This window comes from Microtus pennsylvanicus, chromosome 12 (assembly GCF_037038515.1).
Source record: "Microtus pennsylvanicus isolate mMicPen1 chromosome 12, mMicPen1.hap1, whole genome shotgun sequence".
In the NCBI taxonomy this organism is placed as follows: domain Eukaryota; kingdom Metazoa; phylum Chordata; class Mammalia; order Rodentia; family Cricetidae; genus Microtus; species Microtus pennsylvanicus.
The window spans coordinates 57,556,738-57,628,826 of NC_134590.1; the positions used below are offsets into that span (position 1 = coordinate 57,556,738).

Here is a 72,089-nt window from a genome sequence, read left to right on the forward strand (position 1 = left end):
TTTGTCTATTATTCTGAATTTGGTATCATTTTATTTACTGCTTAAGTCAATCTTTGTAAAAAATAAGTGAAGATTTCCTTCGGGTCCTATATAACCACAGGAAATGACTCAATTTTTTTTCCTACTTCTACAATTCTGTTCCAAGCTTTCAAAGCTGCTGCATGGCATAAAACCAAGGTGTGATCATCATATAGAGCTTGCCTTTGTTCATTAGTACAATCTCCCTCTCTAGGAAGTTGGTTTTGGGAGATTTCCATACCTAGCCCTACTTGGTTATTCAGTGGTCTTAGCCTCATCTTTCTACCAGGTCCTCCACTGTAATTGAGGACCAGGCTCCAAGACTTCTGTAACTATGTCTCTCCAGTCCTGAGGAACAGTTCTGTTACAAATTGACCATGAGTTTCACATCTGCTTACAAAAGGTGAGCACATGCCATATGAAATTACTGCTTCCTTGAATCTCCTTAAATCTAACATTTCCACTGGATTCCAGTGAGCACTTAAACAGCCTTGGGGATATCTGTCATTTGATAGTTCTTATAAGGTAACTGGATATATTAAGGTTGGCTGTTTGTAAACCTTAGTTCCTCTCTAACCTTATAATAAAACACTGAAATAGGTTTTTCTTTAAATTCATTTGTCTGGATCTGAATATTTCTATGATCTGTTTTAATAAGTTTTTCTATGGCTTGTATTTTGACAGTCTTATCAACTAACTTTTAGAAGGATAAACCAACACTTATCAAACAATAAAAATTATCAAAATGATAATTAGCATTGTCAATCCCAGTTAAATTGATTATCCCTTCATTTGATTGTTCAAATTTTAAACCATTCAGCATACAAAGACCTAACTCTTTCCTTTGTATTAGTGTTTCCCATGGGAAAGAAAAAAAAAACTCTTTCTTTTAACTAATTTCTCCCTTTAAGCGTTTACAATTGTCTCAGCAAATCTGTCAACAATGATGATTCAGATGATGGTGAAGTGTGAAGCTGACTGCTGGTGAGTAGTACAGTAGAAGCCCAAGAGGGTTTCAAGGCAGCTACCTAGCTTGGCAGCAGCCCAAGAAAGTCAAGTGTAGCTCTGTACTCTGCCGGTGGTTGCAAAGTCAGAGGCAAGCAACTTCTTCATGAATTCCTTCCCTAAAGTTGGATGTCAAATTAGTGTGAATTCTAATTGATTTTAAGAATAAAAACCTGGAGTCAGGTATTAGGGCGTGAAAGGGAAAGCTCTGAGAAGCAGAGCATCTGGCCACTGGAGTTCTTACCTCTACAAAATCCTCAGACAGAAAAGGGTCCTACCTCTACAAGTCTTCAGACTGAACGACTTGAGCTCCTCCCACTTGTATTCCTCTCTCCACCCAGCCATATCTCTTCCTTTCTCCACTTTCCTAATGTTGGGATTAAAGGCATGTGACTCCCAAATACTGGGATTAAAGGTGTGAGCCACCACTACCTGGCTGTCTTTCTCTTTGAAACTGGATCAATCTAGTGTAGCCCTGGGTAGCCTTGAACTCACAGAGACCTACCTGCCTCTCCCTTCTGAATGCAGGGATTAAAGATGTGTGCCACCACTGCCTGGTCTCTATGGTTAACTAGTGGCTTGCTCTACACTCTGATCCTCAGGCAAGCTTTATCAGTTATAACACAAACAAAATATCACCACAGGTGACTAATAGAGACTTTGAGCCCAGGTTTGGGATTTTAGGTTCTTTTGAGGTTTTGTGATAGGCAATTAAGAAAGCTGGTTGATTGTCCTCTGATTTCCAGGGTGTGAACAGAAGAATTGTCTGTGTCTCACGGATTACTTGAGAAATTCAAAACCCTGTGCCAAGCACTGAAACCCATTGGACTCAGAGGAAAAATAACCTTAGCCAACTTAGGGCATCAACACCCTTCCCTATGTTGAAGGACTCCTGATCTTCACTGTACTTGGTGTCTGGTAGAAGCTTAAGTAGACCATAATTCAGCCATTTAAAGGATTTTCCTACAAGTTTGTAAAATGGGGGAAAAGGCTGTCTCTAAATCTAATGTAAATTTTGCATGCTAAGGTTTTTCAAGATACAGATTTAAAGTGACTTTTGTAAATGCATTTTTTTTCTACCTGAAATGGGCATGCCAACTTTACATTTACTCAAAGATTAAGCGGTCTAGGTCTCCAAGATGCTTCTGGCTTTATCCGACACAATATGCTGTACTGGGCATTCCTTTGCTTTCTAAAAGGGCCTAGGCTAATCTTTGCACAAGTTAAGTGGTCAATTCCCCAAAGGAATTTTCCCCTTTGGATGAGAGAATAATGATTCTAGAAATGCAAATGATAAATATTTATATTCTAATTTTTAAGATATGGAAGATATTAAAAGCTAAAGGAAGTCGTTTTGATTTGTATTTGGCTCCTTCTTTCTCCTTCCTTTCACCCCCACTCTCCCCCGCCCCTCTTTTCTTTCGGTAACTTGCTTTGTAAGGTGCCTTGCTTATGCTGAAGCAGCTCCATGTCTCCAAGAAGATTCCAGCTCCCCTGCACTCCAGTTCTTAAGTTGAGTCACAATATGCAGGTTGGCTTTCACACAAAAACCTCGCAGCTTTGGAACGCAGGAAGTCCTTGATTAGTTTCAGAGGTGAAATTTGCCAACCTAGTTACTTTTGCTAAAGGAGAGCTGAATCCTCCGCGCTAGCCTAGTTAAGTTCCAATTCTCTTTGAGGAGAAACCGAAGGAGAGAGAGGGTATTTGATGGCGACACTGTATCCTCTGAAGCTAGATCTTCAAGTGGCTCTTGTCCCCACTGCAGCGCAAGATGGGGCAAAGGGCTCCGGAGGCCTCCGGGACTGCGTACCGAGCACAGGAGCCTAAGGAGGGTCACCTGCCGGTAGGAAACGCTCATGCAAACACACGTAGGCACTGCAAGAGTCTTGGGGACCACGCGCAGTTTGCGAAAGGTTAACATTAACGTATGGCCCCCGTTGAGACCTAGCGGGGGACAGAGAGCGCACTGGGAGTCCAGGGTTTGTAAGGTTGATGAAGTCACCCAAGCCACACGCTCCACCCACTAGGCTGTGCTGGTCTCTCCCTTTAGACTGAAATCAGGAGGTGTCTCCTAACTGGGTGAGCAGCGGAGACTACTCCTTCGGGACCCAGAAGGTCAGAAACCGGGTGTTAAGCTAGGTCGCTGGAAGTCGGCTCTCAGGGACGCAGTGGGAGGCGGTACTCGGGGCAGCACCGGAGCCGGCGCGGCAGCAGTGGGCGCTCGCGATCCTCTTCTGCCCTCTGCCTTCTCCCGGAGAGTCGGCCTCCACTGTCCCCTCCTCCGGCTTCTGCTCCTCCTCCTGCTCCTCCCATTCTCGGATCCGGCACCAAAACGCCTGTCTGCAAGGTCCTCTGCGCGCTGCAGCCACGAGCTGCCGCCACCGCCGGGTCTCGCTCGGTGAGTGACTGTTTCCCTTCCCCGCTCGCCTGCCCCGAGGTGACTGGGGATTTGCTCTGAGGAGCTCAGGTGTTCGGAGGCGGTGCTGCTCATGGCCCGACCGGAGAGACGATTGAGGGCGCCTGACCGGCTGGACGGGTACCCGACTCAGGTGAGTGCTGCGCTCCAGGGGTAAAGGTGTCAGACCGGGGAGTGGCTGGTGAGGGTTGCCTAGGCACCTTCTTCTGGTGTCCCGACTTAGGGCAAGTCCAAAGCCTAAGGTGAGCGAGCAGAGGCTCAAACAGAGTGGAGAGTACACGGAAGGAAGACTCGGGGTTTTCCAATGCCCCTGACTCCTGTCCTAGAACCTCATCTCTAGAATTCACTAGATGGATTATAAGGGACCGGAGTTTCTGACTCTTAAAAGACTTCACTTGTGTCCCTACCTGACACAGGAGGGTCGTTGCTGCCCGCTGCTTGGCGCTGTGGATTCTCTCTAGGACCCTGTGCAAGTGTAGCTGGAGCGCTGCGCTTGGCGAGCCAGGGTACCACTTGGGGCGGAGAACTGGGCAGTGGGGACAGCTGACTCCAGTCACTCCGGGATGGGGCATCTGGGATGCGAAAGCCTTGGTCTGCTGTGCCTTTGCGTTCGTTAGCTGTAATGGGGAGACAGAGCACCTTCCAGGGTACTCCAAGAGGCAGGCGGCAGGCAGGACCGTAAGTATTAAGAAAGCCAGTTAAACGGCTCTTGAATTTTCATATTACTTTTTACTCTTTTCCCACCTGGTTTCTATTCCGGATACCTCCGATAGAAGAGGTGGATTGGGGCATGCATGTTAAGGGATGTCGGGACACAAACCAGGGGAGCTTGTATTTAGAATTAGCAGGGCTTACTCATAACCCGACCTCTTCAGGTGCGCCGCCCCCCCCCCCCAAACACCCCGCATTTGCAGCAGTGGACTTCGCTGCTTCCGCTTCTGGAACCTGCCTTTCCTGGAACTGGACGACCAGCTCTCAGAACCACCGCCGAAGCCAGATGCAGGCCAGGGATTGGTGGGTTGTGCCAGACTCAGCAATTATTTGTGGGTGCTTCAAATCAAGTATGGCACAACCTAAGCTAAGGGGCCACCCGATCTTGTTTGCACACGCAGGGCTCTCCTCCGAAAAAGGAGTAGCACCTTTTCTCTCTAACCCCCACTATGCAGAAGCCCTGGTATCCTCGCCTTGCCTTGCCTTGCCTTGCCTTGCGCGAGACTTACTCCTCCTCTTCCCTCCGCGTTATGTTATCCTGAGCTATTTTTATCCATAACTATGCTAAGATGCTCTGAGGGGGATCCCAAGGAGACAACTCTGGATCCACCTTCTGGAAGCTGCTCTCCCAGAAGCAGTCTCTTGCTAGCCAGGAACTGGGGTGAGGAGAGGAGAGAGTTGACGAGGGATAAGGAGAGTGTGTGGCTGCTTCAGTCTGAGCTCACCTTTCTCAGGAAAGCTCCACGGACACCCAAGGCTGACTCAGCCCCTAGAACCCCACTCCCACCCCTGGGGAGCAGGTCTCCACCCGGTCCCCATGTGCCCCAGCCTTGGCTATTTGATCAGGGGCTGGAGTGAGAACAAAATCCTGTGGTCTCAGTTTTGCTCTCAAATCTCATTGTATTTGTTGAAATTCAATTACCGGCTTCCACCCAGGAGTTAATTGCAGGTATTCTATATTTAACTTTAGTTTTTAATAAAAGAAGATAGAGATAGCTCAACTTCCACACCCCCAAGCCCTGCATTTTTAAAGCATGAATTCCTTTTGACGCTGGGAATTAGTCTTGCCTTCTACTTCCCCAGCCAAAGTGAGTACAGGTCGAATTAGCCGGGCCTTCCAAAATTCCAGATGAGTGCTTAAGCTCCAAATCGCTGTGCTGTTCTTTATTTCCAGTGTGCTTAGATTTTTCCACTCACAGAACTGGAAAAATAATGTTGAAATGGACCACTGTGTTATGTAAGGTAACCCTCTGCCCAGCACCACCCTCCTCCACAGCCAGGTATGAGGGGAACTTTTCAAAGAGCTTCCTGGGTGTCAGTTACCCATCTAACTCTTGTTCGACAGGGATGGACAGCTTCCTGACTAAGCACTCTTACGTCTCTGCAGTTAATTAGCCAGTAGCCAGAGATGTCTTAGTGAGCCGGGCTGGGCTCTGCTTCTGGGCTTCACATCCTATGCCAAGCTGCTGCGCATTGCAATGCAGCACATCTTTAAGATGAGAAGTTTTGAGCAGGGAAGCTGGTGAGAAAGTGATGCCTTGGTCTTGCAAAGGGGATTTTGGACCCATTGAAGGTCCTTGCTGCTGGCGTGGGAGCAGAGGCTTTATCCCTGCAGAGGATTATCGTCTTCCTACACCTTGTTAAACACAATGAGCTTTGCCTTTCTCAAACTCCTTTATATATCTGAGACTTGTGTTTTCATCCTTATAAGAAATTCTCTGCCTTGAAAAATCCCAGGGACTCTCTGAAGGAAAAAGCGTCCTGGGAACTTTTCCTGTCTTAAGTTAAAATTCAGGAGCGATTTGAAAGCACCCGAGAATGGGTAGGTGCTGCTTAACTTCGCGCTAGGCCTTTCTGAGACTAAGCACACGCCCTTGGTGGCACACAGCAATCAGCAGGACTGAGACAGGTTCTCCCCCAAGTCATTAGATTTAGAGGCAGGGACAGTCAAACATGTGGATACTTTGATGGGATTTAACCTGTGTGTGTCACAAGAATCTAGACAGCAGCTCCAGGGTCCCAGCTGGCAAGTGCGGCACTTTCCCGGCTGCTCTGGGACAAGTGTTCTGGCTTCCTAGGTATGGCAGAAGGTGGGGACTTTGCAGCTGCAGCTAGAAAAGAGCAAGACTGCTGTTCTGTAGTCCCTAACCTGGGCACAAGGCCTTCTGCTTTCTGTCTAGACTGCCTTTCTAGAAAGAGAAAGCAGGCTGGGGTAAGGCCCACTTCTGGCCCCATGACCTTAGGCCTACAGTGTTCTCTCTCTAAGCCTCAAAGCCCTTCCTGCAGATTAATGACTGGAAAATGATGAAGAGGAAGTAATAAAATACACATAAAAGACACTTCACCGACTATAACACTTGTGAAATTTTGTTTATCTAATTTACAATGCTGGCATTTTTATTTCATATCTAGTTAATGTTCATGTTAATTGTGATTGGGGTATACCCGAGCTCATCACACTCACTAAACATTAAACGAGGGCAGATTTAATAAGTGTTGGCTTATGTGTGCTCTACACGAATTACATCAGCACTGAATGCCACTGTTACTAAGAATTATAATTTTAATTTTCAGGATCAATGTTCAGTTTTAGAGTTATTTTTCTCCTTTTTTCGTGAAAGTCATATCCTAGGCTGACCTCAAATTTGCTGTGTAGCTAAAGATGACCTTGGACATCATCTGGTCTTCCTGTACCCAACTCCAAGCACGGGGGTTATTGATATGAAGTATAGCACCCAATTATGGTGGTGCTGTAATCCAAACCAGTGTGCTATGCAAGTACTGTACTAACTGACCTACATCCCTTGCCCTATTATTGAAGTTTTACTTTTAAGTTCAGTATGTATATGGATCTTTAGGAGATATATTTAGAGGGAGTAACTTAAAATCATTTCATCAAAACCGGAAAAGTTAAAGAGCAACGACTCAGTTCGGGCAGAGCAAAGCATGACCAATTTTGTGGAGCTCCCTTGTCTAACTTGGTCATCAGCACAGAGTGCTTGCTTTTCTTTTTTCTTCTCTTTTCTTTCTTCCCAAAATATGTCCCCAGAGCCTACTTCAGTATCAAGCACTTAATAGGCAGTCCCTAAATGTGTTTGTGAAAGTGAATGAATGATTGAGCGGAATTTGCGCAGCTATTCGGGAGAGCAGATGGCATCACTTCTATTTTAACAATTGAGAATCTGCAGATTAGGAAATGTTGTCAGTTCTCTAAAGGTACAGAGGATTCCAGATTGGAGTGCAGATCTGTGTTCTCATTACAATCTTCAGTACTGCTTTGGGGGCCTCTCCCTCTATCACCACTCCAAGTCCTGCTACATGACTGGAAGGTACCCAGCAACCAGATATCATATTCTCTAAACACGTCTTGCTTCAAAGAGATGCTCCTAGTGGAAGGTGGGGTTTCTTTCCCTAGTTTGCACCTTGCAATCCTGAATGCACGTTCAGTTAAATGATCCCACCAGGGGATTGGAGTCTGGAGGGAGCAGTTTAAGGACACAGGAACTGCTGAGTGTTTATCACCCACTTGGGTCATGGATCGAGTGGCTGGCGTCAGCAGCAGCAACATCCACATCTCAAGATGTGCTCCCAACGGAACCATTCCTGGGGCACCATCTTGACATGATCCCTGGAGTCTGGTTCCCTTCATTCCTTCTCATTTTCCAATCCCGGATTTTTCAGCATCTCATTAGTTCCTAGAGGCAGCACATAGTCTTTAAGCAAATTCCTTTTCGTGTCTGAGTCAAGCCGCATTGTAAGCGGCTGATGCACGCAGCCTCCACGATCCATCTTCAGGACTGCCTCTGGCTTGAAGCCTTCTCAGCTCCCTCCACCCACGGGGAATTAAGTCCATAGCTTTCACAGGCCGTTAGAATAATATTTACTGGGCCATAGTTTGTCAATAGTTACGTGCTACCAGGAGAGGACTAGGAAAAATGAATACATTATTCTTCCAAGGAATGCCTTAAACATAACAGAAATAGATCCCAAAGGACATTTTGGGTTTTTTTCTAATTTTTTTCTCCAGCATGCTGCCTGCTTTTTGGTAACTTTCCAGCAGGGGTCGCAAATGGCAGTGCCTTCAGCTGCTAGATAAGGAGCAGCCTGGGTAGAAGGAAGCATAGGCCTGGAGCTCAAATCCAACTTCGTGGACAGTGAAACCTGTGGCCTAACTTTGCCAGGTACCAGGTATTTTTTTTTTTTTTACTGTTTAAGATAAATTGGAGGTTCGTAGTTTTACGTAAAATTTACTGACATCAAGTTCTAGTACCTGTAGGCCCAACAGAGTTTTTTTTTTTTTTTTTTCTTCTCAGAGCTCCCACCAGCCTGCAGTATATGGCTTCCGGTGCCTGGGATAGACTGGAATTTGGGTTGGAATGTGACACTGAAGATCTTACCTGTACAATAAAAACAGGAGTGTGGGGGAAGGGGGATAGATGGCTGTAATCACTTCCTTCCACGTGGAGGATGGAGCATCTGCTTCAGTCCTTTGGGGATGCCTGTTGTCCTTGTCTCAGTAAGCAGTTTCAAAATCCCATTTACACCTTCAAGTCATTTGCTGAGTTCCAGCCAGGCAACACTCACTGTTCTTCCTACCAGTAACACAGCAGGGAATAAAACAGATGGAAACCTTCACCCCTGCCCAAATCTCCTAGTGGAGGAGGCGAAGGGAGAGAATTAATGAAACTCTCTGCTACTTACATTGTGATACACTAAGGGAAGTGAGACACAAAATGCCAGGTACCTGTTAAATTGGGAGGCCTTCCGTAGGTTCTAGTTCACTATAGTCACTAGCAAGTTTCACTATCTGACACAAAACAGTTTTCAGTATGAGAATATGGAGACTTGATTGCATTTTGCGATTTCAAATTCATCTCTGGTATTCCTCTAATATCTAGTGTTTTAAAAGCGATATGTGGTCATGTTCTTTGAGCATCCTTCTGGTACCACAGTGTTAAATGTGATGCTGAATCACCAAATCAAGCAACAGACTAACAGGGAAGACATCAGTACAGAATCACTGGGGTTAGGTCACCGGAGCTGTGGAGGGGAGTGGAAAAAATGTGCTTGTGGATAGTCCGTGCTGGGGTCACTGGTGCTCAGCACCTTTTGAGTCCAACAGTGAATTTGCATATGTGCCAGAAATAGTTTACATGTGTGCTTTCTATGCCTGGATTCCATCATTAGTGAAGATTTCTTTGGAGCATTGATTTCCTTGTCTGGTACTGACTTTATAAAAACAATATTACTAGAGAAATTCGCTTTGTGTTTCAGGAACCAAGTCTTCACTTTTTTTTTTTTTAATCTGAGTATGAAGTGTGATTGCGCCCTCGGAGACTCTGACGTCCCACCTTCCAAATCTGCCTGACCTTTGCTGATAGGCAGTTGTCCAGGAGATGAAGGAATACTTTAGGTTCCTGACGAACTTAGAGCTTAGTGAACAGTCACATGACTTAGCAAGGTCGTGCATAAAAGGTGCGGAATGTGAGCCATCTCCAGTGGCTTCATCTCAGATAAGCCTCTATCGTCACCGCCCCCTTTGTTCACACCAGTACTGTCTTAAGACCATTGTGTAGCTCTTGAACGTGCTTAGCTATAACTATCCTGCTACTTGACTGACTCACTTGCTTACTATGTCGCACTCCCCCACAAGGAGATACGCTCCATGAGAGCAGAGACCTGGAGGTGTATGTTTGCTTCAGTTTCTAGAATGCCACCGCATCTGCTCTCAAGTACTGGCTCAAAAGAGAACCCCAAGAGTCTTCATTTGGGAAAATGACAGAGGGTTTCATGGGGAAGGAATATTTAAGAAAAAAAAAAGTACAGTATTAGAGAGAAAGAAAGAAATAAGCTGGGCCATGGTGGCGCACGTCTTTAATCCCAGAACTCGGGAGGCAAACACAGGCAGTGTGAGTTTGAGGCCAGCCTGGTATACAAGAGCTAGTTCCAGGACAGGCACCAAAGCTACAGAGAAACCCTGTCTTGAAAAACCAAAAAAAGAAGGAAGGAAAAAATAATCAAACATGTCAAAATTGGTACAGATCTAATTATTGAGAACCCAACAAATTGTTTTAAGGTCTCCAATGTAGAAATTCAGCTGAGTAACTGACCCTTCAGCAGGAGCCCATCGCTGAGAACACCATAGTCATGCAAACCCCCGACTCCTAAAGAATGTAGTGATGATAAGCCCTTGCTTTGGCAGCTGGTGATAATACCAGCTGTCTCCTTTCTCTCCCCTCTCGGCCTTGCAAAAGTGGAAGAGCTCAGCTTCCTTGATTTACATTTAAGGAAACTGAGGCCTCGAAATGAGTCACTTTTCCCCCATTCCCTGCATGAAGCTGACCCTGTGCCGGGCCCGCCTCCAGAATCCTCTACCTGTGCAGAGCAGATAGCTGGAGAGTATTCAGCCCCCGGAGGACCGAATGAGTAACCCGCACGCTGTAAAAGAAGGAAGGCGCTTAGCCTGAAAACTGTTCACGTCTCCTTTCATCCCTCGAGAAGTTCCACTTCAGCACTTTGCGTCCTGTCGCCTTTCCCCTGGAATTCCTGCAGATTCAGTGCATGTAAGCCCTGCAGTAGGTTGTTTTATGTAAATGTCTTCATTCTTTCATTTAGGAGAGTCAATCAAACTCCTATATCAGCAGTTAGAATACAGTGAGAAAAAGGTGATTGCAGATGAAGCTGAAATGAAAAGGCACGCTCGCCTTGCTGTGCTCAGAAAAAATAACAACTTCAGAGGCAAGAAGCAGAATAAGCTGGGAGTCTCCTATAGAAAACGGGTTTGCCCTTGACTCCCTCTGCTTCTCAACAGACCCTCTCCAGACTAGGGAGGAGGGAAGGACTGGCTGTCAGGGAAGATTGGGACTGAGGCTTTATTTTGGAACTACTTTGGTTTTGCTGGCAATATGCTCTTGTGTTGGCTTTCAGTAATGGGAGACTTTTCAGGACCTAGTTTTCTCAACATTATCCTGAAGACATAAGGACATCAAAGTGCCTGGTGCCATGCTCAGAAAGTCGCCTTGTATAAAGCTGGTAGACTTTGCAGATGGAAATGTAAGACTGCCAAATAAATTTGAATTTTAGATAAATAATAAAGAACAGTTGAGGTATAGCCCAGACACTTAAGGATTCATTTACCATGGTCTGAGAGTATATGTCAGCAGTAGGGTGTGTGCTTAGTATCCCTGAGTCCTGGGGTCTAACTGTGGTCAAGTGTGTCTTCGATCCTATATCTTACGAAGTCTTACTAGGTTCCCGAGTCTTATAAAAAATTATGTTTTGAAAACTCTGCATCATATGAAGCTAAGGAAAGGGTTACACTGCAATCTCAAAGGTGAAATGGTTTAGCCTAGGGGAACAGTCCAAGATGAAAGAGAAATGTTTTCCCTGGTGAGCTAAGCAAGGAACAACCTAGCCTAGGTGACCTTATTTACCTTCTAAAAAGAGGGAACCAGAACTTGGTATGTATTTAGTAAGTCAGACACACATTCTCTCTTTATGGCCATGGTATCATGAGCCATATCTTTCTCAGCAGTCTCTGTAAAGAAGGAACGTTAACCAGAAGAGTACTGGTCCACTACGTCGGGCTCTTATTGAATGTAAACATGGCTGCAAGGCCATCTCTATAGACCTTAGTATTAGAATCCCTAATTTATGTGTTTTGCTTGCAGAACCTGTAGAAGCCAGGAAACTAGAAAGAGGCCATGGGGAGGGTTATGGTACAAGGAGGGGAGAATAGTAGAACACAAACACCGTGAAGATAGAGCCGGGGTGAGGGGATATAGGGAAGATTTAAACACAAATGGGTGGGAGGATAGGAGAGACAAGGCAGGAGGGAAGAGGGTTAAGCAAATGAAAGTATATTTAAAAAAAACTGTATGGAAACCTACTATCTTGTAACCAAATTAAAATATATACTTTATTTTTTAATAAGCTATTTGAAGGGAAATGCCCAGACTGGCTGGGAAACGTTGCCCCTAGAAGCCATGGGTTATTAAAATAAAAACTCATGCCAGAGATGAGATACTTCCTTATGAGTTGTTGGGCAGGGATTTCCCAAAAGGTACAAGCTCTTATCATTTTCTTGGTTGTCGGCCAGAAACTAGATGGTAAGACAGTGTCGCTAAAGATACTACATTGCCTTGGATGCATAACACAGAAGAAGCAAACTGGAATGGAAGGGAAAACACCCCATCTGCGGGCTAGTGTTCATAGTCCCAGAAGGTGCCTTACAGACTGCTGGGGACTTGGGAGGAGATGTCAGTCAATGGTCCTACACAGTTGTGAATCTGTGAAACCAGCTGCCAGGCAAGATGTAGCTACTTGTGTGACAGTGGTGCTCCCGTAACGAGTGTAATCGTGTGTTCTCTGGTTGGATTTGAGACCTGCCCCACCAGAGAGAACCCATGCCTGATACTGTAAACCTGATTTTAAAAACAAAAAAGAACAAAACCAAAGAACATGGCAGGAGTGATAATGGGTCCTAGTGGGAACTGAATACCATTGCTTAAATTGACAGTGCCAAGATTCCTTCTAAATAGTCGTGTTTATACACATAAATGTATCCCCTCTTTGGGGTGAACAGCCCTGAATGCGAGGGGCTCATATCTGCACCGGGTACTAAGAAAAAAAAATGGAGCGAGAAAGAAGCAGAGGATAGAGGGAGAAAGGAGAAGGTGAGACAACAGAAAGCCCAGGAGCAGCAAACAACCTGAATTTAGGGACAGGGAATCCAGTAATATGTGACCAGACTGTCCTCAGCAGGCTCTGCTCGCATCTTCGTTCAGGCACTTAGGTTAATGCCACCTCCGTTCAGTGTCCCACAGCACAGGTTCCCAAGGTAATGCTGTTGACACGGAGGAAAGGAATAGAAAGCTTTAACTGTCAAGCTGGGGAGAAGCCTGGATCCTTGTGCAGTGTGAAATTGCAGATGAAAAGACAAGAGTGCCTAGTGCCACCTTGTGGAGGGACTGGCCACTGTGCCCCCATGGACCTCTGGGGAGGTGAGGCTCCTCTTTGCCTGGGCTTTACATTTGCATTGTTTAAATTAACTCTTGGAGAGCATTTCAGAGTGGCATTCTGTCTGCTCTGTGCTCTGTGGGAATGGGTCTTCAGGGAGAATTCTTCCTCCCCGTGCTACTCTCAGCTCCTGCACACCCTGTGTGAATGATCGCTTCATGGGGCCAACAGAGCCATCCTTTACCAACTCACTGAAGAGTAAGACCACACAGAGCTAGCTAGAGCTCTGTCCCCAGAGTAGTTTGACGTTCATAGTGACTCTGGGCACAAGAGAATATCCCTGAGGATATTTCCTAAGAAGTGTTTTCCATTGTATTTCACATTTGGGAAGTGACTTTGCATTTAAAAACCTTCATTGTCTTATCTGTAAACTCTCTTTCTATTTGACGAGGAATCTTATTTGTAATGTATGTAGAGCATCCATTAGGAAGCCTGGCACACAGCCGGTATCAACATGGTGGCATCTAATGCTTATTATTAGTTTCTCTTGCTGGAGAGACAGATTTTGCTGAAAATCAGATGAAGAGTGCCATCTTGAGAATAGATCATGCCCCTTTCTGTGAACTGGTCCCCACTCCACGGTGGTGAAAGGGAATAGTTTCCCTCACACAGGTGATCTCATCACTTGGCTCTAAAACAAGAAGAGATTAAGTTGGAGGAACCACCCTTTTCCTTTAAACAGAAAGAGAAACCTTAAAAAAAAATCTCTAGATTTTCCCAATAGTTCCTAGCAGCCAGAAATTAGCCCAAAGGTAAATAGGTGTGTATGTGTGTGTTTGTGTGTGTGTAAATATAATAGGAAACTGAGGCACAGAGGCATTTGCAATGATGAAAGCAGAAAATTAATTGACTATGACAACCCTGAATCGATCCCACTTACTTTGAGCAACTATTACAGCTGTGTTTGTACACGGCAGTCAGTGATTGATCAGGCTGAGGCTCATAACTTCTTTTTTATTGCTATGTTCAGCTGAAATACAGATCTTTTATTCTTCTGCTTTCCTCTCTTTTTCTCCTCTGGCTCCATAATATCTGCAATCGTTTGCAGTCTGCAACATTTCTCCCTGTTAGTCTCTCCTGACGTCCTGAGTCATATTCGCAAAACTCAGATATGAGCAGAAACCTCCCTGTCCCCACGTGCAAAGGGGAATCGCAGGAGCTGTTGGGTTGGACTCTTGAACGTAGAAGCGATCTCATCCCACAACACAAGGTTTCAGTGCAGAGGCCACCTTGAAAAAGTAAATTATCTCTCTCTTCCTTAGGTATTCACTCATAATTTCAATTGCACAGTTCTCTTTGCCCATTTATTTAATACTAAGTCTATTTCAAGAGATGAAGTTATAGAATTTGGGGCATTTGTCTACAGCTCCCAAAGCCCAGCAGATTGTTGTTGACACATAATAACTGTTGAATGAAAACACAAGGGACCCTGACACCCTCTTTTTAAGTCCTCAAGATTAAGTGCAATGATGCATTTAATGGTGATTTTAATGACAGTCCATTTAATTAGTCGGAGCATTTAATGCATACAGTAGGTGTGTAAAAGCTCTCTCTTCTCAATCTGTTTTGCTTTTAAAAAGTGAAAGTATTAATGAGCTTCCAAGTTGGGCACTGTAAAATCCTTCACCACTTTCCTGTCTGGAATGTGATGGCGGGGGCTCTGGGATTTCAGTGATATGAGTATCCCCACATTTGGTGCACGCTGCTTCCTGTCTGGAGACTGTGTCTTCTTCTTCTTATCGAGTTCACACCGGGTCCTTCTTTATGGTCTCTCTGGGTGATCTTCTGATGCATGGCAAATTACTTCCTTTGTGGAGAAAAGCACAGATCTCTTTTCTAGGTATATGGTGGTTCTATACTTAACTTCTCGGGTGACAGAACACCAATGGATATGTCACCTGGCCTGCAAATTTAGGAGCCATTTTGTGTTTGCTGCATTGGGGCGTGTTCGCTTTCCCTTTAGGCTGATGATGGGCTTTGCTTGAAACAGTGGCTGCTCTCTTCAGGATCCCTGAAAGGTTTGAGTGCGCAGAGGCCTGTCGCCAGCCTGCACAAGACAAGCAATTCATGGAGGAAATGCTGAGAAGTAGGCACTCATCTCAAGCTTAAGCACCTTGGAATAAGTATGGATACCTCTCCTGTGCTGAGAGAGCACTACTTTTTTAGGTGACATGGTTATGACCACTGTTAACTTGGCGATATCCCTGAGGACCTGGGTCCCAGACAACAGGACAAACAACTCCGCACGCTTCTTGATGCCTTGCACTGAGTCCAGGTGCAACAGTGCCCTCGAGAAGGAAATGTATGTAGACGGATTTGTTGAGCAAGGTTCAACAGAGGGATGTGGTCCCTGAAGTGGGGAAATGAAAGTACTGTTATTATAGATTTAAAGCTCATTTATTATAAATAGAAACACCAGCATTGAGGGCAATCACATGTGCTAGTTTAGACTTCCTGAGTTCAGATTCACAGCTACCCTTTGTCTCCTAACCATCTTAACACAGCCTGTGCAGATGTCCATTGTGTGGTCAAGGCCATTTCTCCCAGAGCTCTGTCTTTGGCTGGGCTCACTTCCCAGTGCCATCTCTCCCAGGGCTCAAAGGCTTCAGCTCCCAGGACACCATTACTTTTTAGTCTTGCAGGTTGAGCCTGCTTGTACTGATCCCAGTCCTCAGTCTCAACTTCATCGCATGTATTCCAAAAGAATCTGCAGAAGGGTCCTTAGGTTGACATCAGGCCACATGTGGGAACCTGGTTGCATGCCCACTAGGGCTGGGCTTGGTTGACTCAAGCAGATCTGTGTGTGGATTATCATCACTTACTTTCTTTCCTTACCTGGGTAGTTTTTATAAAGGTCTCCAGTAATGACTAATTGTCTCCTAATAGGTGTCCTTCATGAACACTAGGCTAGGAACAGTTGTGTTCTAAAGTCTACCTTTTTTTTTCTGTTATTGTTTCTTTTGTAGCTAACAGTATGCAACATTTTTGTATTTTGAGAAAAAAAACTCTTTTTTTTTTTTCAAAAGTGTGTTTGAAATGTTTCAATTCCCTCCTATACTTAGGAAAATTATTTAAGGAGATAAAAAACTAGCTCTTTAAAAACCCAAATTCTTTTTTTAATTATTTAATTTATTTATTAAAGATTTCTGCCTCCTCCCCGCCACCGCCACCCATTTCCCTCCCCCTCTCCCAATCAAGTCCCCCTCCCTCATCAGCCCAAAGAGCAATCAGGGCTCCCTGCCCTGTGGGAAGTCCAAGGACCACCCACCTCCATCCAGGTCTAGTAAGGTGAGCATCCAAACTGCCTAGGCTCCCACAAAGCCAGTACGTGCAGTAGGATCAGAAACCCATTGCCATTGTTCTTGAGTTCTCAGTAGTCTTCATTGTCCGCTATGTTCAGCGAGTGTGGTTTTATCCCAGGCATTTTCCAGACCCAGGCCAGCTGGCCTTGGTGAGTTCCCAATAGAACATGCCCATTGTCTCAGTGTGTGGGTGCACCCCTCGCGGTCCTGAGTTCCTTGCTCGTGCTCTCTCTCCTTCTGCTCCTGATTTGGACCTTGAGATTTCAGTCCGGTGCTCCAATGTGGGTCTCTATCTCTGTCTTCTTTCATTGCCTGATGGTTAATATTCAGGAGGATGCCTATATGTTTTTCTTTGGGTTCACCTTCTTATTTAGCTTCTCTAGGATCACTAATTATAAGCTCAATGTCCTTTATTTATGGCTAGAAACCAAATATGAGTGAGAACATCCCATGTTCCTCTTTTTGGGTCTGGCTTACCTCACTCAGGATAGTGTTTTCTATTTCCATCCATTTGCATGTAAAATTCAAGAAGTCATTGTTTTTTACTGCTGAGTAGTACTCTAATATGTATATATTCCATACTTTCTTCATCCATTCTTCCATTGAAGGGCATTTAGGTTGTTTCCAGGTTCTGGCTATTACAAACATTGCTGCTATGAACATAGTTGAGCATATGCTTTTGTTGTATGATAAGGCCTCTCTTGGGTATATTCCCAAGAGTGGTATTGCTGGGTCCAGGGGTAAGTTGATCCCGAATTTCCTGAGAAACCGCCACACTGCTTTCCAAAGTGGTTACACAAGTTTGCATTCCCACCAGCAATGGATGAGTGTGCCCCTTTCTCCACAACCTCTCCAGCAAAGGCTATCATTGGTATTTTTTACTTTAGCCATTCTGAAAGGTGTAAGATGGTATCTTAAAGTTGTCTTGATTTGCATTTCCCTGATCGCTAAGGAAGTTGAGCATGACCTTAAATGTCTTTTGGCCATTTGAACTTCTTCTGTTGAGAATTCTCTGTTCAGCTTAGTGCCCCATTTTATAATTGGGATGATTAGCCTTTTGCGGTCTAGTTTCTTGAGTTGTTTATATATTTTGGAGATCAGACCTTTGTCCCCAAATTCTTGTCATTATTATCTTTTAATTTTTTTCTCTCTTCAAGTACCACCAGCTTATAAAAGGTCACATATCACAAGTTCCTGTTTACTGAAAATATACCTTGTTTCAAGAAAGTTAGCATGATTTTTTATAATTGTTCATTTAATTCTTATATCCACCCAAGTAGGACAGCAGGGTGCCCTTTCTCACATTTTGGACAGAAAACTGAGGTTCTGAAGAAGAAGTAGAGCCTTCAGGGAGACAGACCTGAGCCAGGACTTAAATTTGATGTCACTCAAGCACATCACTATATGTTTACATTTCCCTATCCCTGTGCTGGAGCCTGGATATCACTCAAATGCATTGACCTTTGTTCTTATTCTCATTAGACCCCCCAAGTGGTCTTCAGTGTCATCTCCAAAAAGTATACTGCAAACTTCTTTCAGTTGCTGAATTTGCATCAACTCCATTCTTTTACCCCTCGTTGTGAAAGTGATTGTTTCTCTGTTCCTAGTTTCCTGATACAATGGGCTCTTAGGGAGGGACAGTCAAACCTCAACACATCCATGAAAGTATCAATCTGCTGCCATCATGTCTTACTTTGTTCTTGAAATAATTAGGCATCTTTTATAGACTGTTGTTTAGTCTGTTTGGTCTACTCTAAACCAGATCTTTGGGTCAATTAAAATTCATTGAGTAAGTGTTAGCCAGGATCTGAAGACAATAGATTTACTTTTTAAAAACTATGTTATTCCCCTACTTCTCATCAAGAACACCTTAGCATGGAAATTTGGTATGTTTTGCCTCCTTTAACCTGTGCCTGTCAGACTGATGGTTGTGTAAGTGATAAGGCTTTATGGCTAACTGAGCAGGAATCATCCTGTTTGGAATCTGGAGTAATTACTAAGGCACATAAATATGTCTTAATTTCTGAATATTTCCCTTTTAAGGTATGTGTTAAATAGTTAGAACCTGTATCCTAATTATTTCCCTGTTCAAACGAGCTCTAGAATATCCCCAAATCTTGGACAAGGTCACAAAGAAGTCAGAGCACACTGCTGGACTGGATCCTAGCTCCTGACAGTAGTATAACAGAAATCCACTCCCATACAATGGCCCTTTCAAGCAAGGGAGCTTTTGCGGAGACCTGTTGTGTGTGGCTGAGATTATCTAGGTTAGTTACATAGACTACCTGAATAGAGAGAGCCTTTATCAACTACAGTGGAAGACAGAAGTCAGAGAGTGGCAATGGCTGACATTTCATGAGGTTTTTCTCTATGCCAGGCCCTCTCTTTAGCCTTTTCTGTGTTAACACTTCCTTTGGTTCTCATGACAATCGTACAAAGTTGGTAATGTTGCAATCTTCACATCTCAGATACGAAACGAGGCGCCCAGATCACAGGATTTGATCTGGGTTACTACACAGGGGAATATCTGTGCAGCTGGGATTCAGAGCCAAACTGTTAACTCCCCAAACCTTTCCCATTGTGAGTGCCAGGATTCATCTAGCTGATTCTAGAAATTTTCCTGTTGATGACAACATTTTTCAAATGCTTTATCTGGGTAAAAATAAGTAATACTTTAAAGGTACAAAGTGTAAGTCAATCATTTAGTATTCATATTCTGGAAGAATGAAAGATGAGGCTCATAATGATCACTGTTGACAAATGTCATCATATTAGATTTGAAGATATTGAAGTTATAGTAAGAAATAATAAGAGAACCCCAACAGAGTTATGTCAAGGGCAACAATACATATGGATAAATGGCATGGTTTTTATATGAGCAAGATAACAAAACAGGTGTCCCTTGTTTACAGTAATTTCATTATGGATAAATTGAAGTTTGAGTTAGAAAGATTGAGGCGTAATTAATTTTGTAGCACCAAGGCTAAATGTAATAAAGGTGTGTTGCACTCAAGTAGCATTTAAATGTTGTTGCTCTCGTAAAGTAAAATTTACCATAGTGTGTGTGTGTGTTTATATGGGTGTGTGTGTTTGTAGCAGGGGAGGGCGAAGTTCCATTATATTCAGAAAAAAGATATGGTCACTATGAAATCACTACCTACTGGGTGCCGGACTTTGATTATTTCCATTCAAACCTCCATCCTGAGTTCTTCATGGGCATAGTTTTGTCTTTAAAAATCTGTGTATGTGTGTGCACCTATGTCTATGACATGCCTGCATATGATGTCTCTGTGTGCATCCATGACTATGATTTGTGTTTCTGTGCTGTGTGTATGCATCTATGTCTATGATGGGTTTATATCTGTGTGTGTGTATGTATGTGTGTGTGTGTGTGTGTGTGTGGTTGTACACATACCCACACATACAGAGGACCACCTAAGGCATAGGTCCACCTTTCAACTTATTCAAGACAGGCTTTCTCTTTTTTTGTTCAGCTGGCCTTTGAGCTTCTCAGGATTCTCCTATTTCCACCTCCCATCTCACTGTTGCAACACTGGTATACATGTCACCACAAGGAGCTTTACAAGGGTTCCAGGGATTCAGACTAAGGTCTACTTGCATACACAGAGAATCTCCCCAGCCTGCGGTTGTGTCTGTGGCATTGTTCTCTCTTTGATGCATTCATGGGGCTAGGCAGTACAGATAAGATGTGATATTAACATAGGACTTTTCAACTTTACTCTGGTGTTAAAGTGATATACATTCCGCAGAAACTGTATTTTCGTTTTAAGTTTGGAGTTGTGCCTGAGCCAGCAATGTTTGGTACCATCTTCTCTTTGGATGTTGGGCAGCTCTCTGCTGCACCTGCAAGTCAGGTGTGAGGTCACCACGGAAACGACAAACCCTCTGTGGCGCACCTTGCTGCTCAGGTGGGATGTCCCATAAGCTGTATTATTCAACATAAATGTTGCAGGGCTGTGTCAGAGCAACTAGCTCCCCTGTCAGTGCAGGGGCCTGTGTACAAATTGCTAGGTTATCATTTTACTTTGTTTTTGAGAGAGGATCTCATTGTGAGAGGAATCGTTCTGCCTTGGCTTCCTAAGCATTAGGATTCCAGATTTATGTCACCATGACTGGCCTAAATGCTTGTTTTTCCATGTCTGTGATAATCCAAAGACACAATAAAAGAAAAATCTCTGAGTGGAAATTTCCAGCAATTTCCCTCAAGACAGAATCTATCCAATGAAATAGTCTTGCAGGAAGTCAGACTCAGAATGTTGTGTTCCATCTTCTGTTGGGCTTCTACACCATGGAGTCCCCAGGCTCCTGAAATTTCATCTCTGTCAACAGTCACCAACAGCGTGTGAGCCCCACAGCAAATGCTAGGTTAGAGGGTGCACACACATACCCTCGTTTCCTGCTTCCAAAAAAACCTAAAACGAATGCCCTTTTAAGGAACCCCGTCTTCTACATGATTGTGCCCAGGTATCGCCTCCCCTGTGGCCTCTTTTTAGGTACAGCCTGCTTCTCTCCAATTCTCTACCATCTAAGCCTCTTATTTACATGAGTCTCTCTTCATGTTCACTCAAAAACTTTGCAACTAGTTTCCTTTTTGTATGTCTTCCACAAAAGAGCTCTTCAAATACAAAACATAGATTGTTTATGTATCTCTAGAATTCTATGTAAGAACAGAAATTTTTCAGAAGCCACTGGGGAACAGTGGGTGCTCACCTGCAGGAGAACTGGAGATCTTAGCCAATCAGAAATCACAGGTTTGGTTTTCTCTCCATCTTTGTTTTCTTACCTTCTCCTTATTTAGCAACAATTATTCATGTATTACATCAATAAAAACCAATATTTCTCACATTACTGTCTGTAGTCGAGTCTAGAAAAACTGGACTATTAGACCATTCTAGTCCTTGGACTTGAATGGCATCTGCCAGAGTGGACAGTAGCTACTCAGCTGTCAATCATGTGCCCAGCTTACTTGCCACAACCTTTAACAGACAACTGACTTGCTACATGATGTCACCTGCCTAGGTCCAGCAGGTAGTCCTGTGCTTACACAGCAGAAAGGCTTCCAGAAAAAAGCTTAGTTCTGCTGTTCTGTCCCTGAGGACTTTGTGCTACTGAAGCTATTCTACGCAGATGCTAGGGATAGGTGCTCAAAAGGCAGGCATTCATTGCTCACAGTCCTAAAGAAAGAGATCTCAAGAGCAAGGTGTGGAGAAACTCATTTCTTTATGTGCTTTTCTTCCTGCCCTACAGACAGCTTCCTTCTTCCTTGTTTTCCCATGCATTGGACATGTAAAGAACTCATTTCATTTCCTTTTCTTAGAAGGATACCTGTCCTTTCAAATCAAGACCCCAGCTGCATGACCTCATCTAAATCACTTCTCAAAGAAGTGACTTGCAAATACAATCGTATTGGGCGTCAGTGTTTCAAGTATAGATGTCGAAAATACACGGTTGTTGGTTTCTTTAAAGTGACCTAAGAAATGAGCAAATCCTCTCCCGAGTTTTGTATAAAAGGAAGAATTTGCTTTGCGTTGCTTTGATTTACATACATTTGTTTACAACTGCAAATTGTTCCGGTCTCCCCTGCCTAAAGCTCAGATCCAAAGAGGAGTTTGTGTACATAAGTATGGAGTCAGGATTCCATGCCACCCTCCTCTGTGTAGCAGCCTTGTGCATGTCTTCGTGGTTCTTGCTCTTTGCTTACGTAAGTTTATCCTTCTGTGAAATGGTCCCCAAATACGACAGCTAAAGATTTTGGCACATGGCCTTTGTACCTCTTCTATCTCTTGTATCTTTGCATTTCTGGAAAAATGGAAAAAAGAACTGGTGAGTGCTTGCCACTTGTGGCATGATGGATGACTCTGTCCTACCCAGGAAGGCTCCTGCAGCTGAGAGTGCACGTGTCAGAGGTTGAGTCTCAGCTAGAGCAGGACTACAGCCATGCGCAGAAGAGTCTACAACACCCGGCTCCAGCACACAGTCTACTGGCAGGTCTCTATTCCCACTCAGCCACAGAGTAATGCAAGAGGCCCTGTCCTCCCTCCTACACAGAGCTCCACCGTGTGCTGCCTGCGCCACTGTGTTTCTGTGTGTAATGAAGGATTTATTTAGGTCATTGCTGCCTTCTGTGCCCAACAACGGCACACGAAGCACATTGAGAAGGAGCACTGCCTCCTTCCCTTCTCTGGGGCTGCAGTTACTTGCACCTGCTGTTCCGCTTTGTCTGGGAAGGTGGGGCTCTTACAAAGGCCCTACTCTGTGCTGTCCTCAGACAGAGAGCCTGATGCTGTCCGTGTGCCGCTGTCCTTTCTCTCTTTAGCTTCTGTCTGGTTGAGTCACTGCAGCAGTTTGGCTCATGAACAAATGCATTTGACTAATTATCCTCCCTAGATCCTATTTATACCGTGCAGCATTTTTAGGGATAAAATTAGCCGCCATGGCTTGAAGCGTTGCCACATGAACTACGTCATAAAACAGTGTCCTAAGTGCTCCATATGTACTATTTTATTTAATCCTTACAAGAAAAATACAGGGTCAAAACTCTTAAGAGTTTCAGGGCTGTCCTGCAGGTTTTAAATTACAGAGCTGAGATAGAAACCTGGGCTTTGCTTGGAAATCCTCTGTTAATTCCAAATTCTTGTTATCGTCTTCCTTGAATAGCTCCGCCTCTGTGGCCAGACTGGTTTTTCTTTTTGTTGTCCACCAGGATTGTTCTTAATCCTGGGTTTAAAGCAAGCTATGTCCACCAGAGAAAAACAAATGGGAAACAAAGCACAGCTCTTCCCTGGGCTAAAACACTGAGTGGGGTTGTGGGCACGGAGGTTGCAGGCCCATTCCATGGGCTGGTCAGGAGGCCAGAGCCCCTGAAAACTGAGGGATGCAGAGAATCACACCTCTCCCCCAACCTTTGGAGTGCCATTTTCCTCTCTAAGTAGACTCCAAATGGTAGGGGTGTAGACTCCTGCTTGGATAGCTGTAATTCTTCAGATTGTGATATAGCCTGGTCTGCTGGGTAAAGAAGCTTCCAACCCTTCCTCAGGATCATTAGGTTGAATCTTGTATTTGGAGGGAGGACACTGTTGTGTCGCTTGACTTCCAGCTACCCTGTAGGGAAGATAGGATTCCACGATCCTGAAAGGGTACATGCTGTCTTCCTGTCCTTGCCAAGATACAGCACCTCTCCTCCCCTGCAATTTAATCCCATCCGGCAGTGTTCCTTATACAGGTAACCTTTTGTGGATTTAGAACCTATCAGCATTGTGGAGGACTCCAGGGAACTCGGAAAGCTTGGAGGGACAGCATCCCAAGAATATGAATCACTTTGAAGGGAACTTGGGCCCACTTTTACTTGTTTTCTTCAGACAGCAAATGTGCTCCGAGAACACTTATTAACATTACGTGAGCTGCCCTTTGGTCTTCCTACCCTGCACCCTTCCCCGTCCATCCTACCGCACGGCAATTATCATAACTCCAAACAAAGCCGAACGTCAACGTTGGCTGACAAGTGTCATGTATAGGCAATTTCAAGAAAATAAATATTTATGGAGGTCTTGAAATACCCATGTCCTTTCGCAGACTGACAGGCACAGACTGAATCTGTTTCCTATGCCTTGCCTTCCGCGATGCCCTGCCAAGGATGGAAATGCGACACCACGGCAGCAGACTCTTAAATCACTGCACAGAGATGAAAGTGAAGACGTTTTTTGACTCTTCAGGATGAACAAATAACCTGATGCTTTCGATTGCCCAGTTTAGTTGCATAAAAAACAAAATGACAGTTCTGTTGCTCAAACTGTCCCTACTCAGGTTTCAGTACATTCCAGAAAATTAAATCGCTCATCACCATGGGAGACTGGAACGAAGCAGTTTTTGCACAGCAGTTTATTAGAACCGGGGCCTCCTGCCATCGTCTCTCGCTTTTTTCACCTCTGCCTGGATTGCACTTGTTGCGTCCACAGAGAAGTTTCCTGTCCAGTGTGGGGGACGGCAAAGTGAGGGTCCTGGAGAAGGACCCTGGCATTGACGTTTGACGCTTCATGGTTTTGTGGCCTTGATGAGGCTGTTGAACATTAGTGTGTTTCCATAACTGCCATGGGGAGAAAAGCAAAACACTGCTGTTTGTTGAGTGTGCTAGCCCCTCACTGCGGTGCATGTTTAGTATGAGTAATGTTTTATACTGGATTGCCCACATGTGCCGTAGGCTTAGACCCATTTCGTAGATCTATATAGGCATGAAGCTTTCCAGGTCAAAGGACAAAGAATCGAATGTGGGACAAGAGGCTCCCGACTGCTTATCAGTCTGTTCAGTAGTACCTGCCTCAGTCATGCCCATGAATCTCCGCTTATCTCAGATATGTTCTGTTTATTTCATCTCTGCCAGGTCAGGAAGCATTCCCAGCCCTTCCCAGCAAACTGGCTTCTCTCACATGTTCATCTTGATGCTCCTGTCTCCAGGCCCACTCTCCCGACACAGCACCCCCCAACAGCTGTGGTTTCGTATAGTTTCCTGTAGAGCAGAGAGGGGCGGTACACTGAGTCCTTACTAGGTGATGTACTTACGTGGTATCATTTAGCTGTAGGAATTCCCATTTGGGTTCTTCTAGCTAAATGTCTGATTGCCAGGGCTTCAGTGCATTTTCACCATTCTGAACTACCTTTTCATTGCTTAAACATATGAAATAAAATGTGAATAATGTTGCTGGCGGTGTCGCAGGTCTCAGGGAAAATCTTTGCTTGGGTGCTTACTGTCTGGCACACAGTGGTGGCTCAGCAAACAACCAACCTCTTCCTTTCCATCTCTTTCGCTAAATTTCAAAGTCCCTTCCTTTGAACTTCTTTTCTTGGGTCAGCTGTGCATTCTCCTGTCAGGTGGAGAGACTACGATAGTATCTTGAAGACAGAGGTACATGGACACCACTGTTTTTCTCATGAGCTAGCCTGCTTATTTCCTCTCATATGAATACGTTCACAATCAGACTAGGGGGACTGTGAGGGTATATTAAAGTTAATTACATTTGGAGTCTGAGTCATAATGTGAATTATGTAATAAGGAGACTTATGGAGAAAATTGAAATATTTTTGAAGGGTTATTTCATAGCTGCCCCTCCTTTTTAATTAAGATGTTTTCTAGACTCCTGGGTGATCTTGTCCAATCACCGAGCAATAGGAAGCCCCCTTTCAACATCTGGCTTCTTGACTCTCTTGGAACAGAATAGATGTTGCATTTTGGCAGTCTTTTCAGCACATAGACTGCTATGCTTCCCTGTTTGCTGAATTAAAATCTGTTCTCAGTAACATAGCCATTGGCCTTACTGGCCCCTGCGTTTGACAAGTTTGGAGGAAATAGATCTCTGCGCCTACAATGTTCCAGGAATCATGACATACCCTGGAATGGGCATCTCAGGAAGATAAGACACTGCCAGGAGACTCAGTGTTCTGCATGACTGGGAGGAGAGGTGGATGCAAAGGTGATTTGGAACAATGGACGGGGACTTTAAAATGGGATGATGTGAAAACAGTTGATGGAAAGCTGACATTTGAAATAAAACCTGAATGGCAAGAAAGAGACAGTTTCACAAAGCCTGGGGCACAGCATTCTGAAAACGGGGAGCTGAGAATGCCAAGTCCAAAGCTGGGATGCACTTGCTGGACTATGAAGAATAGAGAAGCCAGAGTGGCCAGCTCTTGGCTAAAGAAAGAGAGGCCTGCAGGCCCCACACTAAGAACCTCCCAGCATGCACAGTATGGACTGAATTCAAAACACATTGAAGGCTACCCTGTGGGAGAGTCTATGGGCACTTTGTTTTCCATTCCTGATTTTTGACATTGTCAAGCAGGGACCTAGGACATCTGCAGCCTTCTCCTTCTGGTTCTTAATGTGTCACCCTAGCACATAGGAAACAGTCTCTTTGGTTGAAGAAGCAGGAAGATGGATGACTTCTCTCTTAGTCTTAGAACCCATCTATAAAAGATGAGGATTCATTTTGTCAGCCTAGCCAGTTCAAGTCTTCACAGAAATATTGTCCTCCATTTGAGATATAAAAATTGGCCTTAAAACCAAAGACTTGTTAGATACATAAGTTTTGGTTAAGAATCCAACAAAAAAGCTGGAGAGATGATGTCTTGGTGGTTAAGGGCACTTCCTGCTCTTCCTGAAGGACCCAGCTTTGATTCCCAGCACCCACCGTAATCCCAGGCACTGTGAAGGAGTGAGAGGTACAGCAAGACCCTGGGTCAGCTTTTCCCAGATTCCCTTTGGCGGCTAGCTCGGCTCACCCTTTCCTGACAGACCCCTCATTCCTTTGTGTCCAGTTTTCCAATACCAACACTAGTTGTTTGGGGGCTCATTGTCAGGCCTGCAGACCTATGTGTAAAGCTGCCAGCCCAAAGCCTATTGCCAAGGGAAGCTGGAGCAGCTGTCATTGTTCTGGCAGGGGTGCCTGGCCTCAGGTCCAGTGGTGTGGAGTAGTCTCTGTCTGTGCCCTTGGCAGCTCCAAGCTTTCAGATAGCATTCTGTGTCCAAGGTCGCCAGGTTTATTTCCTGTGGGAGAATAATGAAATTATGAACAGATAAAATATGAATGTATTTATGTCACCGGCAAATTCAGGCTTGCCTTCCTTGTCCTTTTCCTTCCCTGTGAGTTGGGAGGGGGCCTCTCTATGAAAGTGTCAGGTGAAGAACTACAGCTTTCCCAGCTTTCCGTCCTTACCGGTCTCAGTGCCCTGGAGTGGACTGCTGTTGTCAGAGACACACATTGGATCATCAAGACCCAGTGAAAAATTGCTCATTAATTTTAGAAAGTGATTTTATTCTGGAACAATGACATTGTTAATACACTGAGTTTTATAAAATGCTTATCTCTCATTTGGTTTCTAGGAAAATTTAAAGTACAAACGAGGTCCATTTCTGTTAGGTAATTCTGGTACACACGTCTTCATTCACGTTTCAAAGCAATCATTTGGGGTTGACTGAAACACTCTTATTTCACAGTTGATCAGACGGAGGCAGAGAGACTAAGTCACTTTGACTTAACTAAAAGCTAGAGAAAGAACTTCTGGCTCCACAGACTACAGATATTGTGTCCCAACTACTTCCTAAAGCAATATATGCATTTAATGCCATGCCAAATGTACTCTGTGCATTTGACTTCTAGAACTGGGAGCTGAGGGATTGTCATAGCTGAGTGTATTACGTTGAGTCTTTCTTTTATAATGCCCCCAACACTATCATTGTTATATATCAGGATCACCTGTTTGGGAGACAGTTATATGATAGCACCCAGGCCACTAGACTGGAATTCAGGGGCCAAAAGTTCCAGGCCCAGAGTTTCCATGTGGCTGTGGTCAAGTTATCTTGGGATCTCTAGTATGTGAAATTAGGTAAACTAAAGGGCTGTTTTCTTTGTTGTTTGAAAGCCCATTGTCAAGGTCAGGATGCCCCAGAGACTATTCGCAGGTTCATGAGAGCTTGGAGATGTTTTTTTTTTCCTTTGAGTAAAAGATCAAGTAATTCTGGTTGTATCACCAGGAGCGTGAATTATCAAAACACAAGAAACATAAGTCTGCTGTATGCATATATATTATATACAGAAATGTGTTAATATAGTAATGTGTCTATTCTATACATTTACATGTACATCATGCATAAATACATATGTACACATCTTAGATACATCCATGGCATTTGTATAACACATAGGTAGCTATAAATATATGTACTCTATATATTTGTACATATGTGTGTATACATATGTATTACATATAATGTGGGGGGTAGTCAGTTTTACCAATATAATGCCAATATTTTTAGAATAAAAAAGGCATAGGCACAGTACAAGGCATTTTAGAAAGTATGGAAGAGAAACAAACAAGGAACTTTTAAATTACTAACTGTCCAGTTTAAAATTTTTCTTTTATTTCTTATATTGTAATATAATTACATCGTTTCTCCTTTCCATTTTCTTCCTCCAAAACCTTCTGTATACCCCTTCATGCTCTCTTTCAAATTAATGACTTGTTTTTATTAATTGTTGTTGCATTCACATGTTTACATGTAGATATACCCAAACAGGATACACACACACATATCTCCTGCTCAGTGTCTGTAATGTTACTTGTATGTTTGTTTTCAGGGCTGACCATCTGGTACTGGATAACCAATTGGACTATTTTTCTCACTCTTAGCATTCCAGACAAACTATATTTAGTATCTTCTCTGCTGTCTGCTCGTAATTCCCAGTTAGGATGAAGTCTCAGGTGTATTCTGTACTGACCCAATTGCTTCAAGTTAAAGCGGAGAAAGAACGGACAGACAGATAATACAGCTGTTAGTTGTAGGCTCGATGTTTGTCACGTGAGTGGTGAATGCTGTGGGGGATTGGTTGTTCCTGAGTCCTGAGTCCAAAGGCAGAGAACTCCAAGAACAAGACAATAGTGCCGCTACACGGCGAGGCACTCCAGCCTGGCAGAGTTAGTGCCACCCAGGTTTCAGCATGACCTTCTGTGCACTCCACCCTTAAAGGCATAAAAGGCAGGTACAAATGGCTCATTGCCTTCACCTATTTAAACAGTGGAGAAGGAAGTAAAATCTGAATCCTTTCATTGAGCAAAGAAGTTCGATCACTGAGGTCACTCCCTTTGCAAACCCAACCCATTCCACACGATGTAGTCACAGCGCCATGAGCACCTTTCCCCCAAGGGCTTCCTTTCCGATCTCAAGTTCCTCCTCGTAATGTTATATGGTCCATAAGTCCATTTTTTTCTGTGTGTTTGGCTCTCTCTAAAGGCTTCTGTCTGATTCAGGGCTCAAGATTTTTGCTTTGCTTTTTGTTTTTTACTTACTATTAATTATTATTATTATAGTTTTATTTCATGTGTATGAATATTTTATCTTCAGTTATACATGTACACCTCATCTGTGTCTAGTGACTGTGGAGGTCAGAAGGGATCACGTCTCCTGGAAGTGGAGTCACAGTAGTGAGACACTGTGTGGGTGCTGGGGAGGAAACTGGATCTTCTGGAAGAACAGCAAGTTCTTTTCATTGCTGAGCCATCTTCCAGTTCTGGGCTCATGTTTTGGACATATACTTTTCAGCCTACATAGCCTCGTGTCTGGGGGAAATAGGAGAACTTAGTGTAGCCACAAAATTGGGAGTCTTGGATTTGCCCTTTGTCCACGTACTCTAGCAATTAAATAATAAGCTTGATTAAAAGAAGAAGAAACATCTCACTGAGTTTCTCACTGAGTGTAAAAGCCCTACAGTCTCCATGTTTGGACTTTTCCAACCCTTTGGGGATGACCAAAGCAAATCATAATCAGGGCCACTACTTTTTTAAGGGAGAATGGAAAACACAGGTCCTTATGCGTCTGCTCTTCAGAGCAGTACCTATGCTTGTCATCTGTGTGAGTGCCCGCATCTAAGCTAGCAGTTAATGCCCTGGAAGGACTTTATCCCAACAGGTGACACAGTTCAGATAAGAGGAGGGAGAAAGTCTGTAAGCATAAAGGTCTTCATTTAGACCTTTTGATTTGGGTCCTGAGTTTTGAAGTGAATTATGACTTTTTATGTCCTTACATAAGACCGTCAACAATAAACTCATGATAGTAGCCCTGATCTCCTACACCATACTGTGTGGTTGTGGTGACAACGAACTCTGCCAGCTATGAGCCACTTTATAAGTATAACACTGCATGCCCAAGAAATCTATGTGCTCTTGTCATGATGTCACCTTTTTAATCCCATTAGGCACACCTCAGTGTCTTCTTCTGTTATGGAGACTTTCCAGTTGTCTAGCAAATGAGTAAAATTCTCTCCATATAATTTGGTGCTAACATACCACTCAACCTGTTCCAGTCACCTGACTGCCTACTGCCTGCAATTAGTGTACACACAACCACCTTGGCCAAATTCAATGAACCACCCCAAACCCAGGGACCGAACCATAGCCATTGGTTCTTGCTCGTGAACCAAGGAGGATGTTCTTCCTCCCACTCAGACCTGTAGCTGACCAGACCTGTTCTTATTGCAAGGGTGTAGCTTCAGATATGGGCTCAGCATATTGTCATATCTGTCTGGACACCTTTGGTTAAACCCAAAGCTCTTGTAGCATAGTGCCCAGGATGAGGCAGCAACCAAAATCTGATGCTGGGTAAAGCATTAGAATATTCATTTCCTCCTCCACAAAGACATATCTACCCCACTGAAATAGAAACCCCTGGTGGGAGACACGGGGTGCAGAAGCCCACCTGTGTCTCTAGCACCTGCATTTCTGCCAGAGGCTGACACAAAGAAGATATTTCTTAGATACTTTCTAGAGTCTAAAGGATGTTCCTAGTCCTTTTCTTTGTACCAGGAATTTATAAACTATGGCTAATAGGGAAATCCCCTTTTTGTACAACTGTCCCACTAAACATAAGGATTATTTCAAGAATAACAATTAATATTGAAGAGATTTAGAAAGACAGCCCTGCGGCTAAGAGCACATAAAAGCTCTTGCAAAGGACCCAAGTTCACTTCCTGACACAACTGCTCACAATTGCCTATAACTCCAACCTGGAGGGAATCGTAGGCCTTTTGCCTCTGCTGCCACCTACACTCATGTGCAAAGACACATGCTTAAAACTGATAGAAATTTTAAATTGAACAGTATTATTTAATACCACTTGAGAATTATTTGGCACTCAAACTTTTGTGTCCATAAACAAAGTTTTATTGAAACACAGACACACCCCCGCTCTGTCTATTGTCTCTGGCTTCTTCAGATATATAAAAGCAGTTGGAATTGGAGTTGCCATGGAAACCGTGTGTCCCACAAATCTTAAAATATTTACTCTCTAGCCCTTTACAGAAGATGTCTGCCACTCCTACTTTATAGAATAAAGGCAGAATTTGGGAGAGATGAGGGCAGGGCTCACGACTATAGATGTTCGTTGGATTATTTCCATGTTTGCTTGGAGTTAATAGCTTCTTCCTTTCCTCCCTAGTAACTGGCACCTGGAGACACTCATGTTTCAGTAATCAGGAATCATCCCTATCGCCACTTCATGATCCAGGGGTCTGTGGCTCAGTGAAGTTCCCAAGGTGTACAGCATGACCTTGCTGCTCCTGGGCGCGGTGCTGCTGGTGGCCCAGCCCCAGCTTGTGCCTTCCCATCCGGCAGTTCCCGGTCCTGGGCCCAGACAGCAGGAGCTTCTGCGGAAGGTGGGTACCCTCCAGGAGGACATCCAAGAAGGTGCAGCGACCAATGGTTCCACACAGCAGCTACCACAGACCATCATCATTGGGGTGCGCAAGGGTGGCACCCGAGCACTGTTGGAGATGCTCAGCCTGCATCCAGATGTGGCGGCGGCTGAGAATGAGGTCCATTTCTTTGACTGGGAGGAGCATTACAGTCAAGGCCTGGGCTGGTACCTAACCCAGATGCCCTTCTCCTCCCCGAACCAGCTCACCGTGGAGAAGACACCCGCCTACTTCACTTCGCCCAAAGTGCCTGAGAGAATCCATAGTATGAACCCCGCCATCCGCCTGCTGCTCATCCTGAGGGACCCTTCAGAGCGCGTGCTGTCTGACTACACCCAGGTGTTGTACAACCACCTTCAGAAGCGCAAGCCCTACCCGCCCATCGAAGACCTCCTGGTGAGGGACGGCCGGCTCAACTTGGACTACAAGGCTCTCAACCGCAGCCTGTACCATGCACACATGCTGAATTGGCTGCGTTTCTTCCCACTGGGCCACATCCACATTGTGGATGGCGACCGCCTCATCAGAGACCCTTTCCCTGAGATCCAGAAGGTCGAAAGGTTCCTGAAGCTGTCGCCGCAGATCAACGCCTCGAACTTCTACTTTAACAAAACCAAGGGCTTCTACTGCCTGAGGGACAGCGGCAAGGACCGCTGCTTACACGAGTCCAAAGGTCGGGCGCACCCCCAAGTGGATCCCAAATTGCTCGATAAACTGCACGAATATTTTCACGAGCCAAATAAGAAATTCTTCGAGCTCGTGGGAAGGACATTCGACTGGCATTGATTTGCCATCAGTTAGGCTCGGGACTTTCCCTGTTGTAACTTCTGGTGTACATCTGAGGGCAGGGTGGGGAAAGGATTTTAAAAAGGCGTTTAAGCTATAATTTATTTGTAAAACCCACAAAGGACTTCTGTACAGTATTAGATTCACAGTTGCCATATATAGTAGTTATATTTTTCTACTTGTTAAATGGAGGGCGTTTTGTATTGTTTTACATGGTTGTTAACATTGTGTATATGTCTCTATAATATGAAGGAACTTAACTATTGCACTGAAAAAAATTTCTGGAGACGTCTTTTTTTTTTTTTAAATATAATTAACTTGCCTCCAATCCAAATAGCTGTCTGTTTGCACCCTTCTTGTCAAATCTATATTTTTCTGTTTAATTTTTTTTATTTGTAGTATAGATTTCTCTGCGTTCTGAATTTGTTCTTTTAATTTTTAATGTCTCACTGTGGTCATCAGATCACTTTAAATTTCCTCTTCACGGAGAGTCTCTTATTTTTGGAAGTGACAGTTATATCCGTTCTCAGGTCAGCCTGCATATGGGTCTAACACCTGCGGCCCTCATGTTGGTCTAACCCCTGTAGCCTGCGTGTGGGCCTAGCCTCTGTAGCCTGCATATGGGTCTAACCCCTGCAGCCTTTATATGGATCTAACCTCTGCAGCTTGCATGTAGATTTAGCTCATATGAGTTTCAAGTGCATAAGATGGTACTGAGGACAGAAACACAGTTGATAACTGCAAAGAAATTCCTGAAGATCCAATTTCGTCTCGGAGGATATCTATGTATACCTCTGATCTCAGCAATGGGTAAAACCCCTAATAAGCAAGATAACACCCTTGGATTTCATGATGATCTTGGGGCTATACACTTTGCCTTTTGGAGCCATTGGTTTCTGAAGATCTGCTTAATAGAAGGAAACAGGCAAAGTCTCTTGGTGTGCGTCCGTCCATTCCATAGCTTGCAGGAGAAGCAGAGTAAGGGCTAGCCTCTGCTCACTCTGCCTGGCATTTGTTTCCTGGAGGATCAATATGCACCTATGATCTTCTATTTTATACTTAAAGACATATAAACATTTATGCTTCAAATTCAGTTCCAACTTTAAAGACCTGGGTAGGTAAGAAAATTGAAACTCCCAAGGGCTGAAATTAAAACATGGAAAAGTCACAGCAGAAAGCCTGTGCATCTGCACACTTCAGTAAGAGTTTCACTTCTCCCCAGAACAGCCTTTTAGCAGAAGCTGCTCACAACAGCCGGTTCTAAGCCTCTGGATTGCCATGCATTTCTTGTGCATACCTGTCAATCAGCCTTTAAATTAAACAAATTGGACCCTTTCCATAAGAAAGTCGCATGTGGTCATTACAGTAGGAGGGCATACTCACCACCAGTATGAAACCACTATTGATTGTATTCTCTATCTAATGCTCTCTGAAACTTCCTCCAAGCAAACTCAAGATGAAGGGGTTATTCTGGCAAATTTAAAGACTAGAGAATAAACCCACAAGCCCGGGGACTTGCTGAAGGTCATACTGTCAGGTTCCGAGCCCAGTTGTAGCCAATGCACGAGCAACCTGGTTCTCATTTATTTACTTCTACCCGGCTCTTTCTGAACTCTAAAGACATAGCTCAAACTCAGAGGAAATGTTTTTCTGACTTGACCTGACATGTCTTTCCTGGTGCCAAAAGTCTTCCGCCCTAAGAGCAGTGTTTGAGCTAGAGGAAGAGAAAGGGGGAAGCAAAATATTTCTCAGCAGTCTTCTGAGGGAAATGAGTCACGTTGGGTGTGCTAGTGGTCCCAACCTGACCCGACCGTTGTCTGGCCCACACCCCATTCCTGACTAGGCTCTATCAGCACAGAGGATGCTCTCCTCTTCGGGACCCATTAGGGTTGTCATTCAACCATTGCCTCCTCAGAAAGAGTATTTATAGCCGATCTCTGTAAACTTTGTGCAGGGTGCTTCCCTCTGCAGCGTATCCTTGGGATTTTATGCCATTTAACCTGAAGAATGAGAGCACCCACAAAGGTTAAATTAAGTTTCCAAAGCTGCCCGGCAATGTTGTGAATGAAAGGAGACTCCAGTGGGAATCCCTAGTGCCCAAGAAGATGCCTGGGTGGAGATGCTATGATTGGAGCCTGGTCTGCTACACACAGGGGTGCTGGTTAGGAATGCAGAAAGTTGGAACTGGTACCAGGGCTAAGTTTCAGCTGTTAGAACTAGCATAGCTGATGACGTGGGGTGACACACTGTAAGATATTAGTAAATGTAAATTCTTTTCATTGCTTTGCTGGGGCACAAAATATTGACTTAGGGAATCATATTCCTGTATATCACCAGGGAAGATACCAGGGCCCCAGTGGGTTATCAGTACATTCTAAGGAGCAAGGAAACATCACTTCCTACTTTGCTCCAGGTATCATTCAAGCCTTCAGAGGATGATGCAATGGACCCGTGGCCATTCCTGTCAGAGCAAAATGCAGTGAGGCAGGAGTCAAATGGTATTTGGTTCCTCTTAACTGTATTGCATGCCAATCCTATTAACAAAGACAGTATCCTGATGGGAGTTGTAGGTTCCTGCTCCAGCCAGGTCATGGTCACCTGAGAGTTCCAGAGAAGCAGCTGAGATCTGTGGAGTCAAGCATCACCTGTGGAGTTGGATTCACAAGTTCTTTGTTATTCCAGAGTAAGAATAGCATCCATATTCCTTCCTTCAGGAATCACGCAGTGTTAAAATCCTGTTGATATCAGTAGCCTGGAAATTGGTTAGTTTAGGAAAAACTATGATAGGTGTCCGAGCTCAGGCTCCCTTGTTCTTTCTATTCTCAGGAGAAGAGACATGGGGGGTAGAATAGGCCAGTGTCCATCATGTCTGTTGCTTAGAGATGTGGGACAAAGGTCATTATATTTATTAGAATGACCTTTTTCTTAGTTCTATTATGTAGCAAGTGTGGTGTTAATTCTTTAAAAGTATAAAAATAAAATCCAGCGGAAATAATAGTCATTGACTGTATGGGGTTTTAATAAGAACCAAAGTGTTAAGAAGGCAAGAGAAAGGGTCCTGAGTTGTGTACAGATGGGACAGGACAATAAGTTTGGCATCAACTCAGCCACATCCATAGAAGTAATCTGCTAGCCCACATGAAAAGAATGAATGAGGAATGAGATATGAGATTTTCCTGATTTTCAATCCTTTCCTTCATTCTTTTTTAGAAGGAAGAAAAAATATTACCTAAAGTTTGCATTAGAGCTGTGGCAAAGCCACTTAATTCAAGGATCACAAAGACCCTGCCCTTTTGTAGGAAGGCTTTGTGGAAGAATTGCCCTTGAGCCAGAAAATGAAAGCCATTGATGTTACCAAAGGGAAAAATCCCACATAAGGACATCTCTTGAATCAGAAAGTAGTGATGGGGAAGGGAAAGGAGGTGGGAAAAGCACAGGAAAAGTCCTGTCTAACAAGTGGGTAGCTTGGATCAAACACATTAAACAACCAAGACATATCAGCCACTTATAGCCACTGAAGCTAGTTTCCAAGATGGAGGTGCTGAACACCTCACAGCCCCCCCCATATGCCTTTGACTCCTATATAGGTTTATTGATTACATAAGAATAACCATCATACCTACTATGTGCTTGGTATCTTAAATAAATTGCTTCTAACCTACATGCAAACTCTGAGAGATAGGAAATAGTGCCCTAGTTTCATAAAGAAGAAATTCAAGATCAGAGATTAAAGGGCTTTCCTGTGATGAAAGAGAAAGTTTTTAGTTCATTTGCATGTTTTTTATAGTGTCCTAAATCTAATCAATTTCCATCCAACTCGTGGTGAGTAAAGGGAAGAAGTAATACACAGACACCTGTCAAGATGACGACATCTAACACAGAAGTTATAGGGCATGAGGTTGGACACAGGAGAACACTGGAAAGTCACCTTTCATAGAACCACACATGAAGGATGTCTTAAGGTGTGTTGCAGCCAACAGAAATTAAAAGGAAAAAATAAATCACTGAGCATGAGATAAAGGGCAGAAGTAGCGTTGAATCTTCAGGTCACACTGGGGCCAAAAGAGCTCCATTTTCCTCAAATTCTACAGTTAGGTAAAAAGAAAGAAGAAGCAATTATAGTCAGGAGACCTGGATGTAGATTCATTTTGGGCCATGTGACCTTCAGCTCAAATTCTCAGAACCTTAATTTCTTTTTTGGTGAAAATGGGCTAATGCTTCACTCAGTTTGGGGGAAAAATCAATGAGATGAATTGCCAAGCCCATCAAGCTGGTGCACACGTATGGCTTAACGGGGAACAAGGCTAAGGGGTTTAAGAGACAGACAGGCACTGATTTAAAGTGGTCAGCAGAACCTCACTGTCTTTGTTCATTCATCCACTTCCTAGCTACATGACTATAGGCATTGCTGTTAGTGGCCCAGGCAATTCCTGTTTTCCAATTTGTCTCCATCTTCCATCTCCCACAAAGGCAGACTATTAACAACTATACACGAATGCATTCTTGAAGTTTTAGCCAAAGTCATGTTACCTAGAGATGGCTATACCCCCTCTTGCTGGGAGCAAGTCACTAATGTTTGACTGGTGTGTTGTGGAGGAGAGTGAGCTGGGGGGTGATGGGGAATGGCTCAGTTTCCTTGCCTCTGCACAGGTGACTTCACAGTACAATGTCTGATCATGGCTCCTCCTGAAATTAGCCTAGATCCGAACTCCTAAAAAAAGTGCCTGTATGTTTCTCCTCATACTTTTCTCCTCCTGTCATTGTGTTCATTGCGTTTGCCACCACATCCTCAGTAAATGAATCCCAGCTCAACTTTTGCTTCTAGGACACTCAGATGGTTAGATGTGTATTCATGTCTTATTCCATGTATATAATATTTAGTATGACCAGCCTATAGACATCATTTTTCTAGTTAAATACAGAGCAGAAAACAAGTCTATCTTATTGGTTATCATATAAAAGGATTAATTATTATAACAGATGAAATTATTATCAAGTAACTCCTTTTTTTGGATATTTAGACTACCATCAAAACCCCATCAATGCAGTTTGGAATGTTGGAACATGCCTACAATCCCAGCATGTGTCAGTTTGAGGCAAGGGGATCACTAGTTCAAAGCCAGCAGGAGCTACATAGGGAGACCCTATCTCAGGAAAGAAAAAAAAAAATCATTACATCATTGTAAAACTTCAGGTTCCAGTTCACAAAATATTTCCGGGTCCTATAGAGAAAATTGCATTGGTCTGATTTATTTCTGTCCCACTGTACAGTACTTCTATTCATTTGCAACGTTCCTTTCAGGGTCAGTACAGGGGTGAGTCTTCCTCTTGAGTCCAACCTTGTGGTACTTTGCATTGTGCTTGCCAAGGTAGGAGGTAGACAGAAAGTACTTGTTTGTGGCTTGGATGATGAATCTTGTCTAGTTGTCAATCTAATGTGAAAATTCTTTCCATCACATCCCAGTCTCACAGTGTGGCCTCCCCCTGGGAGTTCTTTATTTGGTCCAGGAACTGCTAGGCACTTAACAATATGGTGTTTTATTCAGTCCTCGAAAACCTCCGGGGAAATAACCAAGCTGAGTCCTATGTGTTTGCTTATCAAATAGTACAATACTTGATGTTGGAGTTGCAAATGTTTATAAACTAAACAAATCCTCCTGCTGCCCAGCCTCCTTCTACCCTGCTATTCTCTTCTGCCTCTTGAATATTGAACTAACTGATAATTCAGTAGTCTCCTAGGCAACCCATTATGTTTTCAAACCGACCATGGACATTCATACTTTCTAGACTTATATTCTCTAGCTTTTGCCTATAGATCCACTAATGAATATTTCTTAAATCCCAAATAGCTGGGTTTAGAAGTTTTAATATTTATTTATTTGTGCATTTTCTTATCCATTTATTATGTGGGTGAGTATGCAATGTCACCGTTCCTATTTGGAGGTCAGAAGACAATTTGTGGGAGTCAGATCTCTCTTTCTACCATGTAGTTTCTGGGGAATGAACTCCAATCTTCATACTTGGGGGCAAACATCCTTAAACATTAAGCCATTTCATCAGTCAAAATTTAGAGCTTTATAGTAGCCTTGTTTATAGTTAAATGAATTTGGACAAATTCCTTTATTTCTCTGAATTTCCAGTAGGAGAAAAAATCCCTTTCCCACAATGTCTCTGAGTAATACATGAATAATGGATAATTGAACACTTTTGAAGTCATAATTCCATAAGCATTAGGTAAATCATATTTCAGTCTTCGTAGCAACTAACAGGCCTTTGTTGCCATTAACCTTGTTTATGCATGAGGAAACCAGAGGACAATGATGGCATTTGCCTAGACTCCTGTCTAGTAAGAAAGAACTATAGCTCACGCCTTGGTAGTCTCTTGGCCTCCAGAACTTTCCCTTGGATAGTCTCTAGGACACTTAATCTCCAGAACTCTCCCCTGGGTGGTCTCTAGGATACTTGATCTTCAGAACTCTCCCCTAGTGGTCTCTAGTACACTTGATCTCCAGAACTCTCCCCTGGGTGGTCCCTAGCACACTTGATCTCCAGAACTCTCCCCTGGGTAGTCCCTAGCACACTTGATCTCTAGAAATCTCCCCTAGGTGGTCCCTAGCACACTTGATCTCCAGGCTTCACTCCAAAGAAGAAGAAGAGAGATCCTTTGCCAGTGACAAAAGTAAGTGCAAAGAAGTCAAAGAGCTTGAAGAGCTCAAGACAAATACCACTCGAAAGTCTCTTTTAGAAAGAATTTTAGAATGGCCCCAAGACACCCACCCCTTTGGTGTATATTTCTTGTTTAGCAACCTCCCCTCACATCTCAGTAACATTTGAAAAGATGTGCAATTTATTATCTTAACTCTATGTGGCAAAAGTAATGGGATGTGATTAAGTAGACCAGTTCAGAAAGAGAGGGAGTAGGAGATAAAGGACAGAGAGATCAATATCACTGGCTTTGCCTTCAATGCATAACTAGATTCTGAGAAATGATATAATAAAGGACTGTTCTAAATAGTAGTCTCTAAGAATATTTCTAGAAACATCCAGCAGGGATGTTTGCAAAACTCTCATTTTTCCAACAATGGCAGGGAAAAAGACATTTATTAGAAAATGTTCTGGCTATAACCTTGTTTGCTTTTGGGGAGACCACCCCAGGGTAGGCTTGGATTCCTGAGTCACACTGAGCTAATAGATGTGTCTTGTTTTAACCTGCTAGTATCTAGTAACATTCTTGCTTTTATGTCAATACAAAGACTTGAGTCAATTTTTCTAGTCCATTCAAATGGCTTATGCTTTTTGTTGTTGTTACCAAATAAATATATGTACATCATATAATAACCAAAGTCTTCATTTATGAGTACTCACACAAATTATTGACAGCATTCATGCTTATATCCTTCTGATTTTTTTCAACCTGAGACCCACACCACCTTGCGCTGTATTTTTATATCTTTGATCTTATCACTCCCTGCCTAATACAGGCGTGTGGCTCCATACACTGCCTATAGAAGCTAGTATCTCATCCATGTCTTGGTATAGAGCAGAAGTCCAGATAGAAGTTTCCAGTTAAAGCAGAAGTCCAGATAGAAATTTCCAGTTAAAGCTGTGCTTCTTGATTAGTAGTGTTTTGGAAGTGAAGGTAGTATCAGACTGACCTGGTTTACTTTCTATTCACCTCTCTGTAGCAAGACACACTGACTCAGTGGCAAATGCCCAATCTCATAGACCTGGGAAGTTAGAGGAGAGTAACTGGGCACATCTGACCTCACAGAGCCTCTCATGTAATCAGATGTTGGCAATGAAAGAAAACACCGGAGGTCAGAACTGGACAAATATCCAGTGTTATGTATTCAATCCCTTGTCTGAATCCTAAGCAGAGATGAATGTAGCACCCTCCTCTCCCCCAGCTCTCTCTCCCTCCCTTCCCTCCTCTTTCCATTTTGCCAACTTGGGTGTGTCCAAAGCATGACAGAACTAGGAAACAAGGCAGACATCACCTGCAGTTGGCTTGTTCTAGAGAGCTCCAAAAGAGAAAGTTAACAGACAATAAAGCAAACGTGTCGTGACATTCTGCTGTTCCAAAACTAGCAGCTGGGATTCCTTATGGGAAAGGACCATACAAGGGGCTGAATAATAGGAGGTGTTGTTCATGGGGGTCCATTTAGAGAGGCTACCTGCTTATTTGCCTACTACACATTCTTCAACAGTAAAACGGACAGCACACCTGCTTAATGGATCATTGGTCATACTTTAAGGGGGGATTAATATAGGTTTAAGCTTTCATGATATCAAAGTCCATTACACTAATGCATGTTATTATAAGTCCTTGTGCCTCCTATGTAATTTCAGCTATTTTGACCTCAGTCATTTGACTCTTTTCAACCCAATCCTTTGATGATATTGACGGTGATTAAGTGATTTTACATAAATCCATCCACAACACTGATAGAATGCAGGCTGGTTGCTATGTTGCTTCTTCTGCAATTTTGCTGTGTGATTCCACAGAGCCATTTAAAGAACAGACACACTTAAATTGCAGGTTGAAAGCTCCTTAAGAAACTGTGCTATATGGAAGAACACAGCCTGGCAGACCTACCACACTTCTTAGACAATTTGTCAAACACTAAAAAGTGTTGCTGAGACTTTTAACACTGGATATTAAAAGCTATGTATGGCATTCAACCGCGAATGCATGGCAGGTTCTATTTCCAGCTTCCCAATTTGGAAGTTCTATCTTTAGCAGCAATTTACATTTTCCACACAATTAAAGACTACCTAATTCTGATTTGCTCTTCAAGTATACAATTCATCTGTAATTTACATTTTTTATTTATCTGTTAATCCCCTCAGAAACAAACAGCCACACACACGCACAAAAAAGAAAATGCCAGGTTTTAAATGTTGGCAAAAGAACTTAGAAACTGAGTGGTACTAGAAAATATGGACTAAGCATCTCAGAGGGTCAGTTTGCCGGCATGTTGAACAAAAATTAGAAATGGCTCTAGCTCTTAAAGCCTACAAGCATATCCAGGAACACAGGTACATCCAGCATTTATATACTTAATAGTATTTTAACATACTTTCCATCTAAATGGTCCTTAAGTAGCAATTTACAACTGGCAATATAGCATTCCTTCAGCCATAACTGAAACACCCTAAACACCAACAACAATACACCTAAATTTTATTTTTAAAATGAACTGTGTCTCTACATATGAATAGTCACAGAGATTGAATTAAGGTTCTAGGTAGTTGTGATATAGTCAGAAAATGCATACTATATTTTGGTCTCATCTCTTTCTTGACTAGGAGTTTCTAAACTTTTGGATTTCTTAAGTATTAAGAAAAATAAAGGAAAAACCTTTGGTTAATCATAAAAGGTCATTCTTTAGTGTGTGTCAATGAAAAGTCGTTGCATTGGACAATGATAGGATGGAATAGTTACCAGAGGGGCCAGCCTTGTCACTAGAAGTTGTGAGTTTCCTCCCACTACCACTACTTTGGCCTTCTAGGTTACAGACAGCAGGCAATGAAGGTTGAATTATATGTTCAACAATTTAATTAACTGGAGTCTCCTGAGCAAAACTTCTGTAACAGTATAAAAAAATTGACCCAAGCAGATAGAATCTCGAGAGGCCCAGAGCTCATGGAGATGTGAAAGCCGTGGGTGGGACTTGCAACAATTACATGGAAGCTTCTTGACCCTATGTCATTCCTTTCTTTGCCTGTTCCCAAACTGTATCATTGGTAATAAACTGTTAATCAAATGAGGACTCTATGTGTTGCACGAGTTCTAATTGTTCTTAATAATAAAAACCCAGAGCCAGATACTGGGGCAAATGCCAAATGATCAGAGAGAGAAAGGAGCAAGCCACGGCCAACTCTTGCCTTGCTAACTCCTCAACTGAAAGAGGGCTGAGCTACTGTCTCCTTCTACATGATATTCCTCTCTCCACCCAGCTTTATCACTTCCTGTCTGTCTCTACAGATTTCCAGATATCTATGGTTAACTATGGCTAGCTCTTCCCTCTGGTTTTCAGAAAAGCTTTATTTGTTAGAGTACAAACATGATATCACCACAGCTATTAAATTCCATTAGGCATTCTAGAAAATGATAGAACCCGAAGAAAGGATTTAGGAACATTTCATTTGTAGCAAATGAATCAGAAATGCTATAGGTTATATGGATGTTCATTGTCACCTAAAATTTATGGAGCTCAGACTTTAACCTATGAAATCAGAGGGTATCTCAGAATATTGTCAGAATTAAAATAAATACCAGGACTCTGGGTAGTATCTGTCAAGAACTGGAGAAGTGTTTGTTGTGAGGAAAAAAAAAACACTCAATATATTTAATGACCAACAGAAACAAAACAGTGGGTGAATGATTCAAAATATAGACAAAGACATTCGTATTTATTGTGCTATCAACAAATGCAATTTTTTGAGCCAACTATCTGAAAAGTAAAGGTCATTTTGTTTCCATGTAATATTCAAATAGTGAAAAAGTAAAGGCAGGATGCTCCCTGTTTCTTCTCTAAGTGATGCACATAAGGACATCATTTTTAAAAAGTGCTTGAAGTAAGCCATGTGGAAATTAATTTTTATCCCTTTGGGAAGTAGAGGTTGTTAACCATTTCACAAACATAAAGTGGCTTCTTTTTTTATTTTAGCAGTTTATTTTTTAATCTTGCCACAGTTATTCCTTGAAAATGAAGCTTTTCGCCTCTATAAATGTGCAGCGACCTATTTAATTTTCTTTTCCTTCCCTTGGGAGAGAGGATGACAATGTGGAAAGCCACCTTGCAGGAGTTTTAAGTGTCGCAGGTGTTGTAGCCTCACCGTATCCACATAGAGTCAAGGGTAATTTTATTTACAGTTGAAAGGAAGAAACAGACAATTGGATCAGTTACTTTTCTATTGCTGTGTTAAAACACCATGGCCAAGGCAACTCATAGAAGGAAGGGTTCATTGAGGGCTTACAGTTACACAGTGTTAGAGTCCGTTATAGTGGAGTAGAGGTAACATTTGAGAGCTCACAACTCCAACCACAAATACCAAGCAGAGAGAGTGCACTCAAAATGTTGGAAGCCTTTTGATACTTCAAAATCCCACCCCCAGTGACATACATCCTCCAACAAGACCACACCTCCTACACTTCCCCAGTCAGGCACTAACTGGGGACAAAGTATTCCAATTCTGGATTCTTATGAGGGACATCTCTTTCAAATTATAACACCAAGTGTTCTCAGTATTGGATAGATAAAATACAATGTAGCCATGTGATACTTATTATTACTATGACATTTAATCAAATATCTATGCACTAGAATCACACTGTTATCAGGTACCTATTTTTCCTGATGGCTCCTGGGGAACTTTCTTTCCTTGGAATCCCAAGTCAGCATATCACAGATATATTTTCACCTTACCTATTTACAATAGCCAAACTACAACCCCAATTTAATGTTCAACAACAGAGGAATGAACAAAGAAAATGCAGTCTATATATGTATATTTATATAGTATATACATGGACAGCTACAGACAAATATCCATATTAACCCAGTTATATAAAGAAAGCTGTCTAACCTATGTCAGATTGCCTTCACCTAGAGTCTGCCTCTTGATCTGCTTTCATAGAGCTCTGCAGACAACTCAGAACAGGCTCTCACCTCAAAATTCTAAACCCCAGGCACAAATTCCCTTCCCATATAAAGTAGCTTATTCACAGAATGTCATAGCTTAGGTAGGTCATGGATATCTCCAAGGTCTTCATCCTGCCTCTTGGCAATCTCCAGGACAGAGTTCGGAGCTGCCTAAAGATACAGACTCAAGGTGAGCAGCCTCAGGTTGGAGATACAAGACAAGAGGAAGAAGAGCAGACTTCCTACACAGAAGGCCCTCTGCTCATCTAAGGAGCCCAGTTCTCCAAAACTATTTATTTAAGAAATGGAGGGGAGATTTGGGTTGATAGTTTTGACAGCTAACTCTGATAGCCCAAGGCTGATTTCTGATTCTAGGCCAGGTTTACACTGAGAAGTAGAGTCAATATGTCTCTGGTTCTTCTGATCTCAAATCACATTTGGCGCCTTTCTGTCTGCATTCCAAAATCCAAGTTAAGGGCTAGTGTCTCAGATGCTCCCTCTATTCTGGAGGTGCCTGTGGCCCAGTGAAGGGGGCAGAGATGTAAACAGAGACTGTGTTCTCTTCTGACCACCCAGTAAAGCCTTTGCTGTTGCTAATATATTGGTTATAACTATGATCTGGACAACTCCCCTCAAAGTGGAAAATGGAGTGCCTGCTACCAAGGGGCATAGTCTGATTTTACTGTATTTGAGAAATACCCTAGAAGTGGGTTGCAGTATTCAGACACATGACTGTCTGTTACCTAGGCCCAAGTTTTCCATTCTACCAACTGATCAGAAGGTTGAGGCCATAGGCATGGGTGAGAGAGTAAAGGAAATGGAGTGGATTTGTAAGTAACTTACAAGTCTTTAGGACCTGTCCATCCTAATGGCTGTGATGATTACAACAGACACATTCTAATGATGCAATATCATGAAGTTAGTTATGTCAGAGCTAAGTAGACTTAACATACTGAAAAATTCAAGAAACTGCTTCCATAATCAGTGACAAGTCCTTGAGATTGCTAATGCACCTGTGTGCACCTGTGTGCTCCTCAGATAACACCTACTCAGCAAAGGTCTGGGAAATGCAACCTCTCCTTGTAATAAAAGTACATAAGCCGGGCGGTGGTGGCGCACGCCTTTAATCCCAGCACTTGGGAGGCAGAGGCAGGCGGACCTCTGTGAGTTCGAGACCAGCCTGGTCTACAAGAGCTAGTTCCAGGACAGGCTCCAAAACCACAGAGAAACCCTGTCTCAAAAAACAAAAAAAAAAGTACATATATATATATGTGTGTGTGTGTGTGTGTGTGTGTGTAACACACATTTGTAATACATACACACATCAATTTCAATGATAGAAAATGAAGTTCAGATTTAATATATATATATATGTACTGTATATAGTATGTATATAGAGCTAACTATATATACATTCTATATAGCATATATATATATAGTATATTTATTCTTTCTTGTCTTTCTTTTATAAATAGCACTCAATTCTTAAGGTATTAACTGTGTGTTTCTTAAGATTGGATGCTATTTTGGCTTTCCTGACAGGAGCTTGTTTTTGTAATAGAGACTTTGTATTTCCTAGAAGAGCCTGAAGCCTATAAAGTTGAACAGTTGCAAGTGAATGAATGAATGAAGAGAGGGAGTGAGTGAATAAATGGTCTTTTTACCTGCCTCACTAATTGTCTCTAGGAAATAAAGAACATGTTGAAGATCTACAGAGGGAGAGCTTTGTGAGGACCTCTCATGGATCTGTGTGGTTTATGCCTCTCTCAGTATGAAAAGTGAGACTTGAACATCAAAAACACATAGACAGGAATAGCACTGGAATTCTAAGCCAGGCCTATTTTATCATCTTCTGCTGCTACTCACTGCATATGAACAGCACAGAGCAGTTGGTTAGGGACATGGAGCTGTAAAGGGTTCCCTATGACGATAGTAACATGAGGCCATCCTTACATCTTAGATGGATCTATAAACTGTCCACAAAGACCACAGTAGCATAAGGCCCTCCTTAAACCTTAGACAGAACTGTAAACTGTCTACAAAGACCAAAGCAACATGAGGCCATCCTTACGTATTATATATTACCACAACACACTCTCTCAAACAAATGCTACAGGTTTTTGAACATCCATGTTTGAGATATCTAAAAATAGAAATCCCCATTTTGTGTAGGGAATGAAGAAAAAAGAATGGAGGGGATCAGGACAGGGAGTCACAGAAGAGAATAAGGGCATGACCTAATAGAGCATTTCATTGGTTTTTTTATTCAAATCTTCATATTAATAGTTCATCCTTGGCCAGGGCTTATACACTTGAAGTTGTTTACCTTCCTAGAGATATTTCTCCTTAGTTTCTTGGGAAGGTATCCTTTGCACTTGCCAAGGGAGAGTCCAGAGGCCCCTTCTTGCTGGGGCCTCCTTTCACTAACTTCAAACCAGCTCAGCTAAGTCCCAGGCTGTCCTTTCCTGAAAACAGTCAGGGACTCAAAGAGCAATGAATGCACTCTCAGTATGGGGGAGAATCACCTTTGTACACACAGTATCAGACTGTGTCCCTTAGACAGGCATAGAAAAGAGAATCACAAAGAGTGGTCTTCCTCTGTTTGAGCTCTTGTTTTATCTTCTTATCTAGACAGCAGAACATAGGAATGGTATATCTGGACTCAGTTTATGTACTGGCTCTTGGATTTTTGGGGAAAGAATCTCCTCTAAGCCTCAAATCTTCTAAAAAAAACTGTCATAAGAGTGGATGATTTGCAAGGTCTGTGCAATTTCAAATATGTTACAGACTTTCCTAGGTGATAAGAAGAGGAAAGAGGTTAAAGGAAAGGCTTAGTGCCTAAGGGAGCATGATGCTCTTGAAGAGGAAATGAGTTTGATTCCCAGCACCTATATCTACTTGGAACTCCTGCCTAAGGGGATCTGATGCCACAGGTCTCCCTGAGAGTCTACACGCATGTACATATATCATCCCTACATACACACAGACAACACACATGCACATACACAAACTGCGGTGGTTTGAAAGAAAATGGCGCCCAAAGGGAGTGGCACTATTAGGAAGTGTGGTCTTGTTGAAATGGATATGGCCTTTTTAGGAAGAAGTGTGTCAACTGTGGGGGTGGACTTTGACGTCTCTTATGCTCAGTCTCAGATACTGCCCAGTTTCTCAGTTCAGTTCACTTCCTATTGCCCGAGGAAGATGCAGAACTCTCAGCTATGTCCCAGCACCATGTCTGCCTACATGCTGCCATTTCCCACCACGATGATAATGAACGAAACCTCTGAACTGTAATCCACCCAGTTCAATGGTTTCCTTTGTAAGACTTGCTGTGGTCATAGTATCTATTCACAGCAATAGAAGCCCTGTGTTCCCCAGCCGTGTAGAAATGATGACTAGTGCATATAAGGGTCACTAGCACTGATGCCACCTGAACTCTGGGTGGATCCAATGGCAGTAGCTCAAAGCACTTTTGTGCATAAAGCCTGTGATATCTGGAGATGTTTCTCTCATAAAGCAGTCATACCATATCCAGACTGAAGAACCCACAAAACAGAGATAATGCTTTGACCAATACTGAGCACAAAAGTTTCCATTGATGTGGGGGAAAAGTATACAAAGACATGGATGGGGAACTGAGATTCTGAACCTGAGCACAGAGCACTCAACAGCACAAGGACTTGGAGTGGACTATGGGCGTGAATTTTCTCGGGAACAGAGCTTACATCTTTAAGTGTTGCATCTTCTTAAACTTGAACAGTGTTTTCTTAAAAGGAAGGGAACCAGACAGTGGCATAGGCTTGACTGTCTTGAACAAAAGTCAGAGTTCACCCAGTCTACAACACTGATTCTCTTTTCTATGTGCTCTGCTCCCTGGGCTTGCATTACTTTAATGCACATGTAATCATGTCAAGCTATGAGTTTTTACTACACTGGAGACAATAGGCTTTTCATATGGAAGACATTGACACAATCATAGCTGAAACAGCAGCAATGACTGATTAAAACACTCTGAAATTGATTGCTCTGCCTATGAAGACTATTTGCACCTTAACCTGTGAGTTATTTATCTGTGGATGTGGGAGTGTAGGAACAGATAGGATGACAAGAGTTTTGATGTGGAAGGGGTCATGTTTCCATGGCTGATGAACCTCTATTTCAAAAACTTTATTTGTTTAAATGTCACATTTGAGCTATGCTATAGATAGTCATTAACAAGCATCAGTGGGTATCTGAGGTTCAGAAACACAGCAGTCATAAAGATATAAAAACCTCTATGTAGAGAGTATGTGTAAGAGAGGGAACTCCCTGTGTCCACTGACTGGGTTTCACTCAGACTGAAGATGGTTCCTTTGGTCGTAATTATCATAAGTAGCAGGAGTGTTGCAAGTTTTCTGAAATCATGGGGATTAAAACCAAAACCATAGCTAATGGTTTTGAGAGGGTAGGAAATAAATCTGTGAGTGGTGTGGCCTTTGGAAAACAAATAAAATTAGGTATGCTTGGGTAAGAGCACCCATGATTAAGTCCTGACTTTAGACAAAAGACAGACACTATTGTAGGAGGCTGCTTGTTTGTCCCAGCCACCCAGAACCAAAATAACCACACTGAACTGTATTAATTAAATCACTGCTTGGCCCATTAGTTCTGGCTTCTTATTGGCTAACTTTTACATAATAATTTAACCCATTTCTATTAATCTGTGTATCGCCACATGGCTGTTACTTACAAGCTAAAGTTCCAGCATTTCTTTTTTCTAACTTCCTTCTCCCAGCATTCAATTTAGTTTGCCTCAGCTAACTAAGTTTTACCTTGTTATAGGCCAAGCCAGTTTCTTTATTCATTAACCAATAAAAGCAACACATAGAGAGAAGGACTTCCTACACCAAGACACCAGTACACACATGTGTATACACACACACACACACACACACACACACACACACACTCCAGACTTGCCAAATGATAGTAGATAACATCATTGAACTCTGCCAGGAAGATGGTCATCATCAGTCCTAGGCTTATAGTCTCACTAATCCCTTCAATATCATAAATTATGAGCTAAAGAAACCCATCTCATTTTCCATTAGTTATTTTCTTTATTTTTTTCATTATTATTATGTGAGTTTATCTTAAGTATTTCATTGTAATAGCAAAAATCTGACTAGAGAATGGTTCATTTCATTTCCAGTACTAACTTAATAGATTAGACAACTAATTATTGGAGAGGCTGCTGAATTTGGTGTCACACAGTGGTCATGTATGAGATTAAAAACATGTACAAAGCTTTCTTGAATAGCAAGCATATGCCGAACAATATAAAACTTTTTCTTATAGATTATTCCCTTTCTCTATAGGCCTATATGTTAGTGACAATAAAATGAAGTTTAAAAGCATGATTAAGCTTTCATAGAGATGTTCTAGAGAAAAGTTCTCTCTACTATGTGACTTATATTGTCTCAAGATGTATGTTTTTCAAAATATACAGGTCAATTTCTACAAAGCACTTTTGGGGACTTTCATAGATTCATGGTAGATTTGACTTGTATCTTTTAAGTGCCCTAAAGGTAACCAACAAATGGATTACACTTCTCAGCCAATGCAAGCCTCCAAGTCACTAGTCACGTTTCTAAACAACGCAATGTTGAGACATTGGATGTAACACACTTTGAACACTACCTGCCACCTGCCATTTCTTCCTGTATTGTCTCTCTACTTGGATTTGAAGAGAGGAAAAGTGAAGAGCTGTGGAGGCACTGTAGGAGATCCATGAAGACAATGGGGGAGACTCTGAGCTATAGGAAGGAGGGAAACATGTAGACACTCTGTGCAAAGTGAGCAAAAATAGAGATAACTGTTCAGTTGCTCCAGAAATATTTCAAAGGTAATCATAACAAAATTAAATGACTTCTACCCATCAACTTGTCAAATACACAGGAAATTTAAAAATACGAAATATTTAACACTGGCAAGAATCTGTTAATTGGGCCATCCTCCTACAACAATCTCAAATTTAAATGTCAAAAATACTCCAGGAAACCACTGAGAATCATGATCAAGATCGCCAAGGATAGGTACATTTTTCTGTTAAAACAACTCCATTTCCAGAAAACTCTGATAAGGAACTCATAACTCAGCAAAGACTTCGGAGTGAAGATTGCACAAGTTACTGCTGCAGTGATAATGTAAAAGTGATATGGAAAGCTACTGAAATATGTATTGAAAATGTATGATGACCTGGGGAGATGGCTCAGGAGTTAAGAGAACTTGCTGTTCTTGCAGAGGACCAGGGTTTGATTCTCAGCACTCACATAGCAGCTTACAGCTATCTATAGCTGCAGTTCCAGGGAAACTGACTTCCTGCCACATCTGTGTACCCTTCGTGCATGTGGGATGCTTCTATACACCCAGGCTAAACACTCATAAACATAAAATAAGTAAATATTTTTTAAAAACATACGTATGTCCTCTCATACACGCAAGGTGTATAATATACAAGCACCATGATCCCTTGGCATAACATCAAGAGCAAATCTTGTCTCTAGAAGAAAATACACCATAATAGTTAGTATTTTGTGCCTCTGTGCTAAAATCTCAAGGATCATTTGTGTAACTGATAGGGCATCAGTCAAACGATGCCAGCAGTACGAGAAGCATGGCATTGATGAAGTCTGCACTAATGCCAATATCTTGCTGGCCAAGATGTGGTTACATAGAAATTCTTACACATTGCTTGGCAGAGGAGAATGATGATAACTTTGGTGCTTTAGTCTGCTGAGGTGAAATGTAAGGGAGAAAATACAAACAAAGAACGACAGAAACTCTTGCTTCAAAGATGTCCATTCCAACATGCATAATAGTTCAGGTTTAATAATTAAAGCAATAATCAAATAACAACATATGTCAAATGATCAGAAGAGGTTCAGCAGCTTGTACCACAGAAACAATATGGTATGTTCTGTGGACTTTAGGGCCTTCTGCTTCAAAAGCAACAGGAAGAACGTGTTTATAACAGTAGTTGAAAATAAATGATAAATATGAGCATAGGAATATATTATGTGAAAATATTCTACACATGAAAAAGACAAAATATTCAGAAAATGATTAGCTGGGCATGTTTAAGTGGATTTGTGTGGCACCTCTAGATTCCTTGTCTATGTTTATTATTGATTAATTTATTTATTCATTTATTTTGGAGGCAGTAAGGATGGAACCCAGGGACTCATGCCTCATACATGCTAACCAAGCATTTTGTCCCTGATTTACACAAGCACACAGATAGATGATTGATAGATAGATACATACATGCATAGATACATAGATACATACACACACACATACATACATACATATACATTTATAGTTACATAGATAGATACATAAATAGAGAGTCTGAGTGTCACTTAGCTTCCCAAGTTGGCTTGAATCTGTGATTCTCATGTTTCAACCTCCCAAGTAGGTCAAAAAGTGGTTAGAGGCCCGTATTACCAGGCCCTGCTTGCCTGTTCTTTCTTGATCTTACTAGCTCACTTGCTCTCTCTTTGTTTATCTGTAGGTAGAGTTTCACTGTGTCCTAGCAGCTGCTCCCAAATAACCACAAAAAGATTTATTATTAATTATAGATGCTTGGTTGATAGCTTAGATTTGCTTTTAGCTTGCTCTTATAACCTAAATTAACCCATTTCTATTCATCTATTGCTGTCCCAAGGCTCATTTATCTCATATACGAACTTCTCATCCTTCTTGCTCTGTCTCATCTCACTCTCTTCTTCTCCCCAGAATTCTCTCTTCCCCCAAAATCCTGTCTACCCATTGGCCAATCAGTTTTTTATTAACAATGAAAGCAACACATCTTCACAGCGTATAGAAGGATCATTCCACAGCATCTCTGATGTAGGATTCCCCTCTTTATGCTGTGAATATGTTTTATTACCATTGACTAATAAAGAAGCTGCTTTGAATCTATAGCAGGACACAATATAGCCAGGTGGGAAATCTGATACATATAGATAGTAGGCAGAGTCAGAGAGAAGTCATATAACTTCCACAGGAGACAGATGACAAATGCCTGTTGGAATAGTGGTAGGCCACAACCACGTGGCGATACACAGATTAATAGAAATGGGTTAAGATATAAGAGATAGCCAATAAGAAGTGTGAGCTAATAGGCCAAGCGGTGCTGTCATAATACAGTTTCTGTGTTATTATTTCAGGTCTGGCTGGCCGGGAAAGGAACAAACAGCCTCGGCCAACACATCTCTTCCTCTCCCTCCTCCCTTTGCCTTCTTTTCTCTCTCCCAAGTATTAACACCATCTTTTTTTTTTTGTTTTCTTACTTTTAAAAAGCCATTTAAGATGAAACTAAAATAATATTGAGGATATCATTACATCTCCACATGAGACAAGCAGGGGCAACCGAGAACAAATTAAAGGCTATCAATGCTTTATTGGTGTGCTATTCAAGAAACTCCTAGGGAACCCCAGTCATGCCGAAAGAATGTGCAGAGGGTGGATGCTTTCCTAAAGGATACTCAGAAAGCCATTTAAGATTGTTGAAGATTGTTAGAAGACTGAAAACGTCAGAATGGAAGGTATATGTAAAATTTGGGTAGGATATTGGGAGTAAACCCTTTTCAGAGGGAATTCTTTTTGGAATGCATTCATAATATAATTTTCAAAATCTTTGTTACAGAAGTTCCACACTGATGGTGATGAAATTGAGATATTCAACTCTGAGGTCAAGCTTGAAGGGCTATCATTTGGAAAGAGGACTGAGATTCTTCATGTGTGACTCACAGGGATCGATCAACACCTCTCCTTCTATTAACTTGAAACACTGTGCTAGTGCGAACGGCGAGAAGAAAAACAGCAAACTCCAATTAGGATCATTTAAAGTGAGCTTATCAGTGAAGTGAACTCCGAAGATATGGGTGGGCTACAGCAGAGCTATGGAAGATAATGTGAAAATTGGGGTTAATTAAAGCAGTGGTGCAGGTGCTGTTTCAGCAGCCTCTGGCTTAGTGGGTGTGGCGCTGTTGATCATGACCCTGGGTGGTGCGGAGGAAAATAAGCAGCCTCAGGACTTTCCCTCCTCATGTCTAAGCACACTCACTGATGGGGAAACCCACTAGCTACAAAGAATAAGAACTAAGAAGAGAGCCCCAGTGTGTCAACCCTTGCAGACATGCCAGAGCAGAAAAAACATGGAACTAGAGCACAGCAACCCTCTCGAGGACCAACCTCATAAGACAGGGACTGGCTGAGGGGCACTGGTGACGATAAGCAGAGCATGGCATTGGAACTGAGGACTTAAACCTCTCAGTCTGGCTCGGAGTCTTTGTGCGTCTAAGGTCCATCTCCTCTGCTAGACACAAATAAATAACTTGAAAACTATAGTTTCACATGATGGTCAGCAACTTCAAGTGAGGAGAATTGAGCTTTTTATCCCTTTTATGGAGCAATAACCTTTCCTAGCACTCACACTGATTATCTTTGGAAGACTTTTATGAAGCAGTAAAACCAATGGTATATTTAATTGAAGTATGAGTGTTGACAATGAATGGCAAAACCTGGGGTGAATATGGAATGAGAGTTCTGCTCCCATGTCACCAAAGATCAGAATGTATGGGCAGTACATTTAATAGGTGCTAATATATTAAGTGCTCCAGGTGTGTCGGGCACTGAGCCTGTAATGTAATTTAACTCACAGGCACTTGCCCAGAGCACTTTGAACTATGCCCTTTGGTTTTCATGTCCTTTTCAATACAGAACAGCCAGAGACATATGCTACTCGAATCTCTGCTGTAAACTGATTTTCTTCTGATGGATATCCGCTGCAGACTAGTGACTTGCTTCTGACCCTAGCCACTGAACCCCAGAATCTATTATCATGTTTACTGAAACTTTGCTTCCTGCTCAAGCTTGATGGCTGAGCCCAGCAGGGCGCTCCACTCCCATCCCAGGGAAGTGGGAGTCCTCTGAAAGGATGACTTGTTCAACAGTACCCATCCATACCCCAAAGATCCTTCCTACTCAGATCCTCCCTGCCTCTCCATCTCATTTTAGTTTCTCTTCCCTCTATGTTATGTATTAAATTACATCCCATTACCTCAGATTGGTACTCCTTACAGCTACTCTGTAGTACGGTGCTAGAGTATGAATGTCTGCCAAGGTTTGTAGCTGGGACTTAATTCCTAAGTTTATGTGCTAAATGTACTTGAATTTGGTGTGATTAGAATAAGATGGGGACACACATGAAGTCATAAGCCGATTACTGACTTTCTTACCATGGTGGTATTCTTCAGAAGCACAAGCTGATTCACCATTCCATTCTTTGTTAAGTTACGGATCTCACTAGTTTTGTTATAGCAACAAAAATACAGTAAAACAAGGAGGTAATTAAGTTTAAAATCTACCATAAAGATAGGATACTAATTCTATACTAATATGTCCATGGGAGAGAGAGACAGAGACAGAGACAGAGAAACAGAGAGAGAGACAGAGAGACGGAGAGACAGAGAGACAGAGAGAGGTGGATACTTGTCTACTACATCAAGACATAATGAGAAGGCAATTCAAGCCTTAGCCTTCAAGCCAGTGAGAAGTCCTTCACTGGCAACTGCATTGAAAACGATCCTTATTTTTGATTTTTCAGACTCTAAAACTATGAGAAAATAAGTTATTTTTTTCCAAACCACTCTGCCATGGTGTTTTATTAAGGCAGCCTTCATGTACTATCACCCTCTCGATAAATGTCTTACTCCATTTTGCCACTGACTCTCAGTGGACACCTAGGCTCTTGCACGTGCTGTGCCATCAGAAGTTCCACGTGCCTGCCTTAGATCGCAGCCCTGGAGAGTGATCAAGTTGAGGTATACACCCAAGTAGTTGAGTGCAGGCTCAGTGGGACGCATGGCTTTTGAGTCATAGAGCAGCTTAGTCTGCCTAGAAGCAGCCATTGAAATACCTAACAATTTCTATCCTACTAAAAACAATGATACATTTACATTTTGACTGACTTGAGGTTCCTGCACTGTTGGGTGTGAAACCTTCCTATCAAAAGAAAACACTCTGATCCATTTTTTTTTAAATTCTTCCTAAGGGCTCAGTGTCTCAATGCTAGGTGTTTTCTTTCTGTTACTCTCCTGGACAGGCAGGTTGGTCAGATGGGAGTGCAAATGGGTTCCAGCACTGGCCAACTGTGATTATTCAGATCTATCACCTGCCATAAGCCGTCATCAAATGGAGTCAAAGTAAGAAGTAAGAAAGATCAATTTTGACTCGTGAGTCAGAGCATAGAGTTAATATTGCCAGCCTGAGGAGAACAGCCGGTACATGAGCTCTGTAGCAATGCATACCACCAGTGTCTGGAAGATTCCTTTGAGTCATTTCACCCTCCTGCCCATTAAGTTGTCATCCAGAAGTGAACACGATATCCTCATGATGATGACCTTTTTACCCTGTCAAAGACATCCAATGGGCAGATTTTGGAACTCCATCCAGAAACTTTGACTTAAGTTAGTATTTCTTCATATGTTCCTGTGGACCAAGAAAAAAAAATGGTTTTGTCCACTTCTTTGATCTCACTCCCAGAATTGCTATTGAACTTGACTCTTGGGTCCCTGCCAGCAAAAACTGTTGTGGTAGATTTTGCCAGAAGCGCCTTTTCAAAAAGAAGAATAAAATAGTTAAGACAATTCTTAAATAAATTCTTGGTTTTTTTAGATTTGTTTATTGTATTTTATGTGTATGAGTATTTTGCTAGCATGCATGTCTACAACATTTACATACAGTGCTTATCGAGACCAGAAGAGGACATTGGATTCCCTGGAACTGGAGTTACAAATGTCTGTTAGCTGTCATGTGGCTGTTGGGAAGCTGACCTTGGTTCTCTGAAAGAGCAGCCAGTTCTCTTAACTATTTAGTTAATCTCTCCAGGCCTTCATGCTCATTCTTGCTTGGTACAATTTGATCTTTGTGGCATATGAACTATGTTAAAGTATTTCCAGTGCTTTTATTCTGACTTGGAAAGCTAGAAGAAAAATGTAGCTGTATTTAGTCATGTTAATCTTTCTTAAAATGAAGACTATACACAAGTGTTATACACATTCCCTATGTGTACTGACATTTAGAGTAAGATAGATAAGTGCTTGGCTTCCTGTCTCTGGAGCTGAAGAGCTGTGTCATGTTGTGTATGTATGACTTTCTCAAGAAATCTAAGTTAGATCTCTACAATTAAATAATTACAGTTGACTCATTTTGGATTTTTTTGAGAGGATTAAATGATATCATGGAGTTTTATCTTGCTGGCGCCCACTAATATCAAAACCATAGCTATTGATATTGGTTTTTTTTTTTGTTTGTTTGTTTTTCGAGACAGGGTTTCTCTGTGGTTTTGGAGCCTGTCCTGGAACTAGCTCTTGTAGACCAGGCTGGTCTCGAACTCACAGAGATCTGCCTGCCTCTGCCTTCCAAGTGCTGGGATTAAAGACGTGTGCCACCACCGCCCTGCTATTGATATTGTATGTGTCGGCCTGCTGTCTTCAATGTCTTACTACCCACACCTTTTCTTTGTTCCAAATTATAGATCTTAAAAACTCTTACGTGTTTTAAGTATCTCCTCATAGAGAATTTTCATTATTTACTTCCAAGAAAGTGTAGTATGGCCTGTGGAAACTTGGCAGCCCTGCACACGATGAACCTCTGTGGTTTGAAGATAGTATGGCAAGTGTATTTTGTTTTTTGTCTTTGGCCTTCATTTAGCTGAAGGGTTTTTATTTCTTACCATAAATGTAGGTTTCATATACAAATCAAATTTTAGTCCACAAGTAATACTCCTTAGGATGTATTTATTTTTATATCAATCTGGTATATGAACAGATTTTTTGAACAACACTAAACAAATGGAAAATCCAATTAATTGTCCCTTGCAATTGTTAGCAATTGAAAATGCATTCACTGGGTACCCTTCTTGTTGCTGTTCGGTTCTGGAGAATTATTCCATTTTATTAAGAACAACACATTTCATTGAATTATTTTCATGAAAGTGATCTTTTTAAATCCTTAGACATTTCTAAACGTCTTCATGCCTTGTTTTCATTCTCTAGATTATTTCTTAATATATCTCTAGACTTAACAGGACTTGATGGTGATGAGTGGAGGGATATAAGACACCTCTGTGCAGTTATTCCCTCTAAATAGCATTATTTTCCTTCTTAGGGTGCTGCAAGACTCAGATAGCTCATGAAACATACAAGATTCACTATGACCTTTATGAAGGTGGTATAAACAAGCAGTTTGTGGGAGACAGGATTCAAGAAGTTTTGATGATGCTTTCATGTTCTACAGGGAAATTGACTGATACAGCTTTGATGAGTCATTACTCATAGAGGAATGAGTTATGGGATGGCACATTTGCCAGAGTCTAGATGCTTCTACAAGCAATGCCTTTAACCATGCTTCTGTAAGTAAAACAAACACATTCACTGGTTTGGTTCACCTAACTGTGTTTGGGCAGGATGTTGTTTTGTTCTGTTGACACGGCCTTTTCAGATATAGATTAATATTTTCACTTCTTTCCCCTAAAATAAGACCATGCCATTATTTCATGTCAATATTAAGCTTTATGGGGCTTCGGAGTCCCTGGACTAGATAATTATGTCACATGGTGAGGTGGTACCCAGGCTGTGATGGAGTGATGTGTTGTTATTACCAATGATGGGATTCCTTAAGGTTGTGGCTTGCCTGCAAGACATAGTATGACACTTCAGTTTTTTTTTTTTACGACGTACCTCTTTCCCACCTCAAAAACAACAACAACAACAAAAAAACCAAAACAAACAAATAAAAACCAAGATGCAGGGGATAAGCTCTCTCTTGTCTTTCTGACATTTTGACTCCAGATTTGACCTAAGAACGTCCCTTTTAGAATGAGACAGGTTCTTGCAGCTTGCATCAGAGCTGTGGCTGTTTCTGTTCAGGACAGGGAACAGGCCAGAAGTCTCAGCCTGACCATAAAGGATGGCTTGTGCAGCAGTAATAGATACTGATTCAATCACGTGGTAGGCATTAGAAGTCAGTCATTTTTACTTGACTCTGGTATAAGCCATGCTTTCCACAAACTCGCATTACCATCTAATCTTCAATGTGACGGGACTGAAAGGGCTCCCATTAGAAAGTAATTATCACATATTAGTGTTCGTAGAAGAAAGGCTTCCACGCAGCGCCTTATCCTTTGGGATGTGGGAGGACACACTAAGAAGATGATGGCTATATAAATTAGAAAAATTAAAAGACAGGAAATATGCTGATGACTTGAACTTCTCTCCTTCCAGAACTGCACATAACGTTTTTATTGTTGTTCTATGCATTTAGTCTTTGGTATAAAATGTTACTTTAGAAGCCCAGATATAGGAAACTACCTTGTCCACTTCAGCTTCCTCGTCAAGGTATAGCTGCTCATGGAGAGGCAGCATGTTTAAAGTGCTTGGCATACAACAGCTTTACTAACTCTACTGACCACCATTTTGACTCCTGACGGTAAACCCACTTCCTTTTTATTTCAACATAAAAGCTTTATTTTTACTTCTCAGCATCTTTTTTTTCACTTTTTTTTATTAATTAAAGATTTCTGCCTCCTCCCCGCCACCACCTCCCATTTCCCTCCCCCTCCCCCGATCAAGTCCCTCTCCCTAGTCAGCCCAAAGAGCAATCAGGGTTCCTAAGGTAAACCCACTTCTTTGCCTCACAATTGCTCCAGTTTTTATACCGAGTTCCTGGGTCAACTTAAGGGAAATCCACCTCCAGGGCTGTTTCAAGAATGACACAAGCTAACTACTACTAAGTATAATACAAAGTCCAAATTTTTCAAAGTACATGAAAAGCTTGGGAAATATGTGTAAAGGTTCTAAAACAGCAGTGTGTTGGGCCTGCTCATGTAATGGTCCCCTATCAGTGCCTCGTAAACTGATATGAATTCTCAAACAGCCCCGCGCTGTCTAATTCATTCATTAGCACTGCTTTTGATTTTAGTTTTACCTTTTACAGGCCATTGCTTTCAGAAGCTGAGCCTTTCCCCTTTTAAACATAATTAAAATATCTTATTTTTTTCTATTTTTCCCTTATTGAAAAATAGATTTTTCATGCAATATATTCTGATTACAGTTCCTTGTTCCCCAGCTTCTCCAAGATCTTACCCTCCCTCCCCTCTCATCCAAATCCACACCTTTCCTTTCTTTCATTAGAAAGCAAACTGTCATCAAAAGACTGATAATAAAACAAACAAAACATAATAGGATGAAGCAAAAATCAACAGAAAAAAGAAGAATCAAAGGAAAAGCAAAGCATGAGAAACACGTATAACCAAAGAGACACAAAAGTTCATACACACAGGAATCTCATAAAAACACAAAGCCAGAAATGACAATATAAGCAAGTAATATCAAATAAGTAAGTAATGTCAAAAACAAAACAAAACAATAACACCAATGAAACTGTCCTGACAAAGCATTATAAAATAAAAAAAAATGTCCAAAGATGCCAGTGAGTTGGTTTTGTATTGGTTATCTGCTGCTGGGCTTGGGGCCTGCCCTTAAGTGTGATTTGTATCTCACACTTGTGAGATTATGTTGGGGAGCATTAATTTTTAATTTGCATGTGGTTATCAATTAGACACAGCTTCTGGGTTAAGGATGGGGACACGTGTTGCTTCCTTCAGTGCTGGGACCCCATTTGGCACAGACCTCCCCACCTCTACTGCCACCACAGTCTCTGTGAGTTCATATGTGTTTCAGTCCTGCTGATTTTAGGTCTCATTTTCTTGGTGTCCTCTATCCCCTTGGGCTTTTACAATCTTTCTGCCTTCTGTCCCACTACGTTCCCTGAGCTTTGAGGGGATGGACTTGATGGAGACATCCCAATTACAACTGATTATCAGTATGTGTATGCGATATTCTCGGAGGCCAGAAGAGAGTCTCTGGTCCCTTGAAGCTAAAGTTATAGGCAGTTGTGATAGGCCCCCTTTGGGTGCTGGTTCTGAACTCTGGGGGGAAAAGCAGTTATCTTAACTGCATAGTCTTCTCTCCAGCCCTTCCCTTTTTGAAAGGAGCAGTAGCTGTTTAAAGAGGCTTATGGCACACTGCAAATTCAGTTCTTGCTGCTTTCTACTGAAAGTAAAAATTCATTTAAGGACACTAAATACATTTCAGGTGGAAAAGTGAAGCCCTGCTAAGTAAATATTCATCAACTGCAATTTACTAAATGGAAATCTGTATTAAGTGAATATGCATGAGACAAAACCTTATTGGACAGGTACAGAATATAACCGAGTCATAAAATTCATTAACCAGTGAACACACTCAACCATTAACGAATTAATCATCTCTCGCTCCCTTGGAAATGAATTCTTGGCTGCATGGCCTATTAGACTGATCTTTTTTCACTGAATACTATTAATGTGGCAACCCTGACTGTGGAAAGAATACAGCTGATAGCATTTTCCTCTTTTATGGAAAACAAATTTTTTTCCTCACATAATATATCCTGAATTCACTTTCCCCTTACTCTATTCCTCCCAGATTCTCCCTGTGTCCACTCTTACTATAGCATCTCGCCTTCTGTCTGTCATTAGAAAGCAAGCCAGCTTCTGTGGGATATTTACATTAAATATAATATAATAATACATATGATAAAATAAAACAAAAACTAAAACACCATAGTTGGAAAAAAACAGAAGGAAAGAAGCCACGAGAAGGCAGAAGAAACCAAGGCACATTTATTAACACACTCACTCAGGAATCCCATAAAAACACTAAGCTAGAAGCCATAATATATACACAAAGAACCTCTAGGTTAAAAGTAGAGAAAAATATTTAAATAAAGTAAGAACTAATAATATAAAATTTAAAAGAGAGGAGATCCAACACAAAATTATGAGGCAACCTCAAAAGATGACTTTAAGTTCATCTGCTATTTGGCCATCTACTGTGGGGCATGCATCCAGCAGTAGTTTGTATCCCCAGTGAGACTAACTTGAGGAAAACTGAATTTTCATCTACAAGTGGTTATCTGTTGGAGATTGCTTATAGGTTAGGGGTAGGCAGAATGTGGCTACTTACCCCTTTCAGCTCTACAACCCCAACTGGTATAGCCTTATGCATGCTGCCTCAGTCTCTGTGAGTTCACATGGGAATGAACCAATTATGTTGATTTAGAGGGTCTGAGTGTTTTGGTGTCCTCCATCCTCTCCAGCTTTTACTGTCTTTCTGACTCCTCTTCATGAGGTTCCCTGAACTGAAAGGGGAGAGATTTGATGAAGACATCCTATTTAGGACTTGGTGTTCAAAAGTCTCTCACTCTCTGCATAAGGTCTGGTTGTGATTCTCCATATTTGTTACCCTTTGCTGTAGGATAAAACTTCTCTCATGATGGCCGAGAAAAGAACTGATATCTCTGAGAATAGTAGAATGTCAAGAAGTCATTTTAATTCTATGGTCTCTTAGAATACTAAAGTAGAATACAGTGGTATTTGGTTTTACCATAGGTCCCTGGGTTATCTAATCTCAGACTCTTGGTTACCCAAGCAGTGTAGTGTATGGGTTCCATCTCATGGAGTGGGCCAAATCTACTACAAATCAGATATTGGTTAGATGCTAGGACAAACTTTGTCCTAACATATCTTGTAGGTAGGACATCATTATAGATCAATCAAAAGATTTTGTGAATGGGTTGGTGTTTATTCTTCTCCTTTGCTAACATTCAGAGTACCTTGCTTTACTAAAGTCACTATAATGTAGGGGTGAAGGCTCTAGTAGATACCAGCTCAACTTTCCATGTTAAATAACTTATACAGGAATTATCTTCAGAAACGTGGTCTTTCTGTTTGTGAAGTGTAACCTATAGTCTTGGCAACAGCCTGGGTTGTTTGAAAGTCCTCATAGACTTCTTTGGCCCAAAACTCAATTAGATGTAACCCATTCTTGCTATTGGAAGCTTCAATTGGTGCTAAGAGATGGCCAGTTGGGGTTCTTTTCTTCCCAGCATTTGATGATTTTATTTAGATATTCTTTATACTATGTGTATATTCAAGGAAGCTTTTGCTGTATTAGGTTCCCAAACAAATGGCCCTTAATTCTAGCTTTCTCTCCTCATTTTCCCTCCCTTGTCTTCATGCTCCCTCCCTCTTCAACTGATCCTCCTGCTGTGATTGCCTCCCATCTGTCCATTTCTGTTTCTTAGGGAGATCTCTTTGCACCTCTTACTTCACCCAGTTTCCTAATCTACACCTAACCTTTATGGACCTACTCATTGTAGCTTGGTTATCATTGACTTAACAGAAATTAATATTCACATATAAGCAAATACATAACATATTTGTCTTTTGGGGTCTGAATTACTTCACTTAGGATGACTTTTTCTATTCCATCTATTTACATACAATTTTCATGATTTCATTTTTAATAGCTAAATAATATTCAATTATACATATATACCATATTTTCTTTACCCATTCTTCTGTTGATGGACATCTAGGTTGTTTTGAATTACTGACTATTATGAATACAGCAGCAATGAACATGGGTGAGCCATTGTCTCTGTGATAGGATGAAGTCTCCTTTGGGTATATGCCCAAAAGTGGTATAGCTAGATGGGGAAGTAGAACATTGCCCATATTCCTGAGAAACCACCACACTGTTTTCAATAGTGGTTGTACTAGTTTACACTTCCATCAGTAATGGATGAGTGTTCAAATTGCTTCACATCCTTGCCAACATGCCTGTAACTTGTTTTATTGGTCTTAGATATTCCAACGGGTATAAGATGAAATCTTAAAGTTGTTTTTATTTGCATTTCCCTGATGACTAAGAATGTTGAACATTTCTTATTTTCTCAGATAGGTGAGTTTCCTCCTTTGAGAATTTTCTTTAGATCTGTACCCCATTTTTAATCAGGCTTATTTGTTTTCTTTATTTCTTTATATATTTTGGATATTAGCCCTCTAACAGATGATTCTGTTGGCTGCTCCTGTCTTAATGATGTATTTTGCCTTACAGATGCTTTTCAGTTGCATGATGTTCCATTTGGTAATTGTTGATCTTAGTGACTGTGCTAATGGTGTTTTGTTTCGAAGTTGTAAATGGAGACTATGCTTTCATTTCTTGGCCACTCAGACCTGAATAATCACACAAAACTATGTTAGTTACAACACTGTTTGGCCAATAGCTCAGGCATATTTTAACTAGCTCTTACATCTTAAATTAAACCATTTCTATTATTTTATATTTTACCACAAGGCTCATGGTTTGTTACTTCACATCTTGCTTCTTGGGTGGCTACATGGCAGCTCTCTGACTCTGCCTTCTTTCTCCCTACTTTCAGTTTAGTTTTCCAGCCTAACTATATGCTACCCTGACACAGGCCAATGCAGCTTTTTTATTAAGCAATGGGAACAAAACATATGAGGGGAATTCCACATCAGAAACTCTTTTCTAAAACTAGCTCAAGGCTATTCATCACTCTCTTCTATCAGGTTCAATGGATCTGCTTTTTCATTGAGGTCTTTGATCCATTTAGAATTTAGTTTTATTCAGTACAATAAATATGGAATTATTTGCATATTTCTACATGCAGCCACCCAGTTTGACCAGCAATATTTGTTGAAGATGCTGTCATTTTGCCAGTGAGTATTTCTGGCTTCTTTATTGAAAATCAGGGGTCCATAAGTGTGATAGATGTGTGAATTTATGTCTGTGGCTTCAATTTAATTACATTGATTGATGTATTTGTTTTTGTCCCCGTTCTACATAGTTTCCATTGCTATAGCTCTGTAGTACAACTTAGGATCAGAGATGGTGATACTTCCAACAGATGATGATGATGATGATGATGATGATGATGATGATGATGATGATTTGAGATTATTTAGGTATCCTAGGTTTGTTGTATTTCCTTATGAAGCTGAAAATTATCCTTTCTAGATCTGCAAAGAATTGTGTTGGAATTTTCATGGTGATTTCATTGAATCTGTAGGTTGCGTTTGGTAGAATGGACTTTTTTATTATATTAGCCCTATTGACTCATGGGCATGAGAGATCTTTCTATCTTCTGATATCTTCTTAAATTGCTTTCTTCAATGTCTTAAAGCTTTTAATCACACAAGTCTTTCACTTGCTTGTTTAGATTTACCTCAAGATAATTCTTTTTGTTGGAGACTCTTGTTAATGATACTGTTTCTCTGACTTGTTTTTCAGTCCTTTTTGCCATTTGTATATAGGATGGGTATTTTATTTTGAGGAGTTAATTTTCTATCTAACTACTTTCCTAAAAGTATTTATCAGAAGTAGGAGTTCCTTATAGAATTGTTAGGGTCACTTATTTGTATTACCATATCATCTACAAATGATATTTTGACTTCTCCTTTCCAATTTGCATTCCCTTAATCTCCAGTTGTTTTAATACTCTAGTTAAGAATTTGAGTATTAAGTTGAATATATCTGGACAGAGTGAACAACTTTGTCTTTTTACTGATTTAAATGGAATCATGTTGAGTTTGTCTCCATTTAAATTTATGTTGGCTTTGGACTTGATGTAAACTAGCATATATATATATATATATATATATATATATATATATATATATATATCTTATATTCCTAATCTCCCTGGGACTTTTATCATGAAGGGGTATTGGATTTGGCAAAGGCTTTTTCTGCACATAATAAGATGATCATGTGATTTTTATCTTTCAGTTTGCTTATATAATGGGTTACATTTGTTGATTTTTATTTATTTAACCATCCTTGTATCTCTGGAATAAAGCCTATATGATCACCGTGGATAGTCTTTTAATGTGTTCTTTGATTTGGTTTACAACTGTTTTATTGAGGATTTTTGCATTTACGTTCATAAGGGAAATAAATCTGTAACTATCTTAATTTGTTGGGACTTTATGAGGTTTCACTATCAGGGTACCTTTGCCCTCATAAAATGAATCAGACAATGTTTCTTTTGTTTCTACTTTGTGGAATAATTTTAGAAGTATTGGCATCATTTGTTCTTTCAAATTCTGGTAGAATTGTATGCTAAAACCATCTGGCCCTGGGTTTTTTTGGTTGGGAACTTTTAATTATACATCTATTTCACTAGAGGTTACACCTCTGTTTAAACTGCTTGTCTGATCTCAATTTAACTTTGATAAGTGGCATGTAAGGAGAAAACTATCCATTCCTTTTAGTTTTCCAATTTGATAGATCACAAGTTTTTAAAGTATGACTTTATGGTTTTCTAGATTTCCTTGATATCTATTGTTATGTCCCTCTTTTCATTTCTGATTTTTTTCATCCTTTTTCCTAAGGTGATGTCTATCCTAGAAGTTAAGGTGTTTTTGGAATGCAACAGGGTAGATCATTTTGTTTGTCTGTGTCATGTTATTGGGGACTTGATACTCTTGGTGTGAAGAGGTATCAATGAGGAGTGTTTTTTGATTCTTGTTATTTCATTGTTGTTGTTGTTGGTGATTGTGATGGTACATATTTATCCCCTCTTTTGATTTGCTCATCTGGAATTATTTAATACTTATGTCTTCTTGAGTGTGGTTATCCTCTTTAGGTTGGAGCTTTCTTTCTAGAACCTTCTGTAGGTTTGGATTTGTAAATAGATGTTTAAATTTGATTTTATCATTGAATATTTTATTTTCTTCATCTACTTTAATTGAAAATTTTGCTGGGTATGGTAGTCTAGATGGCATCTGTGGTCTTTTATAGTTTGTAGAACATATGTTAATGTCCTTTGGCTTTGGAATCTCCCTTGAGAAGTCAGAGTTTTTCTAATTGGTCTGCCTTTATATATTGCTTGGTCTTTCTTCTTTTAAGTTCTTAATATTATTTCTTTGTTCTGTACTTTAGCTTTTATTATTATGCACAAAGAGGATTTCTTTTCTGGTACAGTCTGTTTGGTGTTCTGTATACTTCTTGTATGTCAATAGGCATCTCCTTCAGATTAGGGAATTTACTTCTACGTTTTTTGTTTTTTTTTTGGGGGGTGGGGTTTCGAGACAGGGTTTCTCTGTGGTTTTGGAGCCTGTCCTGGAACTAGCTCTTGTAGACCAGGCTGGTCTCGAACTCACAGAGATCCGCCTGCCTCTGCCTCCTGAGTGCTGGGATTAAAGGCGTGCGCCACCACCGCCCGGCACTTCTAGGGTTTTGTTTAAAATATTTTCTGTGTCTTTTACTTGGGGTTTTTCTTCCTTTATTCCTGTTAATCTTAGATTTGGTCTTTTTATAGTGTCCCTAACTTCCAGGGATTTTTGTGTCAGGAATATTTTAAATTTAACATTTTATTTACTGATATATTCATTTCTTCCTTCATCTCTTCAATGCCTGAGATACTCTCTTCCATCTCTGTTAGTGAGTCACGCCTCTGATGTTCCTGCTAGATTTCCTAAATTTTCCATTTCAAAATTTCCCCTAGATTTTTTTATTTTTGTTTCTATTTCAGGTCTTCAACTGTCTATTCATTTCATTCCACTACATATTTGTGTTTTCATATATTTCCTTAAGAAATTTATTCATTTCCTCTTTAAGTAGCTCTATCTTTTTCAGAAAGGCTATTTTGAGGGTTTTTTTTCTTACGCTTCACCTATATTGGTACACTCAGAGGCTACTGTGGTAGCATTAGTGGGCTCAGATGAGACATATTGTCCTTTTTATTGCTGACTGATTGTTTTTTATTCTGGCATGTCGGCATCTGGGTTTTGGAGTTATAATTGTGATTCTAGGGTGTTGGTATCTGGTCTTTTCTTTGCTGGGTGGATTTTGTTCTTTGGTTTTTGTTACCCTCTCTGGATCTTAGGAAACTGATGACTGTGGGTTTCCTAGTAGAAAATTCTTCAGGGATCCCACTAGGTGTGGAGACTGGGAGTTCTAAATAAAATTTGTTCCTTTTTTCCTGGTTGGAGTGCTGATACTGTTTTCAAATTTTCCCCTTTTAATATCCTTAATGATATGTTATATCTATTTATCTACTTTCACAGAAAATACATTGATTTATTTTCGGTATTTTTTATTGATTTTTATTGAGCTCTACATTTTTCTCTGCTCCACTCCCTGCCTCTCCCCTCCTTTTCAACCCTCCCACAAGATCCTCATGCTCCCAATTTACTCAGGATATCTTGTCTTTTTCTACTTCCCATGTAAATTAGATCTATGTAAATCTCTCTTAGTGTCCTCATCGTTATCTAAATTCTCTGGGATTGTGATTTGTAGGCTGGTTTTCTTTGTTTTATGTTTAAAAACCACCTGTGAGTGAGTATATGTGATAGTTGTCTTTCTGTGTCTGGGTTACCTCACTCAAAATGATGTTTTTTAGCTCCATCTAGTTTCCTACAAAATTCAAGATGTCATAATTTTTTCTGCGGTGTAGTACTTCATTGTATAAATGTACCACATTTTCTTATCCATTCTTCGGTAGAGGGGCATTTAGGTTGTTTTCAGGTTCTGGCTATGACACACAATGCTTCTATGAACACAGTTGAGCACAAGTCCTCTTCCCATGCTGGATTACCTTGCTTGGCTGGGTCCTTCCTCAACTTGACATTCAAGCTGCTGTATCTCTTTATTTTATTTTATTAACTTTTTTCATTCATTTTACATACCAACCACAATTTTCCCTCTTTCTTTTCTCCCGTTCCCTTCCCCACAACCATTCCTCTTCCATCTCCATTCAGAAAGCCCTCCCATGGGCTTGAACAAAGCATGGGATGTCAAGTTGAGGAAGGACCCAGCTGAGCAAGGTTCAGCATGGGAAGCAGGTTTCTAAAATGAGCTAAGCCCAGAAACAGGTCCTGATCTCACTGCTAGGAGCCATACAATAGACAAAGCTATATGGCTTTCATGCATTTGCAGAAGGCCTAAGTTAGTCCCACACAGGCTCCAGAGACCATGTGCTCCCATGAACTCAGGTCAGCTGTCTCTGTGGGTTCCTCCATCATGACCTTGACCCTCCCTCCCCCAGCTTGTATAATCTCTCTTCCTTTGCTACATAAGGATTCCCAGAGCTCAGTCCAATGCATAGCTGGGAATCTGCATCTGCTCCCATCAGTTACTGGGTAAAGGCTCTGTGATGACAATTAGGGCAATCACCAATCTGATTACAGTAGATAATCAGTTCAGATACCCTCTTCCCTATTGCTAGGAGTCTTAGCTGGGGTCATCCTTGTGCATTCGTGGGAGTTTTCCTGGCACCAGATGTCTCCCTAAACCTGAAACACACCCCAATCAACATGTTTCTTTCATTGCTCTCCTCTGCAATAACACCCCAACCACCTCGTATATCCAACCAGCCCAATCTATTCCCTCAAGTTCCCATCCCCCATCCCTGCGCCCTGTTTATCCGGGAGATTTCTTCTATTTCAGCTTACCAGAGATATCCATGCATCCCTCTTTGGGCCCTCTTTGTTATCTAGCCTTTTTGAGATTATGAATTGTAGGTGTTATGCCCAAATCCGCAAAGTTCCCCCCAAACCAACAAGGAGACCAAGTCCTGTATGTAAAAGCAAAAAGCCTTTGTTTTATGCAAGTTTGTAAACTGGGTCTCTCTGCATGTCCAACATATTGGAATAAACAGAGAGCACCAAGCTCATTTAGAATTGGGTTTTTATAGTAGTAAAGGTGGGGGTGTGGAGTTTCTGAGGTTCAGGACCCCTAATTGGCTTAGATTTGTCTAGGGGTGTCCTGGGGAATGTGTCCTGGCAGGTGATTCTATCTACAGTGGTTGGAATGTTAGGCATTTTCTTTGGAGGGTCTGTTCTTGGGTGGTGCTCAGGTAATCTTAGTTTATGGTTTTTCCTGCAACCAGGAATTGCTTCAGGATAAACTACTGAGACTCAGGCCTCTATTAAATTTATCAATGGCTGAGTCCTACACTGGCAGGTGATAATAGTTGGAAGTAAAGAACTTCCTTTGGGTGATCTGTTCATATTTAGCTTATCTTAGCTAGTTTCTACAGTAGGTTGGTTATCCTATACTTTACTCCTAACATTCACTTATGTGCGAATACATACCATGTTTGTCTTTCTGGGTCCGGGTTACCTTACTCAGAAGGATTTTTTTCTAGTTCCACTTATTTGCTGAAAATTTCATGAGGTGATTGTTTTTAACAGCTGTGCAATACTCCATTGTATAAATGTACCACAGTTTCCTTATCCATTCTTCAGGTGAGGGGCATCTAGGTTGTCTCCAGGTTCTGGCTATCACAAATAATGCTGCTATGAAAATAGTTGAACAAATGCTTTTTGTGGTATTATTGAGCATCTTTTGGGTGTGTTCTCAAGACTGGTAGATTGATTCCCATTTTTTTCTGAGAAACTGCCATGTCAGTTTCCAACATGACTGTAGCAGTTTTCACTCCCACTACCAGTGAAGGAATGCTCCTCTTTCTCCACATCCTAGCCAAGAATATGCTATTGTTTTAGTGGAAAAAAATCTCTAAATTAAGTATAAATAATCTGGAAAAGAGAGAAACATTTTTTGTTTGTTTGTTTCTTGATGGTTTTCCTCAGTCTTTAGCTTCTAGTAAATGTGGTGATTTGATTTATAAGCATTCTAGTGGGAGCAGAAATCATGACCCTACCTTATAGTTAAGGATTCCAAGGAACATTATGGAGATTTAATGAACTAGAACAGGTTTACATATCATAATTGGCACTCATAGCAAACCTGAACTTGATCCAGGTGTTTTCTATTTCAGAATTCTGTTTTCTTCTCTTTACACTCTGAAGGGCAATCAGATCAATGTGGTAACCATCACTTTTGGTAGATATTACCCAAACTTTAAAATCAATTTCTTTCACAGGTATTTTCTTAAGTAATGCAGTTGCTTCCTAAATTTATTACCTAGGGGTGTTCTCAATGGTTTCACTGCCCTAGTTTCACAAGTAGCAATATGGAACACATGACCTCCATTGACTCCTTTGCTGCGGGAAATGCTCTTATACACTATAAAGATTTGTCACTCATATTGGTTTAATAAAATGCCAGTAACCAGTCAGAAATATAGGTGGGGAAATCAGACTAAGAGAATTCTAGGAAGAGAAAAGGCAGAGTCAGTTGCCACCTAGACACAGAGGAAGCAAGATGAGAATGCCTCACTGATATAAGGTACCAAGCCATGTGGCTAACATAGACAAGAATTATGGTTTAATTTAAGCTGTAAGAACCATTTAATAATAATTCTGAGCTAATAGACCAAAAATTATTATAAGCCTCTGTCTATTTCTTTGGGACTGAACAGCTATGGAACTGGGTAAGACAGAAACTTCATTTACATAATGGCACCCATCACTCCTTTGTATAACTTGATATAAAATAACTGTTAAACCTTGAAGTAGCAATTCCTATGAGTTGTATTATGCTTGGTTCCTTCTCCTTCACCCCCTTTATTGTTGTTTTATAATCTTAACACCTGGGACCTCAGAATATGATCTTGTTAAAGATAACCTCTTAATAGACAAAAGTAGGCTAATATGTGGTCATCAGCATGGGCCGTGATCCAGTGTTATTAGTGTCCCTATAAACATAGTTCAAATAAATACAGGGATATATATATGAATGAAACGGGCTTTGAGAGAAACAGAAAGGAGGCAGTTCTTTACTGGTCAACCCCACCCTGCCCTCCACCTTGAACTTCTGATCTGTAGAACTATAGAATTATGCACTCTTGTTGTTTAAAGGGTTGGGTTTGTTGGGTATCATCATAGCAACCCTAGCAAACCAACAAAGAAAGCCTCAGGAACTTGTCTTGATCTGCCCAGTCCTGTTTCAATGCAGTTTCTTTTCTCTGTTCTCCAAACACCAACTTAGTCTCCATGTCAGCGTGTGTATGTGTATGCTTGTCTCTTTGCTCTAGCTGCCAGCTTCTACCAACACTTTACTTATTTGTCTTGGAGCATGCTTTTTGAAAATACACATAAAATAGATTCTACTTGCAAGATGTACAGCCTGGATAAAATAGGATATCCTCAAGAAATTCATTGAAATGTCTACGAGCCTTGCTTAGGCTCTACTTCAAATGTTGTCAAAATGGGGGGGCTCTGAACCCTAAAACAATATGTTGAAAGGATTCAAGAAAAAGTAACTAGTATAGCCTTTGCCACTTTGCTTTTCATTTACTATTGATTCCTAATGAGAAGAGGACAGTATAAATGATGAAGACAGAGCTAGGTTTTAATTCTCAGTGAGTAGGATCTTGATCATATATGCATTTGGGTGTCTTGGAGAACTTAGAGGGTAAAATATTATATTTAAAGCAATGTCATTATGGCTTCTGTTGTTGAGGTATAGGATCCTGAATCTATGGTAGGATTTACACTGAGAGTACTCATACCCTCAAGCTCAGGAAATTGAATTTCCTAAAATCACTAAAATTTTGTGAAATGATAAAACCTGGCTTATTAGAACCATTACATGATAAATCATAATTCACTTGCTGGAACTTTTTTCATAGTGATAAAATATATTTTATTGTAATCTTAGAGAAGGCACTTGGAAACTTACTTTTATTTGTATACTATCTTAGGGGATAACCTTTGGGAACAACATCTATCCTTATGCTCTTGTAACTCAGTGGTATAGTTTAACTGTTGTGGACTGCTATTCTTTCAAAATTAAAATTTCTTTTTGATCGCTTATGTCAGCTGAAAGACCACAGATATCTTAGTAAGCATCTGTAAATTAGGACGGTTCATTAGAAAGAAATGATCCACTGTAACTGCAAGTCATAAACACTGTACCTGGCACATGATAGCTTGACTCCTTTCACCCTCTTCTTTAGCTGATCAGAAAGTTCACTGCCAATTTGACTAGCACTGTGAAGAAAGTAAAACTGAATGGGTGCTGCAGGATGGGCTAAGAGCAGTCCTTGAAGAACTATATATAAC

The 72,089-nt window shown here is 41.4% G+C and overlaps 1 protein-coding gene across 2 annotated transcripts; it reads left to right on the forward strand.

Annotated features, from left to right (window-relative positions):
* Positions 1–3,335: 3,335 nt before the first annotated feature.
* Hs3st1 (heparan sulfate-glucosamine 3-sulfotransferase 1) lies at positions 3,336–32,847 on the forward strand. Of its 2 annotated transcripts, none has more exons than XM_075943690.1 (2): positions 3,336–3,572; positions 31,472–32,847. In XM_075943690.1, exon 2 carries the CDS (start codon positions 31,578–31,580, stop codon positions 32,511–32,513), a length of 936 nt encoding a protein of 311 aa, XP_075799805.1. In that variant the 5' UTR covers positions 3,336–3,572; positions 31,472–31,577; the 3' UTR covers positions 32,514–32,847. The 2 variants fall into 2 exon arrangements, with proteins under 2 accessions (XP_075799805.1, XP_075799806.1); XM_075943691.1 differs by lacking the exon at positions 3,336–3,572 and adding an exon at positions 3,835–4,117.
* Positions 32,848–72,089: the final 39,242 nt, after the last annotated feature.

Bases quoted from the DNA above. Each gene is read 5' to 3' on its own strand.
- Hs3st1 (XM_075943690.1), top strand. From the start codon at position 31,578: ATGACCTTGCTGCTCCTGGGCGCGGTGCTGCTGGTGGCCCAGCCCCAG.